Source organism: Oryctolagus cuniculus, chromosome 16, assembly GCF_964237555.1.
Source record: "Oryctolagus cuniculus chromosome 16, mOryCun1.1, whole genome shotgun sequence".
In the NCBI taxonomy this organism is placed as follows: Eukaryota; Metazoa; Chordata; class Mammalia; order Lagomorpha; family Leporidae; genus Oryctolagus; species Oryctolagus cuniculus.
In genome coordinates this window covers 1,162,258-1,234,346 of record NC_091447.1, presented here as the reverse complement: position 1 = coordinate 1,234,346, position 72,089 = coordinate 1,162,258, and positions in this window count along the sequence as shown.

Below are 72,089 nucleotides of genomic sequence, written 5' to 3'. Positions count from 1 at the left end.
TAGAAAACTCGAATGTGTGGTGGATTTGACTCCAGGTGGAACCAATTAGCGTTTGGCAGCTAAAAACAAAAACTTACATGCTAAAATGCATTCAAAACCGTAAAGTCCATAGAGAATGTCCAGAAAACACAAACACAGAGGTTGTAGCAAGATCTGGGATTGAGATAGCCACAACACACCAGATAGTTTTGTGTACATCCAGGAGTATCTGGACAAATTGTTGTAGTTTTGAAGTGAAATTTAACCAAAAAATCTCCTTGAAAGTGGTTTTGGAGAAAAGCACAATCTTCCTGTTTGGCAAATGCATCCAATGTCATGTTTACAGAGAGAAATATCATGTTTTCTCAGGTTTCTGGAGCTTTCTTCCTAGAAAACTCGAATGAGTGGAGGATTTGACTCCAGGTGGAACCAATTAGCGTTTGGCAGCTAAAAACAAAAACTTACATGCTAAAATGAATTCAAAACTGTAAAGTCCATAGATAATGTCCAGAAAACACAAACACACACAGAGGCTGTAGCAAGATCTGGGATTGAGATAGCCACAACACACCAGATAGTTTTGTTTATATCCAGGAGCATCTGGACAAATCGTTGTGGATTTTGGGTGAAATTTAACCAAAAATCATCGTGAAAGTGGTTTTGGAGAAAAGCACAATCTTCCTGTTCAGCAAATTCATCCAATGTCATGTTTCCAGAAAGAAATATCATGTTTTCTCAGGTTTCTGAAGCTTTCTTCCTAGAAAACGCGAATGTGTGGAGGATTTGACTGCAGGTGGAACCAATTAGCGTTTGGCAGCTAAAAACAAAAACTTACATGCCAAAATGCATTCAAAACTGTAAAGTCCATAGAGCATGTAAAGAAAACACAAACACACACAGAGGCTGTAGCAAGATCTGGGATTGAGATAGCCACAACACACCAGATAGTTTTGTTTTCATCCAGGAGTATCTGGACAAATTGTTGTGAATTTTGGGTGAAATTTATCCAAAAATCACCGTGAAAGTGGTTTTGGAGAAAAGCACAATCTTCCTGTTTGGCAAATGCATCCAATGTCATGTTTTCAAATACAAATATCATATTTTCTCATATTTCTGGAGCTTTCTTCCTAGAAAACTCGAATGTGTGGTGGATTTGACTCCAGGTGGAACCAATTAGCGTTTGGAAGCTAAAAACAAAACCTTACATGCTAAAATGCATTCAAAACCGTACAGTCCATAGAGAATGTCCAGAAAACACAAACACACACAGAGGCTGCAGCAAGATCTGGGATTGGGATAGCCACAACACAACAGATAGTTTTGCTTACATCCAGGAGTATCTGGACAAATTGTTGTGGATTTTGGGTGAAATTTATCCAAAAATCACCGTGAAAGTGGTTTTGGAGAAAAGCACAATCTTCCTGTTCGGCAAATGCATCCAATGTCATGTTTACAGAAAGAAATATCATGTTTTCTCAGGTTTCTGGAGCTTTCTTCCTAGAAAACTCGAATGTGTGGAGGATTTGACTCCAGGTGGAACCAATTAGCGTTTCGCAGCAGAAAACAAAAAGGGTCCTGCTAAAATGCATTCAAAACCGTAAAGTCCATAGAGAATGTCCAGAAAACACAAACACACACAGAGGCTGTAGCAAGATCTGGGATTGAGATAGCCACAACACACCAGATAGTTTTGTTTTCATCCAGCAGTACCTGGAAATTGTTGTGGATTTCGGGTGAAATTTAACAAAAATCACCGTGAAAGTGGTTTTGGAGAAAAGCACAATCTTCCTGTTCGGCAAATGCATCCAATGTCATGTTTGCAGAAAGAAATATCATGTTTTCTCAGGTTTCTGAAGCTTTCTTCTAGAAAACTCGAATGTGTGGAGGAATTGACTCCAGCTGGAACCAATTAGCGTTTGGCAGCTAAAAACAAAAACTACATGCTAAAATGCATTCAGAACCGTAAAGTCCATAGAGAATGTCCAGAAAACACAAACACACACAGAGGCTGTAGCAAGATCTGGGATTGAGATAGCCACAACACACCAGATAGTTTTGTTTACATCCAGGAATATCTGGACAAATTGTTGTGGATTTCGGGTGAAATTTAACCAAAAAATAACTTTGAAAGTGGTTTTGGAGAAAAGCACAAACTTCCTGTTCGGCAAATGCATCCAATGTCATGTTTACAGAAAGAAATATCATGTTTTCTCAGGTTTCTGAAGCTTTCTTCCTAGAAAACTCGAATGTGTGGAGGATTTGACTCCAGGTGGAACCAATTAGCGTTTGGCAGCTAAAAACAAAAACTTACATGCTAAAATGCATTCAAAACCGTAAAGGCCATAGAGAATGTCCAGAAAACACAAACACAGAGGCTGTAGCAAGATCTGGGATTGAGATAGCCACAACACACCAGATAGTTTTGTGTACATCCAGGAGTATCTGGACAAATTGTTGTAGTTTTGAAGTGAAATTTAACCAAAAAATCACCTTGAAAGTGGTTTTGGAGAAAAGCACAATCTTCCTGTTTGGCAAATGCATCCAATGTCATGTTTACAGAAAGAAATATCATGTTTTCTCAGGTTTCTGGAGCTTTCTTCCTAGAAAACTCGAATGAGTGGAGGATTTGACTCCAGGTGGAACCAATTAGCGTTTGGCAGCTAAAAACAAAAACTTACATGCTAAAATGAATTCAAAACTGTAAAGTCCATAGATAATGTCCAGAAAACACAAACACACACAGAGGCTGTAGCAAGATCTGGGATTGAGATAGCCACAACACACCAGATAGTTTTGTTTATATCCAGGAGCATCTGGACAAATCGTTGTGGATTTTGGGTGAAATTTAACCAAAAATCATCGTGAAAGTGGTTTTGGAGAAAAGCACAATCTTCCTGTTCAGCAAATTCATCCAATGTCATGTTTCCAGAAAGAAATATCATGTTTTCTCAGGTTTCTGAAGCTTTCTTCTAGAAAACTCGAATGTGTGGAGGATTTGACTGCAGGTGGAACCAATTAGCGTTTGGCAGCTAAAAACAAAAACTTACATGCCAAAATGCATTCAAAACTGTAAAGTCCATAGAGCATGTAAAGAAAACACAAACACACACAGAGGCTGTAGCAAGATCTGGCATTGAGATAGCCACAACACACCAGATAGTTTTGTTTTCATCCAGGAGTATCTGGACAAATTGTTGTGGATTTTGGGTGAAATTTAACCAAAAATCACCGTGAAAGTGGTTTTGGAGAAAAGCACAATCTTCCTGTTTGGCAAATGCATCCAATGTCATGTTTTCAAATACAAATATCATATTTTCTCAGGTTTCTGGAGCTTTATTCCTAGAAAACGCGAATGTGTGGTGGATTTGACTCCAGGTGGAACCAATTAGCGTTTGGAAGCTAAAAACAAAACCTTACATGCTAAAATGCATTCAAAACCGTACAGTCCATAGAGAATGTCCAGAAAACACAAACACACACAGAGGCTGCAGCAAGATCTGGGATTGGGATAGCCACAACACAACAGATAGTTTTGCTTACATCCAGGAGTATCTGGACAAATTGTTGTGGATTTTGGGTGAAATTTATCCAAAAATCACCGTGAAAGTGGTTTTGGAGAAAAGCACAATCTTCCTGTTTGGCAAATGCATCCAATGTCATGTTTACAGAAAGAAATATCATGTTTTCTCAGGTTTCTGGAGCTTTCTTCCTAGAAAACTCGAATGTGTGGAGGATTTGACTCCAGGTGGAACCAATTAGCGTTTCGCAGCAGAAAACAAAAAGGGTCCTGCTAAAATGCACTCAAAACCGTAAAGTCCATAGAGAATGTCCAGAAAACACAAACACACACAGAGGCTGTAGCAAGATCTGGGATTGAGATAGCCACAACACACCAGATAGTTTTGTTTTCATCCAGCAGTACCTGGAAATTGTTGTGGATTTCGGGTGAAATTTAACAAAAATCACCGTGAAAGTGGTTTTGGAGAAAAGCACAATCTTCCTGTTCGGCAAATGCATCCAATGTCATGTTTGCAGAAAGAAATATCATGTTTTCTCAGGTTTCTGAAGCTTTCTTCTAGAAAACTCGAATGTGTGGAGGAATTGACTCCAGCTGGAACCAATTAGCGTTTGGCAGCTAAAAACAAAAACTTACATGCTAAAATGCATTCAGAACCGTAAAGTCCATAGAGAATGTCCAGAAAACACAAACACACACAGAGGCTGTAGCAAGATCTGGGATTGAGATAGCCACAACACACCAGATAGTTTTGTTTACATCCAGGAATATCTGGACAAATTGTTGTGGATTTCGGGTGAAATTTAACCAAAAAATAACTTTGAAAGTGGTTTTGGAGAAAAGCACAAACTTCCTGTTAGGCAAATGCATCCAATGTCATGTTTACAGAAAGAAATATCATGTTTTCTCAGGTTTCTGAAGCTTTCTTCCTAGAAAACTCGAATGTGTGGAGGATTTGACTCCAGGTGGAACCAATTAGCGTTTGGCAGCTAAAAACAAAAACTTACATGCTAAAATGCATTCAAAACCGTAAAGTCCATAGAGAATGTCCAGAAAACACAAACACAGAGGCTGTAGCAAGATCTGGGATTGAGATAGCCACAACACACCAGATAGTTTTGTGTACATCCAGGAGAATCTGGACAAATTGTTGTAGTTTTGAAGTGAAATTTAACCAAAAAATCACCTTGAAAGTGGTTTTGGAGAAAAGCACAATCTTCCTGTTTGGCAAATGCATCCAATGTCATGTTTACAGAAAGAAATATCATGTTTTCTCAGGTTTCTGGAGCTTTCTTCCTAGAAAACTCGAATGAGTGGAGGATTTGACTCCAGGTGGAACCAATTAGCGTTTGGCAGCTAAAAACAAAAACTTACATGCTAAAATGAATTGAAAACTGTAAAGTCCATAGATAATGTCCAGAAAACACAAACACACACAGAGGCTGTAGCAAGATCTGGGATTGAGATAGCCACAACACACCAGATAGTTTTGTTTATATCCAGGAGCATCTGGACAAATCGTTGTGGATTTTGGGTGAAATTTAACCAAAAATCATCGTGAAAGTGGTTTTGGAGAAAAGCACAATCTTCCTGTTCAGCAAATTCATCCAATGTCATGTTTCCAGAAAGAAATATCATGTTTTCTCAGGTTTCTGAAGCTTTCTTCTAGAAAACTCGAATGTGTGGAGGATTTGACTGCAGGTGGAACCAATTAGCGTTTGGCAGCTAAAAACAAAAACTTACATGCCAAAATGCATTCAAAACTGTAAAGTCCATAGAGCATGTAAAGAAAACACAAACACACACAGAGGCTGTAGCAAGATCTGGGATTGAGATAGCCACAACACACCAGATAGTTTTGTTTTCATCCAGGAGTATCTGGACAAATTGTTGTGGATTTTGGGTGAAATTTAACCAAAAATCACCGTGAAAGTGGTTTTGGAGAAAAGCACAATCTTCCTGTTTGGCAAATGCATCCAATGTCATGTTTTCAAATACAAATATCATATTTTCTCATGTTTCTGGAGCTTTCTTCCTAGAAAACTCGAATGTGTGGTGGATTTGACTCCAGGTGGAACCAATTAGCGTTTGGAAGCTAAAAACAAAACCTTACATGCTAAAATGCATTCAAAACCGTACAGTCCATAGAGAATGTCCAGAAAACACAAACACACACAGAGGCTGCAGCAAGATCTGGGATTGGGATAGCCACAACACAACAGATAGTTTTGCTTACATCCAGGAGTATCTGGACAAATTGTTGTGTATTTTGGGTGAAATTTATCCAAAAATCACCGTGAAAGTGGTTTTGGAGAAAAGCACAATCTTCCTGTTAGGCAAATGCATCCAATGTCATGTTTACAGAAAGAAATATCATGTTTTCTCAGGTTTCTGGAGCTTTCTTCCTAGAAAACTCGAATGTGTGGAGGATTTGACTCCAGGTGGAACCAATTAGCGTTTGGCAGCTAAAAACAAAAACTTACATGCCAAAATGCATTCAAAACTGTAAAGTCCATAGAGCATGTAAAGAAAACACAAACACACACAGAGGCTGTAGCAAGATCTGGGATTGAGATAGCCACAACACACCAGATAGTTTTGTTTTCATCCAGGAGTATCTGGACAAATTGTTGTGAATTTTGGGTGAAATTTAACCAAAAATCACCGTGAAAGTGGTTTTGGAGAAAAGCACAATCTTCCTGTTCGGCAAATGCATCCAATGTCATGTTTTCAAATACAAATATCATATTTTCTCATGTTTCTGGAGCTTTCTTCCTAGAAAACTCGAATGTGTGGTGGATTTGACTCCAGGTGGAACCAATTAGCGTTTGGAAGCTAAAAACAAAACCTGACATGCTAAAATGCATTCAAAACCGTACAGTCCATAGAGAATGTCCAGAAAACACAAACACACACAGAGGCTGTTGCAAGATCTGGGATTGAGATAGCCACAACACACCAGATAGTTTTGTTTTCATCCAGCAGTACCTGGAAATTGTTGTGGATTTCGGGTGAAATTTAACAAAAATCACCGTGAAAGTGGTTTTGGAGAAAAGCACAATCTTCCTGTTTGGCAAATGCATCCAATGTCATGTTTGCAGAAAGAAATATCATGTTTTCTCAGGTTTCTGGAGCTTTCTTCCTAGAAAACTCGAATGTGTGGAGGATTTGACTCCAGGTGGAACCAATTAGCGTTTGCCAGCAGAAAACAAAAAGGGTCCTGCTAAAATGCATTCAAAACCGTAAAGTCCATAGAGAATGTCCAGAAAACACAAACACAGAGGCTGTAGCAAGATCTGGGATTGAGATAGCCACAACACACCAGATAGTTTTGTGTACATCCAGGAGTATCTGGACAAATTGTTGTAGTTTTGAAGTGAAATTTAACCAAAAAATCACCTTGAAAGTGGTTTTGGAGAAAAGCACAATCTTCCTGTTTGGCAAATGCATCCAATGTCATGTTTACAGAAAGAAATATCATGTTTTCTCAGGTTTCTGGAGCTTTCTTCCTAGAAAACTCGAATGAGTGGAGGATTTGACTCCAGGTGGAACCAATTAGCGTTTGGCAGCTAAAAACAAAAACTTACATGCTAAAATGAATTGAAAACTGTAAAGTCCATAGATAATGTCCAGAAAACACAAACACACACAGAGGCTGTAGCAAGATCTGGGATTGAGATAGCCACAACACACCAGATAGTTTTGTTTATATCCAGGAGCATCTGGACAAATCGTTGTGGATTTTGGGTGAAATTTAACCAAAAATCATCGTGAAAGTGGTTTTGGAGAAAAGCACAATCTTCCTGTTCAGCAAATTCATCCAATGTCATGTTTCCAGAAAGAAATATCATGTTTTCTCAGGTTTCTGAAGCTTTCTTCTAGAAAACTCGAATGTGTGGAGGATTTGACTGCAGGTGGAACCAATTAGCGTTTGGCAGCTAAAAACAAAAACTTACATGCCAAAATGCATTCAAAACTGTAAAGTCCATAGAGCATGTAAAGAAAACACAAACACACACAGAGGCTGTAGCAAGATCTGGGATTGAGATAGCCACAACACACCAGATAGTTTTGTTTTCATCCAGGAGTATCTGGACAAATTGTTGTGGATTTTGGGTGAAATTTAACCAAAAATCACCGTGAAAGTGGTTTTGGAGAAAAGCACAATCTTCCTGTTTGGCAAATGCATCCAATGTCATGTTTTCAAATACAAATATCATATTTTCTCATGTTTCTGGAGCTTTCTTCCTAGAAAACTCGAATGTGTGGTGGATTTGACTCCAGGTGGAACCAATTAGCGTTTGGAAGCTAAAAACAAAACCTTACATGCTAAAATGCATTCAAAACCGTACAGTCCATAGAGAATGTCCAGAAAACACAAACACACACAGAGGCTGCAGCAAGATCTGGGATTGGGATAGCCACAACACAACAGATAGTTTTGCTTACATCCAGGAGTATCTGGACAAATTGTTGTGTATTTTGGGTGAAATTTAACAAAAATCACCGTGAAAGTGGTTTTGGAGAAAAGCACAATCTTCCTGTTCGGCAAATGCATCCAATGTCATGTTTGCAGAAAGAAATATCATGTTTTCTCAGGTTTCTGGAGCTTTCTTCCTAGAAAACTCGAATGTGTGGAGGATTTGACTCCAGGTGGAACCAATTAGCGTTTGGCAGCTAAAAACAAAAACTTACATGCCAAAATGCATTCAAAACTGTAAAGTCCATAGAGCATGTAAAGAAAACACAAACACACACAGAGGCTGTAGCAAGATCTGGGATTGAGATAGCCACAACACACCAGATAGTTTTGTTTTCATCCAGGAGTATCTGGACAAATTGTTGTGAATTTTGGGTGAAATTTAACCAAAAATCACCGTGAAAGTGGTTTTGGAGAAAAGCACAATCTTCCTGTTCGGCAAATGCATCCAATGTCATGTTTTCAAATACAAATATCATATTTTCTCATGTTTCTGGAGCTTTCTTCCTAGAAAACTCGAATGTGTGGTGGATTTGACTCCAGGTGGAACCAATTAGCGTTTGGAAGCTAAAAACAAAACCTGACATGCTAAAATGCATTCAAAACCGTACAGTCCATAGAGAATGTCCAGAAAACACAAACACACACAGAGGCTGTTGCAAGATCTGGGATTGAGATAGCCACAACACACCAGATAGTTTTGTTTTCATCCAGCAGTACCTGGAAATTGTTGTGGATTTCGGGTGAAATTTAACAAAAATCACCGTGAAAGTGGTTTTGGAGAAAAGCACAATCTTCCTGTTTGGCAAATGCATCCAATGTCATGTTTGCAGAAAGAAATATCATGTTTTCTCAGGTTTCTGGAGCTTTCTTCCTAGAAAACTCGAATGTGTGGAGGATTTGACTCCAGGTGGAACCAATTAGCGTTTGCCAGCAGAAAACAAAAAGGGTCCTGCTAAAATGCATTCAAAACCGTAAAGTCCATAGAGAATGTCCAGAAAACACAAACACACACAGAGGCTGTAGCAAGATCTGGGATTGAGATAGCCACAACACACCAGATAGTTTTGTTTATATCCAGGAGCATCTGGACAAATCGTTGTGGATTTTGGGTGAAATTTAACCAAAAATCATCGTGAAAGTGGTTTTGGAGAAAAGCACAATCTTCCTGTTCAGCAAATTCATCCAATGTCATGTTTCCAGAAAGAAATATCATGTTTTCTCAGGTTTCTGAAGCTTTCTTCTAGAAAACTCGAATGTGTGGAGGATTTGACTGCAGGTGGAACCAATTAGCGTTTGGCAGCTAAAAACAAAAACTTACATGCCAAAATGCATTCAAAACTGTAAAGTCCATAGAGCATGTAAAGAAAACACAAACACACACAGAGGCTGTAGCAAGATCTGGGATTGAGATAGCCACAACACACCAGATAGTTTTGTTTTCATCCAGGAGTATCTGGACAAATTGTTGTGGATTTTGGGTGAAATTTAACCAAAAATCACCGTGAAAGTGGTTTTGGAGAAAAGCACAATCTTCCTGTTTGGCAAATGCATCCAATGTCATGTTTTCAAATACAAATATCATATTTTCTCATGTTTCTGGAGCTTTCTTCCTAGAAAACTCGAATGTGTGGTGGATTTGACTCCAGGTGGAACCAATTAGCGTTTGGAAGCTAAAAACAAAACCTTACATGCTAAAATGCATTCAAAACCGTACAGTCCATAGAGAATGTCCAGAAAACACAAACACACACAGAGGCTGCAGCAAGATCTGGGATTGGGATAGCCACAACACACCAGATAGTTTTGTTTTCATCCAGCAGTACCTGGAAATTGTTGTGGATTTCGGGTGAAATTTAACAAAAATCACCGTGAAAGTGGTTTTGGAGAAAAGCACAATCTTCCTGTTCGGCAAATGCATCCAATGTCATGTTTGCAGAAAGAAATATCATGTTTTCTCAGGTTTCTGAAGCTTTCTTCTAGAAAACTCGAATGTGTGGAGGAATTGACTCCAGCTGGAACCAATTAGCGTTTGGCAGCTAAAAACAAAAACTTACATGCTAAAATGCATTCAGAACCGTAAAGTCCATAGAGAATGTCCAGAAAACACAAACACACACAGAGGCTGTAGCAAGATCTGGGATTGAGATAGCCACAACACACCAGATAGTTTTGTTTACATCCAGGAATATCTGGACAAATTGTTGTGGATTTCGGGTGAAATTTAACCAAAAAATAACTTTGAAAGTGGTTTTGGAGAAAAGCACAAACTTCCTGTTAGGCAAATGCATCCAATGTCATGTTTACAGAAAGAAATATCATGTTTTCTCAGGTTTCTGGAGCTTTCTTCCTAGAAAACTCGAATGAGTGGAGGATTTGACTCCAGGTGGAACCAATTAGCGTTTGGCAGCTAAAAACAAAAACTTACATGCTAAAATGAATTGAAAACTGTAAAGTCCATAGATAATGTCCAGAAAACACAAACACACACAGAGGCTGTAGCAAGATCTGGGATTGAGATAGCCACAACACACCAGATAGTTTTGTTTATATCCAGGAGCATCTGGACAAATCGTTGTGGATTTTGGGTGAAATTTAACCAAAAATCATCGTGAAAGTGGTTTTGGAGAAAAGCACAATCTTCCTGTTCAGCAAATTCATCCAATGTCATGTTTCCAGAAAGAAATATCATGTTTTCTCAGGTTTCTGAAGCTTTCTTCTAGAAAACTCGAATGTGTGGAGGATTTGACTGCAGGTGGAACCAATTAGCGTTTGGCAGCTAAAAACAAAAACTTACATGCCAAAATGCATTCAAAACTGTAAAGTCCATAGAGCATGTAAAGAAAACACAAACACACACAGAGGCTGTAGCAAGATCTGGGATTGAGATAGCCACAACACACCAGATAGTTTTGTTTTCATCCAGGAGTATCTGGACAAATTGTTGTGGATTTTGGGTGAAATTTAACCAAAAATCACCGTGAAAGTGGTTTTGGAGAAAAGCACAATCTTCCTGTTTGGCAAATGCATCCAATGTCATGTTTTCAAATACAAATATCATATTTTCTCATGTTTCTGGAGCTTTCTTCCTAGAAAACTCGAATGTGTGGTGGATTTGACTCCAGGTGGAACCAATTAGCGTTTGGAAGCTAAAAACAAAACCTTACATGCTAAAATGCATTCAAAACCGTACAGTCCATAGAGAATGTCCAGAAAACACAAACACACACAGAGGCTGCAGCAAGATCTGGGATTGGGATAGCCACAACACAACAGATAGTTTTGCTTACATCCAGGAGTATCTGGACAAATTGTTGTGTATTTTGGGTGAAATTTATCCAAAAATCACCGTGAAAGTGGTTTTGGAGAAAAGCACAATCTTCCTGTTCGGCAAATGCATCCAATGTCATGTTTACAGAAAGAAATATCATGTTTTCTCAGGTTTCTGGAGCTTTCTTCCTAGAAAACTCGAATGTGTGGAGGATTTGACTCCAGGTGGAACCAATTAGCGTTTGGCAGCTAAAAACAAAAACTTACATGCCAAAATGCATTCAAAACTGTAAAGTCCATAGAGCATGTAAAGAAAACACAAACACACACAGAGGCTGTAGCAAGATCTGGGATTGAGATAGCCACAACACACCAGATAGTTTTGTTTTCATCCAGGAGTATCTGGACAAATTGTTGTGAATTTTGGGTGAAATTTAACCAAAAATCACCGTGAAAGTGGTTTTGGAGAAAAGCACAATCTTCCTGTTCGGCAAATGCATCCAATGTCATGTTTTCAAATACAAATATCATATTTTCTCATGTTTCTGGAGCTTTCTTCCTAGAAAACTCGAATGTGTGGTGGATTTGACTCCAGGTGGAACCAATTAGCGTTTGGAAGCTAAAAACAAAACCTGACATGCTAAAATGCATTCAAAACCGTACAGTCCATAGAGAATGTCCAGAAAACACAAACACACACAGAGGCTGTTGCAAGATCTGGGATTGAGATAGCCACAACACACCAGATAGTTTTGTTTTCATCCAGCAGTACCTGGAAATTGTTGTGGATTTCGGGTGAAATTTAACAAAAATCACCGTGAAAGTGGTTTTGGAGAAAAGCACAATCTTCCTGTTTGGCAAATGCATCCAATGTCATGTTTGCAGAAAGAAATATCATGTTTTCTCAGGTTTCTGGAGCTTTCTTCCTAGAAAACTCGAATGTGTGGAGGATTTGACTCCAGGTGGAACCAATTAGCGTTTGCCAGCAGAAAACAAAAAGGGTCCTGCTAAAATGCATTCAAAACCGTAAAGTCCATAGAGAATGTCCAGAAAACACAAACACACACAGAGGCTGTAGCAAGATCTGGGATTGAGATAGCCACAACACACCAGATAGTTTTGTTTATATCCAGGAGCATCTGGACAAATCGTTGTGGATTTTGGGTGAAATTTAACCAAAAATCATCGTGAAAGTGGTTTTGGAGAAAAGCACAATCTTCCTGTTCAGCAAATTCATCCAATGTCATGTTTCCAGAAAGAAATATCATGTTTTCTCAGGTTTCTGAAGCTTTCTTCTAGAAAACTCGAATGTGTGGAGGATTTGACTGCAGGTGGAACCAATTAGCGTTTGGCAGCTAAAAACAAAAACTTACATGCCAAAATGCATTCAAAACTGTAAAGTCCATAGAGCATGTAAAGAAAACACAAACACACACAGAGGCTGTAGCAAGATCTGGGATTGAGATAGCCACAACACACCAGATAGTTTTGTTTTCATCCAGCAGTACCTGGAAATTGTTGTGGATTTCGGGTGAAATTTAACAAAAATCACCGTGAAAGTGGTTTTGGAGAAAAGCACAATCTTCCTGTTCGGCAAATGCATCCAATGTCATGTTTGCAGAAAGAAATATCATGTTTTCTCAGGTTTCTGAAGCTTTCTTCTAGAAAACTCGAATGTGTGGAGGAATTGACTCCAGCTGGAACCAATTAGCGTTTGGCAGCTAAAAACAAAAACTTACATGCTAAAATGCATTCAGAACCGTAAAGTCCATAGAGACTGTCCAGAAAACACAAACACACACAGAGGCTGTAGCAAGATCTGGGATTGAGATAGCCACAACACACCAGATAGTTTTGTTTACATCCAGGAATATCCGGACAAATTGTTGTGGATTTCGGGTGAAATTTAACCAAAAAATAACTTTGAAAGTGGTTTTGGAGAAAAGCACAATCTTCCTGTTCAGCAAATGCATCCAATGTCATGTTTACAGAAAGAAATATCATGTTTTCTCAGGTTTCTGGAGCTTTCTTCCTAGAAAACTCGAATGAGTGGAGGATTTGACTCCAGGTGGAACCAATTAGCGTTTGGCAGCTAAAAACAAAAACTTACATGCTAAAATGAATTCAAAACTGTAAAGTCCATAGATAATGTCCAGAAAACACAAACACACACAGAGGCTGTAGCAAGATCTGGGATTGAGATAGCCACAACACACCAGATAGTTTTGTTTTCATCCAGGAGTATCTGGACAAATTGTTGTGGATTTTGGGTGAAATTTAACCAAAAATCACCGTGAAAGTGGTTTTGGAGAAAAGCACAATCTTCCTGTTTGGCAAATGCATCCAATGTCATGTTTTCAAATACAAATATCATATTTTCTCATGTTTCTGGAGCTTTCTTCCTAGAAAACTCGAATGTGTGGTGGATTTGACTCCAGGTGGAACCAATTAGCGTTTGGAAGCTAAAAACAAAACCTTACATGCTAAAATGCATTCAAAACCGTACAGTCCATAGAGAATGTCCAGAAAACACAAACACACACAGAGGCTGCAGCAAGATCTGGGATTGGGATAGCCACAACACAACAGATAGTTTTGCTTACATCCAGGAGTATCTGGACAAATTGTTGTGTATTTTGGGTGAAATTTATCCAAAAATCACCGTGAAAGTGGTTTTGGAGAAAAGCACAATCTTCCTGTTCGGCAAATGCATCCAATGTCATGTTTACAGAAAGAAATATCATGTTTTCTCAGGTTTCTGGAGCTTTCTTCCTAGAAAACTCGAATGTGTGGAGGATTTGACTCCAGGTGGAACCAATTAGCGTTTGGCAGCTAAAAACAAAAACTTACATGCCAAAATGCATTCAAAACTGTAAAGTCCATAGAGCATGTAAAGAAAACACAAACACACACAGAGGCTGTAGCAAGATCTGGGATTGAGATAGCCACAACACACCAGATAGTTTTGTTTTCATCCAGGAGTATCTGGACAAATTGTTGTGAATTTTGGGTGAAATTTAACCAAAAATCACCGTGAAAGTGGTTTTGGAGAAAAGCACAATCTTCCTGTTCGGCAAATGCATCCAATGTCATGTTTTCAAATACAAATATCATATTTTCTCATGTTTCTGGAGCTTTCTTCCTAGAAAACTCGAATGTGTGGTGGATTTGACTCCAGGTGGAACCAATTAGCGTTTGGAAGCTAAAAACAAAACCTGACATGCTAAAATGCATTCAAAACCGTACAGTCCATAGAGAATGTCCAGAAAACACAAACACACACAGAGGCTGTTGCAAGATCTGGGATTGAGATAGCCACAACACACCAGATAGTTTTGTTTTCATCCAGCAGTACCTGGAAATTGTTGTGGATTTCGGGTGAAATTTAACAAAAATCACCGTGAAAGTGGTTTTGGAGAAAAGCACAATCTTCCTGTTTGGCAAATGCATCCAATGTCATGTTTGCAGAAAGAAATATCATGTTTTCTCAGGTTTCTGGAGCTTTCTTCCTAGAAAACTCGAATGTGTGGAGGATTTGACTCCAGGTGGAACCAATTAGCGTTTGCCTGCAGAAAACAAAAAGGGTCCTGCTAAAATGCATTCAAAACCGTAAAGTCCATAGAGAATGTCCAGAAAACACAAACACACACAGAGGCTGTAGCAAGATCTGGGATTGAGATAGCCACAACACACCAGATAGTTTTGTTTATATCCAGGAGCATCTGGACAAATCGTTGTGGATTTTGGGTGAAATTTAACCAAAAATCATCGTGAAAGTGGTTTTGGAGAAAAGCACAATCTTCCTGTTCAGCAAATTCATCCAATGTCATGTTTCCAGAAAGAAATATCATGTTTTCTCAGGTTTCTGAAGCTTTCTTCTAGAAAACTCGAATGTGTGGAGGATTTGACTGCAGGTGGAACCAATTAGCGTTTGGCAGCTAAAAACAAAAACTTACATGCCAAAATGCATTCAAAACTGTAAAGTCCATAGAGCATGTAAAGAAAACACAAACACACACAGAGGCTGTAGCAAGATCTGGGATTGAGATAGCCACAACACACCAGATAGTTTTGTTTTCATCCAGGAGTATCTGGACAAATTGTTGTGGATTTTGGGTGAAATTTAACCAAAAATCACCGTGAAAGTGGTTTTGGAGAAAAGCACAATCTTCCTGTTTGGCAAATGCATCCAATGTCATGTTTTCAAATACAAATATCATATTTTCTCAGGTTTCTGGAGCTTTATTCCTAGAAAACTCGAATGTGTGGTGGATTTGACTCCAGGTGGAACCAATTAGCGTTTGGAAGCTAAAAACAAAACCTTACATGCTAAAATGCATTCAAAACCGTACAGTCCATAGAGAATGTCCAGAAGACACAAACACACACAGAGGCTGCAGCAAGATCTGGGATTGGGATAGCCACAACACAACAGATAGTTTTGCTTACATCCAGGAGTATCTGGACAAATTGTTGTGGATTTTGGGTGAAATTTATCCAAAAATCACCGTGAAAGTGGTTTTGGAGAAAAGCACAATCTTCCTGTTCGGCAAATGCATCCAATGTCATGTTTACAGAAAGAAATATCATGTTTTCTCAGGTTTCTGGAGCTTTCTTCCTAGAAAACTCGAATGTGTGGAGGATTTGACTCCAGGTGGAACCAATTAGCGTTTGGCAGCTAAAAACAAAAACTTACATGCCAAAATGCATTCAAAACTGTAAAGTCCATAGAGCATGTAAAGAAAACACAAACACACACAGAGGCTGTAGCAAGATCTGGGATTGAGATAGCCACAACACACCAGATAGTTTTGTTTTCATCCAGGAGTATCTGGACAAATTGTTGTGGATTTTGGGTGAAATTTAACCAAAAATCACCGTGAAAGTGGTTTTGGAGAAAAGCACAATCTTCCTGTTTGGCAAATGCATCCAATGTCATGTTTTCAAATACAAATATCATATTTTCTCAGGTTTCTGGAGCTTTATTCCTAGAAAACTCGAATGTGTGGTGGATTTGACTCCAGGTGGAACCAATTAGCGTTTGGAAGCTAAAAACAAAACCTTACATGCTAAAATGCATTCAAAACCGTACAGTCCATAGAGAATGTCCAGAAAACACAAACACACACAGAGGCTGCAGCAAGATCTGGGATTGGGATAGCCACAACACAACAGATAGTTTTGCTTACATCCAGGAGTATCTGGACAAATTGTTGTGGATTTTGGGTGAAATTTATCCAAAAATCACCGTGAAAGTGGTTTTGGAGAAAAGCACAATCTTCCTGTTCGGCAAATGCATCCAATGTCATGTTTACAGAAAGAAATATCATGTTTTCTCAGGTTTCTGGAGCTTTCTTCCTAGAAAACTCGAATGTGTGGAGGATTTGACTCCAGGTGGAACCAATTAGCGTTTGGCAGCTAAAAACAAAAACTTACATGCCAAAATGCATTCAAAACTGTAAAGTCCATAGAGCATGTAAAGAAAACAAAAACACACACAGAGGCTGTAGCAAGATCTGGGATTGAGATAGCCACAACACACCAGATAGTTTTGTTTTCATCCAGGAGTATCTGGACAAATTGTTGTGAATTTTGGGTGAAATTTAACCAAAAATCACCGTGAAAGTGGTTTTGGAGAAAAGCACAATCTTCCTGTTCGGCAAATGCATCCAATGTCATGTTTTCAAATACAAATATCATATTTTCTCATGTTTCTGGAGCTTTATTCCTAGAAAACTCGAATGTGTGGTGGATTTGACTCCAGGTGGAACCAATTAGCGTTTGGAAGCTAAAAACAAAACCTGACATGCTAAAATGCATTCAAAACCGTACAGTCCATAGAGAATGTCCAGAAAACACAAACACACACAGAGGCTGTAGCAAGATCTGGGATTGAGATAGCCACAACACACCAGATAGTTTTGTTTTCATCCAGCAGTACCTGGAAATTGTTGTGGATTTTGGGTGAAATTTAACAAAAATCACCGTGAAAGTGGTTTTGGAGAAAAGCACAATCTTCCTGTTCGGCAAATGCATCCAATGTCATGTTTGCAGAAAGAAATATCATGTTTTCTCAGGTTTCTGAAGCTTTCTTCTAGAAAACTCGAATGTGTGGAGGATTTGACTCCAGCTGGAACCAATTAGCGTTTGGCAGCTAAAAACAAAAACTTACATGCTAAAATGCATTCAGAACCGTAAAGTCCATAGAGACTGTCCAGAAAACACAAACACACACAGAGGCTGTAGCAAGATCTGGGATTGAGATAGCCACAACACACCAGATAGTTTTGTTTACATCCAGGAATATCTGGACAAATTGTTGTGGATTTCGGGTGAAATTTAACCAAAAAATAACTTTGAAAGTGGTTTGGAGAAAAGCACAATCTTCCTGTTCGGCAAATGCATCCAATGTCATGTTTACAGAAAGAAATATCATGTTTTCTCAGGTTTCTGAAGCTTTCTTCCTAGAAAACTCGAATGTGTGGAGGATTTGACTCCAGGTGGAACCAATTAGCGTTTGGCAGCTAAAAACAAAAACTTACATGCTAAAATGCATTCAAAACCGTAAAGTCCATAGAGAATGTCCAGAAAACACAAACACAGAGGCTGTAGCAAGATCTGGGATTGAGATAGCCACAGCACACCAGATAGTTTTGTGTACATCCAGGAGTATCTGGACAAATTGTTGTAGTTTTGAAGTGAAATTTAACCAAAAAATCACCTTGAAAGTGGTTTTGGAGAAAAGCACAATCTTCCTGTTTGGCAAATGCATCCAATGTCATGTTTACAGAAAGAAATATCATGTTTTCTCAGGTTTCTGGAGCTTTCTTCCTAGAAAACTCGAATGAGTGGAGGATTTGACTCCAGGTGGAACCAATTAGCGTTTGGCAGCTAAAAACAAAAACTTACATGCTAAAATGAATTGAAAACTGTAAAGTCCATAGATAATGTCCAGAAAACACAAACACACACAGAGGCTGTAGCAAGATCTGGGATTGAGATAGCCACAACACACCAGATAGTTTTGTTTATATCCAGGAGCATCTGGACAAATCGTTGTGGATTTTGGGTGAAATTTAACCAAAAATCATCGTGAAAGTGGTTTTGGAGAAAAGCACAATCTTCCTGTTCAGCAAATTCATCCAATGTCATGTTTCCAGAAAGAAATATCATGTTTTCTCAGGTTTCTGAAGCTTTCTTCTAGAAAACTCGAATGTGTGGAGGATTTGACTGCAGGTGGAACCAATTAGCGTTTGGCAGCTAAAAACAAAAACTTACATGCCAAAATGCATTCAAAACTGTAAAGTCCATAGAGCATGTAAAGAAAACACAAACACACACAGAGGCTGTAGCAAGATCTGGGATTGAGATAGCCACAACACACCAGATAGTTTTGTTTTCATCCAGGAGTATCTGGACAAATTGTTGTGGATTTTGGGTGAAATTTAACCAAAAATCACCGTGAAAGTGGTTTTGGAGAAAAGCACAATCTTCCTGTTTGGCAAATGCATCCAATGTCATGTTTTCAAATACAAATATCATATTTTCTCAGGTTTCTGGAGCTTTATTCCTAGAAAACTCGAATGTGTGGTGGATTTGACTCCAGGTGGAACCAATTAGCGTTTGGAAGCTAAAAACAAAACCTTACATGCTAAAATGCATTCAAAACCGTACAGTCCATAGAGAATGTCCAGAAAACACAAACACACACAGAGGCTGCAGCAAGATCTGGGATTGGGATAGCCACAACACAACAGATAGTTTTGCTTACATCCAGGAGTATCTGGACAAATTGTTGTGGATTTTGGGTGAAATTTATCCAAAAATCACCGTGAAAGTGGTTTTGGAGAAAAGCACAATCTTCCTGTTTGGCAATTGCATCCAATGTCATGTTTACAGAAAGAAATATCATGTTTTCTCAGGTTTCTGGAGCTTTCTTCCTAGAAAACTCGAATGTGTGGAGGATTTGACTCCAGGTGGAACCAATTAGCGTTTGGCTGCTAAAAACAAAAACTTACAGGCCAAAATGCATTCAAAACTGTAAAGTCCATAGAGCATGTAAAGAAAACACAAACACACACAGAGGCTGTTGCAAGATCTGGGATTGAGATAGCCACAACACACCAGATAGTTTTGTTTTCATCCAGGAGTATCTGGACAAATTGTTGTGAATTTTGGGTGAAATTTAACCAAAAAAAACCGTGAAAGTGGTTTTGGAGAAAAGCACAATCTTCCTGTTCGGCAAATGCATCCAATGTCATGTTTTCAAATACAAATATCATATTTTCTCATGTTTCTGGAGCTTTCTTCCTAGAAAACTCGAATGTGTGGTGGATTTGACTCCAGGTGGAACCAATTAGCGTTTGGAAGCTAAAAACAAAACCTGACATGCTAAAATGCATTCAAAACCGTACAGTCCATAGAGAATGTCCAGAAAACACAAACACACACAGAGGCTGCAGCAAGATCTGGGATTGGGATAGCCACAACACACCAGATAGTTTTGTTTTCATCCAGCAGTACCTGGAAATTGTTGTGGATTTCTGGTGAAATTTAACAAAAATCACCGTGAAAGTGGTTTTGGAGAAAAGCACAATCTTCCTGTTCGGCAAATGCATCCAATGTCATGTTTGCAGAAAGAAATATCATGTTTTCTCAGGTTTCTGAAGCTTTCTTCTAGAAAACTCGAATGTGTGGAGGAATTGACTCCAGCTGGAACCAATTAGCGTTTGGCAGCTAAAAACAAAAACTTACATGCTAAAATGCATTGAGAACCGTAAAGTCCATAGAGACTGTCCAGAAAACACACACACACACAGAGGCTGTAGCAAGATCTGGGATTGAGATAGCCACAACACACCAGATAGTTTTGTTTACATCCAGGAATATCTGGACAAATTGTTGTGGATTTCGGGTGAAATTTAACCAAAAAATAACTTTGAAAGTGGTTTTGGAGAAAAGCACAAACTTCCTGTTCGGCAAATGCATCCAATGTCATGTTTACAGAAAGAAATATCATGTTTTCTCAGGTTTCTGAAGCTTTCTTCCTAGAAAACCCTAATGTGTGGAGGATTTGACTCCAGATGGAACCAATTAGCGTTTGGCAGCTAAAAACAAAAACTTACATGCTAAAATGCATTCAAAACCTTAAACTCCATAGAGAATGTCCAGAAAACACAAACACACACAGAGGCTGTAGCAAGATCTGGGATTGAGATAGCCACAACACACCAGATAGTTTTGTTTTCATCCAGGAGTATCTGGAAATTGTTGTGGATTTCGTGTGAAATTTAACAAAAATCACCTTGAAAGTGGTTTTGGAGAAAAGCACAATCTTCCTGTTCGGCAAATGCATCCAATGTCATGTTTACAGAAAGAAATATCATGTTTTCTCAGGTTTCTGAAGCTTTCTTCCTAGAAAACTCGAATGTGTGGAGGATTTGACTCCAGGTGGAACCAATTAGCGTTTGGCAGCAGAAAACAAAAAGGGTCCTGCTAAAATGCATTCAAAACCTTAAAGTCCATAGAGAATGTCCAGAAAACACAAACACACAGAGGCTTTAGCAAGATCTGGGATTGAGATAGCCACAACACACCAGATAGTTTTGTTTTCATCCAGGAGTATCTGGAAAAATTGTTGTAGTTTTGAAGTGAAATTTAACCAAAAAATCACCTTGAAAGTGGTTTTGGAGAAAAGCACCATCTTCCTGTGCGGCAAATGCATCCAATGTCATGTTTACAGAAAGAAATATCATGTTTTCTCAGGTTTCTGAAGCTTTCTTCTAGAAAACTCGAATGTGTGGAGGATTTGACTCCAGGTGGAACCAATTAGAGTTTGGCAGATAAAAGCAAAAACTTACACGCTAAAATGCATTCAAAACCTTAAAGTCCATAGAGAATGTCCAGAAAACACAAACACAGAGGCTGTAGCAAGATCTGGGATTGAGATAGCCACAACACACCAGAGAGTTTTGTTTTCATCCAGGAGTATCTGGACAAATTGTTGTGGATTTTTGGTGAAATTTAATCAAAAAATCTCTTTGAAAGTGGTTTTGGAGAAAAGCACAATCTTCCTTTCGGCAAATGCATCCAATGTCATGTTTACAAATACAAATATCATGTTTTCTCAGGTTTCTGAAGCTTTCTTCCTAGAAAACCCGAATGTGTGGAGGATTTGACTCCAGGTGGAAGCAATTAGCGTTTGGCAGCAGAAAACAAAAACTTACATGCTAAAATGCATTCAAAACTGTAAAGTCCCCAGAGAATGTCCAGAAAACACAAACACACACAGAGGCTGTAGCAAGATCTGGGATTGAGATAGCCACAACACACCAGATAGTTTTGTTTTCATCCAGGAGTATCTGGACAAATTGTTGTGGATTTCGGGTGAAATTTAGCAAAAATCACCGTGAAAGTGGTTTTGGAGAAAAGCACAATCTTCTTGTGCGACAAATGCATCCAATGTCATGTTTACAGAAAGAAATATCATGTTTTCTCAGGTTTCTGAAACTTTCATCCTAGAAAACTCGAATGTGTGGCGGATTTGACTCCAGGTGGAACCAATTAGCGTTTGGCAGCTAAAAACAAAAAGGGTCCTGCTAAAATGCATTCAAAACCGTAAAGTCCATAGAGAATTTCCAGTAAACACAAACACACACAGAGGCTGTAGCAAGATCTGGGATTGAGATAGCCACAACACACCAGATAGTTTTGTTTTCATCCAGGAGTATCTGGACAAATTGTTATAGCTTTGAAGTGAAATTTAACAAAAAAATCACCGTGAAAGTTGTTTTGGAGAAAAGCACAATCTTCCTTTTCGGCAAATGCATCCAATCTCATGTTTACAGAAAGAAATATCATGTTTTCTCAGGTTTCTGAAGCTTTCTTCCTAGAAAACTCGAATGTGTGGAGGATTTGACTCCAGGTGGAACCAATTAGCGTTTGCCAGCAGAAAACAAAAAGGGTCCTGCTAAAATGCATTCAAAACCTTAAAGTCCATAGAGAATGTCCAGAAAACACAAACACACACAGAGGCTGTAGCAATATCTGGGATTGAGATAGCCACAACACACCAGATAGTTTTGTTTTCATCCAGGAGTATCTGGAAAAATTGTTGCAGTTTTGAACTGAAATTTAACCAAAAAATCACCTTGAAAGTGGTTTTGGGGAAAAGCATAATCTTCCTGTTCGGCAAATGCATCCAATGTCATGTTTACAGAAAGAAATATCATATTTTCTCAGGTTTCTGAAGCTTTCTTCCTAGAAAACCCGAATGTGTGGAGGATTTGACTGCAGATGAAAGCAATTAGCGTTTGGCAGCTAAAAAAAAAAACTTACATGCTAAAATGCATTCAAAACTGTAAAGTCCACAGAGAATATCCAGAAAACACAAACACACACAGAGGCTGTAGCAAGATCTGGGATTGAGATAGCCACAACACACCAGATAGTTTTGTTTTCATCCAGGAGTATCTGGACAAATTGTTGTGGATTTCGGGTGAAATTTAGCAAAAATCACCGTGAAAGTGGTTTTGGAGAAAAGCACAATCTTCTTGTACGACAAATGCATCCAATGTCATGTTTACAGAAAGAAATATCATGTTTTCTCAGGTTTCTGAAACTTTCATCCTAGAAAACTCGAATGTGTGGCGGATTTGACTCCAGGTGGAACCAATTAGCGTTTGGCAGCTAAAAACAAAAAGGGTCCTGCTAAAATGCATTCAAAACCGTAAAGTCCATAGAGAATGTCCAGTAAACACAAACACACACAGAGGCTGTAGCAAGATCTGGGATTGAGATAGCCACAACACACCAGATAGTTTTGTTTTCATCCAGGAGTATCTGGACAAATTGTTGTAGTTTTGAAGTAAAATATAACAAAAAAATCACCGTGAAAGTGGTTTTGGAGAAAAGCACAATCTTCCTGTTCAGCAATGCATCCAATGTCATGTTTACAGAAAGAAATATCATGTTTTCTCAGGTTTCTGAAGCTTTCTTCCTAGAAAACTCGAATGTGTGGAGGATTTGACTCCAGGTGGAACCAATTAGCGTTTGGCAGCAGAAAACAAAAAGGGTCCTGCTAAAATGCATTCAAAACCTTAAAGTCCATAGAGAATGTCCAGAAAACACAAACACACAGAGGCTTTAGCAAGATCTGGGATTGAGTTAGCCACAAAACACCAGATAGTTTTGTTTTCATCCAGGAGTATCTGGAAAAATTGTTGTAGGTTTGAAGTGAAATTTAACCAAAAAATCACCTTGAAAGTGGTTTTGGAGAAAAGCACCATCTTCCTGTGCGGCAAATGCATCCAATGTCATGTTTACAGAAAGAAATATCATGTTTTCTCAGGTTTCTGAAGCTTTCTTCTAGAAAACTCGAATGTGTGGAGGATTTGACTCCAGGTGGAACCAATTAGCGTTTGGCAGATAAAAGCAAAAACTTACACGCTAAAATGCATTCAAAACCTTAAAGTCCATAGAGAATGTCCAGAAAACACAAACACAGAGGCTGTAGCAAGATCTGGGATTGAGATAGCCACAACACACCAGAGAGTTTTGTTTTCATCCAGGAGTATCTGGACAAATTGTTGTGGATTTTTGGTGAAATTTAATCAAAAAATCTCTTTGAAAGTGGTTTTGGAGAAAAGCACAATCTTCCTTTCGGCAAATGCATCCAATGTCATGTTTACAAATACAAATATCATGTTTTCTCAGGTTTCTGAAGCTTTCTTCCTAGAAAACCCGAAGGTGTGGAGGATTTGACTCCAGGTGGAAGCAATTAGCGTTTGGCAGCAGAAAACAAAAACTTACATGCTAAAATGCATTCAAAACTGTAAAGTCCCCAGAGAATGTCCAGAAAACACAAACACACACAGAGGCTGTAGCAAGATCTGGGATTGAGATAGCCACAACACACCAGATAGTTTTGTTTTCATCCAGGAGTATCTGGACAAATTGTTGTGGATTTCGGGTGAAATTTAGCAAAAATCACCGTGAAAGTGGTTTTGGAGAAAAGCACAATCTTCTTGTGCGACAAATGCATCCAATGTCATGTTTACAGAAAGAAATATCATGTTTTCTCAGGTTTCTGAAACTTTCATCCTAGAAAACTCGAATGTGTGGCGGATTTGACTCCAGGTGGAACCAATTAGCGTTTGGCAGCTAAAAACAAAAAGGGTCCTGCTAAAATGCATTCAAAACCGTAAAGTCCATAGAGAATGTCCAGTAAACACAAACACACACAGAGGCTGTAGCAAGATCTGGGATTGAGATAACCACAACACACCAGATAGTTTTGTTTTCATCCAGGAGTATCTGGACAAATTGTTATAGCTTTGAAGTGAAATTTAACAAAAAAATCACCGTGAAAGTTGTTTTGGAGAAAAGCACAATCTTCCTGTTCGGCAAATGCATCCAATGTCATGTTTACAGAAAGAAATATCATGTTTTTTCAGGTTTCTGAAGCTTTCTTCCTAGAAAACTCGAATGTGTGGAGGATTTGACTCCAGGTGGAACCAATTAGCGTTTGCCAGCAGAAAACAAAAAGGGTCCTGCTAAAATGCATTCAAAACCTTAAAGTCCATAGAGAATGTCCAGAAAACACAAACACACACAGAGGCTGTAGCAATATCTGGGATTGAGATAGCCACAACACACCAGATAGTTTTGTTTTCATCCAGGAGTATCTGGAAAAATTGTTGCAGTTTTGAACTGAAATTTAACCAAAAAATCACCTTGAAAGTGGTTTTGGGGAAAAGCATAATCTTCCTGTTCAGCAAATGCATCCAATGTCATGTTTACAGAAAGAAATATCATATTTTCTCAGGTTTCTGAAGCTTTCTTCCTAGAAAACCCGAATGTGTGGAGGATTTGACTGCAGATGAAAGCAATTAGCGTTTGGCAGCTAAAAAAAAAAACTTACATGCTAAAATGCATTCAAAACTGTAAAGTCCACAGAGAATATCCAGAAAACACAAACACACACAGAGGCTGTAGCAAGATCTGGGATTGAGATAGCCACAACACACCAGATAGTTTTGTTTTCATCCAGGAGTATCTGGACAAATTGTTGTGGATTTCGGGTGAAATTTAGCAAAAATCACCGTGAAAGTGGTTTTGGAGAAAAGCACAATCTTCTTGTACGACAAATGCATCCAATGTCATGTTTACAGAAAGAAATATCATGTTTTCTCAGGTTTCTGAAACTTTCATCCTAGAAAACTCGAATGTGTGGCGGATTTGACTCCAGGTGGAACCAATTAGCGTTTGGCAGCTAAAAACAAAAAGGGTCCTGCTAAAATGCATTCAAAACCGTAAAGTCCATAGAGAATGTCCAGTAAACACAAACACACACAGAGGCTGTAGCAAGATCTGGGATTGAGATAGCCACAACACACCAGATAGTTTTGTTTTCATCCAGGAGTATCTGGACAAATTGTTGTAGTTTTGAAGTAAAATATAACAAAAAAATCACCGTGAAAGTGGTTTTGGAGAAAAGCACAATCTTCCTGTTCAGCAATGCATCCAATGTCATGTTTACAGAAAGAAATATCATGTTTTCTCAGGTTTCTGAAGCTTTCTTCCTAGAAAACTCGAATGTGTGGAGGATTTGACTCCAGGTGGAACCAATTAGCGTTTGGCAGCAGAAAACAAAAAGGGTCCTGCTAAAATGCATTCAAAACCTTAAAGTCCATAGAGAATGTCCAGAAAACACAAACACACAGAGGCTTTAGCAAGATCTGGGATTGAGTTAGCCACAAAACACCAGATAGTTTTGTTTTCATCCAGGAGTATCTGGAAAAATTGTTGTAGGTTTGAAGTGAAATTTAACCAAAAAATCACCTTGAAAGTGGTTTTGGAGAAAAGCACCATCTTCCTGTGCGGCAAATGCATCCAATGTCATGTTTACAGAAAGAAATATCATGTTTTCTCAGGTTTCTGAAGCTTTCTTCTAGAAAACTCGAATGTGTGGAGGATTTGACTCCAGGTGGAACCAATTAGCGTTTGGCAGATAAAAGCAAAAACTTACACGCTAAAATGCATTCAAAACCTTAAAGTCCATAGAGAATGTCCAGAAAACACAAACACAGAGGCTGTAGCAAGATCTGGGATTGAGATAGCCACAACACACCAGAGAGTTTTGTTTTCATCCAGGAGTATCTGGACAAATTGTTGTGGATTTTTGGTGAAATTTAATCAAAAAATCTCTTTGAAAGTGGTTTTGGAGAAAAGCACAATCTTCCTTTCGGCAAATGCATCCAATGTCATGTTTACAAATACAAATATCATGTTTTCTCAGGTTTCTGAAGCTTTCTTCCTAGAAAACCCGAAGGTGTGGAGGATTTGACTCCAGGTGGAAGCAATTAGCGTTTGGCAGCAGAAAACAAAAAGGGTCCTGCTAAAATGCATTCAAAACTGTAAAGTCCCCAGAGAATGTCCAGAAAACACAAACACACACAGAGGCTGTAGCAAGATCTGGGATTGAGATAGCCACAACACACCAGATAGTTTTGTTTTCATCCAGGAGTATCTGGACAAATTGTTGTGGATTTCGGGTGAAATTTAGCAAAAATCACCGTGAAAGTGGTTTTGGAGAAAAGCACAATCTTCTTGTGCGACAAATGCATCCAATGTCATGTTTACAGAAAGAAATATCATGTTTTCTCAGGTTTCTGAAACTTTCATCCTAGAAAACTCGAATGTGTGGCGGATTTGACTCCAGGTGGAACCAATTAGCGTTTGGCAGCTAAAAACAAAAAGGGTCCTGCTAAAATGCATTCAAAACCGTAAAGTCCATAGAGAATGTCCAGTAAACACAAACACACACAGAGGCTGTAGCAAGATCTGGGATTGAGATAACCACAACACACCAGATAGTTTTGTTTTCATCCAGGAGTATCTGGACAAATTGTTATAGCTTTGAAGTGAAATTTAACAAAAAAATCACCGTGAAAGTTGTTTTGGAGAAAAGCACAATCTTCCTGTTCGGCAAATGCATCCAATGTCATGTTTACAGAAAGAAATATCATGTTTTTTCAGGTTTCTGAAGCTTTCTTCCTAGAAAACTCGAATGTGTGGAGGATTTGACTCCAGGTGGAACCAATTAGCGTTTGCCAGCAGAAAACAAAAAGGGTCCTGCTAAAATGCATTCAAAACCTTAAAGTCCATAGAGAATGTCCAGAAAACACAAACACACACAGAGGCTGTAGCAATATCTGGGATTGAGATAGCCACAACACACCAGATAGTTTTGTTTTCATCCAGGAGTATCTGGAAAAATTGTTGCAGTTTTGAACTGAAATTTAACCAAAAAATCACCTTGAAAGTGGTTTTGGGGAAAAGCATAATCTTCCTGTTCGGCAAATGCATCCAATGTCATGTTTACAGAAAGAAATATCATATTTTCTCAGGTTTCTGAAGCTTTCTTCCTAGAAAACCCGAATGTGTGGAGGATTTGACTGCAGATGAAAGCAATTAGCGTTTGGCAGCTAAAAAAAAAAACTTACATGCTAAAATGCATTCAAAACTGTAAAGTCCACAGAGAATATCCAGAAAACACAAACACACACAGAGGCTGTAGCAAGATCTGGGATTGAGATAGCCACAACACACCAGATAGTTTTGTTTTCATCCAGGAGTATCTGGACAAATCGTTGTGGATTTCGGTTAAAATTTAGCAAAAATCACCGTGAAAGTGGTTTTGGAGAAAAGCACAATCTTCTTGTGCGGCAAATGCATCCAATGTCATGTTTACAGAAAGAAATATCATGTTTTCTCAGGTTTCTGAAGCTTTCTTCCTAGAAAACTCGAATGTGTGGAGGATTTGACTCCAGGTGGAACCAATTAGCGTTTGGCTGCTAAAAACAAAAAGGGTCCTGCTAAAATGCATTCAAAACCGTAAAGTCCATAGAGAATGTCCAGTAAACACAAACACACACAGAGGCTGTAGCAAGATCTGGGATTGAGATAGCCACAACACACCAGATAGTTTGGTTTTCATCCAGGAGTATCTGGACAAATTGTTGTAGTTTTGAAGTGAAATTTCACAAAAAAATCACCGTGAAAGTGGTTTTGGAGAAAAGCACAATCTTCCTGTTCGGCAAATGCATCCAATGTTATGTTTACAGAAAGAAATATCATGTTTTCTCAGGTTTCTGAAGCTTTCTTCCTAGAAAACTCGAATGTGTGGAGGATTTGACTCCAGGTGGAACCAATTAGCGTTTGCCAGCAGAAAACAAAAAGGGTCCTGCTCAAATGCATTCAAAACCTTAAAGTCCATAGAGAATGTCCAGAAGACACAAACACACACAGAGGCTATAGCAATATCTGGGATTGAGATAGCCACAACACACCAGATACTTTTGTTTTCATCCAGGAGTATCTGGAAAAGTTGTTGCAGTTTTGAAGTGAAATTTAACCAAAAAATCACCTTGAAAGTGGTTTTGGGGAAAAGCATAATCTTCCTGTTCGGCAAATGCATCCAATGTCATGTTTCCAGAAAGAAATATCATGTTTCCTCAGGTTTCTGAAGCTTTATTCCTAGAAAACCCGAATGTGTGGAGGATTTGACTCCAGATGAAAGCAATTAGCGTTTGGCAGCTAAAAACAAAAACTTACATGCTAAAATGCATTCAAAACTGTAAAGTCCACAGAGAATGTCCAGAAAACACAAACACACACAGAGGCTGTAGCAAGATCTGGGATTGAGATAGCCACAACACACCAGATAGTTTTGTTTTCATCCAGGAGTATCTGGACAAATCGTTGTGGATTTCGGTTAAAATTTAGCAAAAATCACCGTGAAAGTGGTTTTGGAGAAAAGCACAATCTTCTTGTGCGGCAAATGCATCCAATGTCATGTTTACAGAAAGAAATATCATGTTTTCTCAGGTTTCTGAAGCTTTCTTCCTAGAAAACTCGAATGTGTGGCGGATTTGACTCCAGGTGGAACCAATTAGCGTTTGCCAGCAGAAAACAAAAAGGGTCCTGCTAAAATGCATTCAAAACCTTAAAGTCCATAGAGAATGTCCAGAAAACACAAACACACACAGAGGCTGTAGCAATATCTGGGATTGAGATAGCCACAACACACCAGATAGTTTTGTTTTCATCCAGGAGTATCTGGAAAAATTGTTGCAGTTTTGAAGTGAAATTTAACCAAAAAATCACCTTGAAAGTGGTTTTGGGGAAAAGCATAATCTTCCTGTTCGGCAAATTCATCCAATGTCATGTTTACAGAAAGAAATGTCATATTTTCTCAGGTTTCTGAAGCTTTCTTCCTAGAAAACCCGAATGTGTGGAGGATTTGACTGCAGATGAAAGCAATTAGCGTTTGGCAGCTAAAAAAAAAACTTACATGCTAAAATGCATTCAAAACTGTAAAGTCCACAGAGAATATCCAGAAAACACAAACACACACAGAGGCTGTAGCAAGATCTGGGATTGAGATAGCCACAACACACCAGATAGTTTGGTTTTCATCCAGGAGTATCTGGACAAATTGTTGTAGTTTTGAAGTGAAATTTAACCAAAAAATCACCGTGAAAGTGGTTTTGGAGAAAAGCACAATCTTCCTGTTCGGCAAATGCATCCAATGTCATGTTTACAGAAAGAAATATCATGTTTTCTCAGGTTTCTGAAACTTTCTTCCTATAAAACTCGAATGTGTGGCGGATTTGACTCCAGGTGAAACCAATTAGCGTTTGGCAGCTAAAAACAAAAAGGGTCCTGCTAAAATGCATTCAAAACCTTAAAGTCCATAGAGAATGTCCAGTAAACACAAACACACACAGAGGCTGTAGCAAGATCTGGGATTGAGATAGCCACAACACACCAGATAGTTTTGTTTTCATCCAGGAGTATCTGGAAATTGTTCTAGATTTCGTGTGAAATTTAACAAAAATCACCGTGAAAGTGGTTTTGGAGAAAAGCACAATCTTCCTGTTCGGCAAATGCATCCAATGTCATGTTTCCAGAAAGAAATATCATGTTTTCTCAGGTTTCTGAAGCTTTCTTCCTAGAAAACTCGAATGTGTGGAGGATTTCACTCCAGGTGGAACCAATTAGCGTTTGGCAGCACAAAACAAAAAGGGTCTTGCTAAAATGCATTCAAAACCGCAAAGTCCACAGAGAATGTCCAGAAAACACAAACAAACACAGAGGCTGTAGCAAGATCTGGGATTGAGATAGCTAAAAATCACCAGATAGTTTTGTTTTCATCCAGGAGTATCTGGAAAATTGTTGTAGTTTTGCAGTGAAATTTAACCAAAAAATCACCGTGAAAGTGGTTTTGGAGAAAAGCACAATCTTCCTGTTCGGCAAATGCATCCAATGTCATGTTTCCAGAAAGAAATATCATGTTTTCTCAGGTTTCTGAAGCTTTCTTCCTGGAAAACTCGAATGAGTGCAGGATTTGACTCCAGGTGGAACCAATTAGCATTTGGCAGCTAAAAACAAAAAGGGTCCTGCTAAAATGCATTCAAAACTGTAAAGTCCATAGAGAATATCCAGAAAACACAAACACACACAGAGGCTGTAGCAAGATCTGGGATTGAGATAGCCACAACACACCAGATACTTTTGTTTTCATCCAGGAGTATCTGGAAAAGTTGTTGTAGTTTTGAAGTGAAATTTAACCAAAAATCACCCTGAAAGTGGTTTTGGGGAAAAGCATAATCTTCCTGTTCGGCAAATGCATCCAATGTCATGTTTCCAGAAAGAAATATCATGTTTTCTCAGGTTTCTGAAACTTTATTCCTAGAAAACCCGAATGTGTGGAGGATTTGACTCCAGATGAAAGCAATTAGCGTTTGGCAGCTAAAAACAAAAACTTACATGCTAAAATGCATTCAAAACTGTAAAGTCCACAGAGAATGTCCAGAAAACACAAACACACACAGAGGCTGTAGCAAGATCTGGGATTGAGATAGCCACAACACACCAGATAGTTTTGTTTTCATCCAGGAGTATCTGGACAAATCGTTGTGGATTTCGGTTAAAATTTAGCAAAAATCACCGTGAAAGTGGTTTTGGAGAAAAGCACAATCTTCCTGTTTGGCAAATGCATCCAATGTCATGTTTACAGAAAGAAATATCATGTTTTCTCAGGTTTCTGAAGCTTTCTTCCTAGAAAACTCGAATGTGTGGCGGATTTGACTCCAGGTGGAACCAATTAGCGTTTGGCAGCTAAAAACAAAAAGGGTCCTGCTAAAATGCATTCAAAACCGTAAAGTCCATAGAGAATGTCCAGTAAACACAAACACACACAGAGGCTGTAGCAAGATCTGGGATTGAGATAGCCACAACACACCAGATAGTTTGGTTTTCATCCAGGAGTATCTGGACAAATTGTTGTAGTTTTGAAGTGAAATTTAACCAAAAAATCACCGTGAAAGTGGTTTTGGAGAAAAGCACAATCTTCCTGTTCGGCAAATGCATCCAATGTCATGTTTACAGAAAGAAATATCATGTTTTCTCAGGTTTCTGAAGCTTTCTTCCTATAAAACTCGAATGTGTGGCGGATTTGACTCCAGGTGAAACCAATTAGCGTTTGGCAGCTAAAAACAAAAAGGGTCCTGCTAAAATGCATTCAAAACCTTAAAGTCCATAGAGAATGTCCAGTAAACACAAACACACACAGAGGCTGTAGCAAGATCTGGGATTGAGATAGCCACAACACACCAGATAGTTTTGTTTTCATCCAGGAGTATCTGGAAATTGTTCTGGATTTCGTGTGAAATTTAACAAAAATCACCGTGAAAGTGGTTTTGGAGAAAAGCACAATCTTCCTGTTCGGCAAATGCATCCAATGTCATGTTTCCAGAAAGAAATATCATGTTTTCTCAGGTTTCTGAAGCTTTCTTCCTAGAAAACTCGAATGTGTGGAGGATTTGACTCCAGGTGGAACCAATTAGCGTTTGGCAGCACAAAACAAAAAGGGTCCTGCTAAAATGCATTCAAAACCTTAAAGTCCATAGAGAATGTCCAGAAAACACAAACACACACAGAGGCTGTAGCAAGATCTGTGATTGAGATAGCCACAACACACCAGATAGTTTGGTTTTCATCCAGGAGTATCTGGACAAATTGTTGTGGATTTCGGGTGAAATTTAGCAAAAATCACCGTGAAAGTGGTTTTGGAGAAAAGCACAATCATCCTGTTTGGCAAATGCATCCAATGTCATGTTTCCAGAAAGAAATATCATGTTTTCTAAGGTTTCTGGAGCTTTCTTCCTAGAAAACTCGAATGTGTGGAGTATTTGACTCCAGGTGGAACCCATTAGCGTTTGGAACCTAAAAACAAAAAGGGTCTTGCTAAAATGCATTCAAAACCGCAAAGTCCACAGAGAATGTCCAGAAAACACAAACAAACACAGAGGCTGTAGCAAGATCTGGGATTGAGATAGCTAAAAATCACCAGATAGTTTTGTTTTCATCCAGGAGTATCTGGAAAATTGTTGTAGTTTTGCAGTGAAATTTAACCAAAAAATCACCGTGAAAGTGGTTTTGGAGAAAAGCACAATCTTCCTGTTCGGCAAATGCATCCAATGTCATGTTTCCAGAAAGAAATATCATGTTTTCTCAGGTTTCTGAAGCTTTCTTCCTAGAAAACTCGAATGAGTGCAGGATTTTACTCCAGGTGGAACCAATTAGCGTTTGGCAGCTAAAAACAAAAACTTACATGCTAAAATGCATTCAAAACTGTAAAGTCCACAGAGAATGTCCAGAAAACACAAACACACACAGAGGCTGTAGCAAGATCTGGGATTGAGATAGCCACAACACACCAGAAAGTTTTGTTGTCATCCAGGAGTATCTGGACAAATTGTTGTAGTTTTGAAGTGAAATTAGACCAAAAATCACCCTGAAAGTGGTTTTGGAGAAAAGCACAATCTTCCTGTTCGGCAAATGCATCCAATGTCATGTTTCCAGAAAGAAATATCATGTTTTCTCAGGTTTCTGAAGCTTTCTTCATAGAAAACTCGAATGTGTGGAGGATTTGACTCCAGGTGGAACCAATTAGCGTTTGGCAGCTAAAACCAAAACCTTCCATGCTAAAATGCATTCAAAACCATAAAGTCCATAGAGAATGTCCAGAAAACACAAACAAACACAGAGACTGTAGCAAGATCTGGGATTGAGGTAGCCACAACACACCAGATAGTTTTGCTTTCATCCAGGAGTATCTGGACAAATTGTTGTGGATTTCGGGTGAAATTTAACCAAAAATCACCGTGAAAGTGGATTTGGAGAAAAGCACAATCTTCCTGTTCGGCAAATGCATCCAATGTCATGTTTTCAAATACAAATATCATGTTTTCTCAGGTTTCTGAAGCTTTCTTCCTAGAAAACTCGAATGTGTTGTGGATTTGACTCCAGGTGGAACCAATTAGCGTTTGGCAGCTAAAAAGAAAAACTTACATGCTAAAATGCATTCAAAACTGTAAATTCCCTAGAAAATTCCAGAAAACACAAACAAACACAGAGGCTGTAGCAAGATCTGGGATTGAGATAGCTAAAAATCAACAGATATCTTTGTTTTCATCCAGGAGTATCTGGAAAATTGTTTTAGTTGAAGTGAAATTTAACAAAAAAAAAACACCGTGAAAGTGGTTTTAGAGAAAAGCACAATCTTCCTGTTTGGCAAATGCATCCAATGTCATGTTTACAGAAAGAAATATCATGTTTCCTCAGGTTTCTGAAGCTTTCTTCCTAGAAAACTCGAATGAGTGCAGGATTTGACTCCAGGTGGAACCAATTAGCGTTTGCAAGCAGAAAACAAAAAGGGTCCTGCTAAAATGCATTCAAAACCATGAAGTCCATAGAGAATGTCCAGAAAACACAAACAAACACAGAAACTGTAGCAAGATCTGGGATTGAGATAGCCACAACACACCAGAAAGTTTTGTTGTCATCCAGGAGTATCTGGACAAATTGTTGTAGTTTTGAAGTGAAATTTAACCAAAAATCACCCTGAAAGTGGTTTTGGGGAAAAGCATAATCTTCCTGTTCGGCAAATGCATCCAATGTCATGTTTACAGAAAGAAATATCATGTTTCCTCAGGTTTCTGAAGCTTTATTCCTAGAAAACCCGAATGTGTGGAGGATTTGACTCCAGATGAAAGCAATTAGCGTTTGGCAGCTAAAAACAAAAACTTACATGCTAAAATGCATTCAAAACTGTAAAGTCCACAGAGAATGTCCAGAAAACACAAACACACACAGAGGCTGTAGCAAGATCTGGGATTGAGATAGCCACAACACACCAGATAGTTTTGTTTTCATCCAGGAGTATCTGGACAAATCGTTGTGGATTTCGGTTAAAATTTAGCAAAAATCACCGTGAAAGTGGTTTTGGAGAAAAGCACAATCTTCTTGTGCGGCAAATGCATCCAATGTCATGTTTACAGAAAGAAATATCATGTTTTCTCAGGTTTCTGAAGCTTTCTTCCTAGAAAACTCGAATGTGTGGCGGATTTGACTCCAGGTGGAACCAATTAGCGTTTGGCAGCTAAAAACAAAAAGGGTCCTGCTAAAATGCATTCAAAACCGTAAAGTCCATAGAGAATGTCCAGTAAACACAAACACACACAGAGGCTGTAGCAAGATCTGGGATTGAGATAGCCACAACACACCAGATAGTTTGGTTTTCATCCAGGAGTATCTGGACAAATTGTTGTAGTTTTGAAGTGAAATTTAACCAAAAAATCACCGTGAAAGTGGTTTTGGAGAAAAGCACAATCTTCCTGTTCGGCAAATGCATCCAATGTCATGTTTACAGAAAGAACTATCATGTTTTCCCAGGTTTCTGTATCTTTCTTCCTGGAAAACTCGAATGTGTGGAGGATTTGACTCCAGGTGGAACCAATTAGCGTTTGGCAGCTAAAAACAAAAAGGGTCCTGCTAAAATGCATTCAAAACCGTAAAGTCCATAGAGAATGTCCAGTAAACACAAACACACACAGAGGCTGTAGCAAGATCTGGGATTGAGATAGCCACAACACACCAGATAGTTTGGTTTTCATCCAGGAGTATCTGGACAAATTGTTCTGGATTTCGTGTGAAATTTAACAAAAATCACCGTGAAAGTGGTTTTGGAGAAAAGCACAATCTTCCTGTTCGGCAAATGCATCCAATGTCATGTTTACAGAAAGAAATATCATGTTTTCTCAGGTTTCTGAAGCTTTCTTCCTAGAAAACTCGAATGTGTGGAGGATTTGACTCCAGGTGGAACCAATTAGCGTTTGGCAGCTAAAAACAAAAACTTACATGCTAAAATGCATTCAAAACTGTAAATTCCCTAGAAAATTCCAGAAAACACAAACAAACACAGAGGCTGTAGCAAGATCTGGGATTGAGATAGCTAAAAATCACCAGATATCTTTGTTTTCATCCAGGAGTATCTGGAAAATTGTTGTAGTTTGAAGTGAAATTTAACAAAAAAAAAAACACCGTGAAAGTCGTTTTAGAGAAAAGCACAATCTTCCTGTTTGGCAAATGCATCCAATGTCATGTTTACAGAAAGAAATATCATGTTTTCTCAGGTTTCTGAAGCTTTCTTCCTAGAAAACTCGAATGAGTGCAGAATTTGACTCCAGGTGGAACCAATTAGCGTTTGCAAGCAGAAAACAAAAAGGGTCCTGCTAAAATGCATTGAAAACCATGAAGTCCATAGAGAATGTCCAGAAAACACAAACAAACACAGAAGCTGTAGCAAGATCTGGGATTGAGATAGCCACAACCCACCAGATAGTTTTGTTTTCATCCAGGAGTATCTGGACAAATTGCTGTGGATTTCGGGTGAATTTCATCCAAAAATCACCGTGAAAGTGGATTTGGAGAAAAGCACAATCTTCCTGTTCAGCAAATGCATCCAATGTCATGTTTACAGAAAGAAATATCATTCAAAACCGTAAAGTCCATAGAGAATGTCCAGTAAACACAAACACACACAGAGGCTGTAGCAAGATCTGGGATTGAGATAGCCACAACACACCAGATAGTTTTGTTTTCATCCAGGAGTATCTGGAAAATTGTTGTAGTTTGAAGTGAAATTTAACAAAAAAAAACACCGTGAAATGGTTTTAGAGAAAAGCACAATCTTCCTGTTCAGCAATGCATCCAATGTCATGTTTACAGAAAGAAATATCATGTTTTCTCAGGTTTCTGAAGCTTTCTTCCTATAAAACTCGAATGTGTGGATGTTTTGACTCCAGGTGGAACCAATTAGCGTTTGGCAGCTAAAAACAAAAAGGGTCCTGCTAAAATGCATTCAAAACCGTAAAGTCCATAGAGAATGTCCAGTAAACACAAACACACACAGAGGCTGTAGCAAGATCTGGGATTGAGATAGCCACAACACACCAGATAGTTTTGTTTTCATCCAGGAGTATCTGGACAAATTGTTGCAGTTTTGAAGTGAAATTTAACCAAAAAATCACCGTGAAAGTGGTTTTGGAGAAAAGCACAATCTTCCTGTTCGGCAAATGCATCCAATCTCATGTTTCCAGAAAGAAATATCATGTTTTCTCAGGTTTCTGAAGCTTTCTTCCTAGAAAACTCGAATGTGTGGAGGATTTGACTCCAGGTGGAACCAATTAGCGTTTGCCAGCTGAAAACAAAAAGGGTCCTGCTAAAATGCATTCAAAACCTTAAAGTCCATAGAGAATGTCCAGAAGACACAAACACACACAGAGGCTGTAGCAATATCTGGGATTGAGATAGCCACAACACACCAGATAGTTTTGTTGTCATCCAGGAGTATCTGGACAAATTGTTGTGGATTTTGTGTGAAATTTAACCAAAAATCACCGTGAAAGTGAATTTGGAGAAAAGCACAATCTTCCTGTTCGGCAAATGCATCCAATGTCATGTTTTCAAATACAAATATCATGTTTTCTCAGGTTTCTGAAGCTTTCTTCCTAGAAAACTCGAATGTGTGGCGGATTTGACTCCAGGTGGAACCAATTAGCGTTTGGCAGCTAAAAACAAAAAGGGTCCTGCTAAAATGCATTCAAAACCGTAAAGTCCATAGAGAATGTCCAGTAAACACAAACACACACAGAGGCTGTAGCAAGATCTGGGATTGAGATAGCCACAACACACCAGATAGTTTGGTTTTCATCCAGGAGTATCTGGAAAATTGCTATAGTTTTGAGGTGAAATTTAACCAAAAAACAGCGTGAAAGTGGTTTTGGAGAAAAGCACAATCTTCCTGTTTGGCAAATGCATCCAATGTCATGTTTACAGAAAGAAATATCATGTTTTCTCAGGTTTCTGAAACTTTCATCCTAGAAAACTCAAATGTGTGGCGGATTTGACTCCAGGTGGAACCAATTAGCGTTTGGCAGCTAAAAACAAAAAGGGTCCTGCTAAAATGCATTCAAAACCGTAAAGTCCATAGAGAATGTCCAGAAAACACAAACACACACAGAGGCTGTAGTAAGATCTGGGATTGAGATAGCCACAACACACCAGATAGTTTTGTTTTCATCCAGGAGTATCTGGAAATTGTTGTGGATTTCGTGTGAAATTTAACAAAAATCACCGTGAAAGTGGTTTTGGAGAAAAGCACAATCTTCGTGTTCGGCAAATGCATCCAATGTCATGTTTACAGAAAGAAATATCATGTTTTCTCACGTTTCTGAAGCTTTCTTCCTAGAAAACTCGAATGTGTGGAGGATTTCACTCCAGGTGGAACCAATTAGCGTTTGGCAGCACAAAACAAAAAGGGTCCTGCTAAAATGCATTCAAAACCTTAAAGTCCATAGAGAATGTCCAGAAAACACAAACACACACAGAGGCTTTAGCAATATCTGGGATTGAGATAGCCACAACACACCAGATAGTTTTGTTTTCATCCAGGAGTATCTGGAAAAATTGTTGCAGTTTTGAAGTGAAATTTAACCAAAAAATCACCGTGAAAGTGGTTTTGGAGAAAAGCACAATCTTCCTGTTCCGCAAATGCATCCAATGTCATGTTTACAGAAAGAAATATCATATTTTCTCAGGTTTCTGCAGCTTTCTTCCTAGGAAACCCGAATGTGTGGAGGATTTGACTCCAGGTGGAAGCAATTAGCGTTTGGCAGCTAAAAACAAAAACTTACATGCTAAAATGCATTCAAAACCGTAAAGTCCATAGAGAATGTCCAGAAAACACAAACACACACAGAGGCTGTAGCAAGATCTGGGATTGAGATAGCCACAACACACCAGATAGTTTTGTTTTCATCCAGGAGTATCTGGACAAATTGTTGTGGATTTCGGGTGAAATTTAGCAAAAATCACCGTGAAAGTGGTTTTGGAGAAAAGCACAATCTTCTTGTGCGGCAAATGCATCCAATGTCATGTTTACAGAAAGAAATATCATGTTTTCTCAGGTTTCTGAAACTTTCATCCTAGAAAACTCGAATGTGTGGAGGATTTGAATCCAGGTGGAACCAATTATTGTTTGGCAGCTAAAAACAAAAAGGGTCCTGCTAAAATGCATTCAAAACCGTAAAGTCCATAGAGAATGTCCAGAAAACACACACAGAGGCTGTAGCAAGATCTGGGATTGAGGTAGCCACAACACACCAGATAGTTTTGTTTTCATCCAGGAGTATCTCGACAAATTGTTGTGGCTTTCGGGTGAAATTTAACCAAAAATCACCGTGAAAGTGGATTTGGAGAAAAGCACAATCTTCCTGTTCGGCAAATGCATCCAATGTCATGTTTTCAAATACAAATATCATGTTTTCTCAGGTTTCTGAAGCTTTCTTTCTTGAAAACTCGAATGTGTGGAGGATTTGACTCCAGGTGGAACCAATTAGCGTTTGGCAGCTAAAAACAAAAACTTACATGCTAAAATGCATTCAAAACTGTAAATTCCATAGAAAATTCCAGAAAACACAAACAAACACAGAGGCTGTAGCAAGATCTGGGATTGAGATAGCTAAAAATCACCAGATATCTTTGTTTTCAACCAGGAGTATCTGGAAAATTGTTGTAGTTTGAAGTGAAATTTAACAAAAAAAAAACACCGTGAAAGTGGTTTAAGAGAAAAGCACAATCTTCCTGTTTGGCAAATGCATCCAATGTCATGTTTACAGAAAGAAATATCATGTTTTCTCAGGTTTCTGAAGCTTTCTTCCTAGAAAACTCGAATGAGTGCAGGATTTGACTCCAGGTGGAACCAATTAGGGTTTGTAAGCAGAAAACAAAAAGGGTCCTGCTAAAATGCATTGAAAACCATGAAGTCCATAGAGAATGTCCAGAAAACACAAACAAACACAGAAGCTGTAGCAAGATCTGGGATTGAGATAGCCACAACCCACCAGATAGTTTTGTTTTCATCCAGGAGTATCTGGACAAATTGCTGTGGATTTCGGGTGAATTTCATCCAAAAATCACCGTGAAAGTGGATTTGGAGAAAAGCACAATCTTCCTGTTCAGCAAATGCATCCAATGTCATGTTTACAGAAAGAAATATCATGTTTCCTCAGGTTTCTGAATCTTTCTTTCTAGAAAACTCGAATGTGTGGGGGATTTGACTCCAGGTGGAACCAATTAGCGTTTGGCAGCTAAAAACAAAAACTTACATGCTAAAATGCATTCAAAACTGTAAATTCCATAGAAAATTCCAGAAAACACAAACAAACACAGAGGCTGTAGCAAGATCTGGGATTGAGATAGCTAAAAATCACCAGATATCTTTGTTTTCATCCAGGAGTATCTGGAAAATTGTTGTGGTTTTGAAGGAAATTTAACCAAAAAAACACCGTGAAAGTGGTTTTGGAGAAAAGCACAATCTTCCTGTTCGGCAAATGCATCCAATGTCATGTTTACAGAAAGAAATATCATGTTTTCTCAGGTTTCTGAAGCTTTCTTCCTAGAAAACTCGAATGAGTGCAGGATTTGAATCCAGGTGGAACCAATTATCGTTTGGCAGCAGAAAACAAAAAGGGTCCTGCTAAAATGCATTCAAAACCATGAAGTCCATAGAGAATGTCCAGAAAACACAAACAAACACAGAGGCTGTAGCAAGATCTGGGATTGAGATAGCCACAACACACCAGATAGTTTTGTTTTCATCCAGAAGTATCTGGACAAATTGTTGTAGTTTTGAAGTGAAATTTAAACAAAAATCACCGTGAAAGTGGTTTTGGAAAAAAGCACAATCTTCCTATTCGGCAAATGCATCCAATGTCATGTTTACAGAAAGAAATATCATGTTTTCTCAGGTTTCTGAAGCTTTCTTCCTAGAAAACTCGAATGTGTGGAGGATTTGACTCCAGGTGGAACCAATTAGCGTTTGGCAGCTAAAAACAAAAACTTACATGCTAAAATGCATTCAAAACCGTAAAGTCCACGGAGAATGTCCAGAAAACACAAACACACACAGAGGCTGTGGCAAGATCTGGGATTGAGATAGCCACAACACACCAGATAGTTTTGTTTACATCCAGGAGTATCTGGAAATTGTTGTGGATTTCGTGTGAAATTTAACAAAAATCACCGTGAAAGTGGTTTTGGAGAAAAGCACAATCTTCTTGTTCGGCAAATGCATCCAATGTCATGTTTACAGAAAGAAATATCATGTTTTCTCAGGTTTCTGAAGCTTTCTTTCTTGAAAACTCGAATGTGTGGAGGATTTGACTCCAGGTGGAACCAATTAGCGTTTGCCAGCAGAAAACAAAAACTTACATGCTAAAATGCATTCAAACTTTCAAGTCCATAGAGAATGTGCAGTCAACACAAACACACACAGAGGCTGTAGCAAGATCTGGGATTGAGATAGCCACAACACACCAGATAGTTTTGTTTTCATTCAGGAGTATCTGGACAAATTGTTGTAGTTTTGAAGTGAAATTTAACCAAAAAATCACCGTGAAAGTGGTTTTGGGGAAAAGCACAATCTTCCTGTTCGGCAGATGCATCCAATGTCATGTTTACAGAAAGAAATATCATGTTTTATCAGGTTTCAGAAGCTTTCTTCCTAGAAAATTCGAATGTGTGGAGGATTTGAATCCAGGTGCAATCCAATTAGCGTTTGGCAGCAGAAAACAAAAAGGGGCCTGCTAAAATGCATTCAAAACCATGAAGTCCATAGAGAATGTCCAGAAAACACAAACACACACAGAGGCTGTAGCAAGTTCTGGGATTGGATACCTACAACACACCAGAAAGTTTTGTTGTCATCTAGGAGTATCTGGACAAATTGTTGTGGATTTCGGGTGAAATTAGACCAAAAATCACCTTGAAAGTGGTTTTGGAGAAAAGCACAATCTTCCTGTTCGGCAAATGCATCCAATGTCATGTTTACAGAAAGAAATATCATGTTTCCTCAGGTTTCTGAAGCTTTCTTCCTAGAAAACTCGAATGTGTGGAGGATTTGACTCCAGGTGGAACCAATTAGCGTTTGGAAGCTAAAAACAAAAACTTACATGCTAAAATGCATTCAAAACTGTAAATTCCATAGAAAATTCCAGAAAACACAAACAAACACAGAGGCTGTAGCAAGATCTGGGATTGAGATAGCTAAAAATCACCAGATATCTTTGTTTTCATCCAGGAGTATCTGGAAAATTGTTGTGGTTTTGAAGGAAATTTAACCAAAAAAACACCGTGAAAGTGGTTTTGGAGAAAAGCACAATCTTCCTGTTCGGCAAATGCATCCAATGTCATGTTTACAGAAAGAAATATCATGTTTTCTCAGGTTTCTGAAGCTTTCTTCCTAGAAAACTCGAATGAGTGCAGGATTTGAATCCAGGTGGAACCAATTATCGTTTGGCAGCAGAAAACAAAAAGGGTCCTGCTAAAATGCATTCAAAACCATGAAGTCCATAGAGAATGTCCAGAAAACACAAACAAACACAGAGGCTGTAGCAAGATCTGGGATTGAGATAGCCACAACACACCAGATAGTTTTGTTTTCATCCAGAAGTATCTGGACAAATTGTTGTAGTTTTGAAGTGAAATTTAAACAAAAATCACCGTGAAAGTGGTTTTGGAGAAAAGCACAATCTTCCTATTCGGCAAATGCATCCAATGTCATGTTTACAGAAAGAAATATCATGTTTTCTCAGGTTTCTGAAGCTTTCTTCCTAGAAAACTCGAATGTGTGGAGGATTTGACTCCAGGTGGAACCAATTAGCGTTTGGCAGCTAAAAACAAAAACTTACATGCTAAAATGCATTCAAAACCGTAAAGTCCACGGAGAATGTCCAGAAAACACAAACACACACAGAGGCTGTGGCAAGATCTGGGATTGAGATAGCCACAACACACCAGATAGTTTTGTTTACATCCAGGAGTATCTGGAAATTGTTGTGGATTTCGTGTGAAATTTAACAAAAATCACCGTGAAAGTGGTTTTGGAGAAAAGCACAATCTTCGTGTTCGGCAAATGCATCCAATGTCATGTTTACAGAAAGAAATATCATGTTTTCTCAGGTTTCTGAAGCTTTCTTTCTTGAAAACTCGAATGTGTGGAGGATTTGACTCCAGGTGGAACCAATTAGCGTTTGCCAGCAGAAAACAAAAACTTACATGCTAAAATGCATTCAAACTTTCAAGTCCATAGAGAATGTGCAGTCAACACAAACACACACAGAGGCTGTAGCAAGATCTGGGATTGAGATAGCCACAACACACCAGATAGTTTTGTTTTCATTCAGGAGTATCTGGACAAATTGTTGTAGTTTTGAAGTGAAATTTAACCAAAAAATCACCGTGAAAGTGGTTTTGGGGAAAAGCACAATCTTCCTGTTCGGCAGATGCATCCAATGTCATGTTTACAGAAAGAAATATCAGGTTTTATCAGGTTTCAGAAGCTTTCTTCCTAGAAAATTCGAATGTGTGGAGGATTTGAATCCAGGTGCAATCCAATTAGCGTTTGGCAGCAGAAAACAAAAAGGGGCCTGCTAAAATGCATTCAAAACCATGAAGTCCATAGAGAATGTCCAGAAAACACAAACACACACAGAGGCTGTAGCAAGTTCTGGGATTGGATACCTACAACACACCAGAAAGTTTTGTTGTCATCTAGGAGTATCTGGACAAATTGTTGTGGATTTCGGGTGAAATTAGACCAAAAATCACCTTGAAAGTGGTTTTGGAGAAAAGCACAATCTTCCTGTTCGGCAAATGCATCCAATGTCATGTTTACAGAAAGAAATATCATGTTTCCTCAGGTTTCTGAAGCTTTCTTCCTAGAAAACTCGAATGTGTGGAGGATTTGACTCCAGGTGGAACCAATTAGCGTTTGGAAGCTAAAAACAAAAACTTACATGCTAAAATGCATTCAAAACTGTAAATTCCATAGAAAATTCCAGAAAACACAAACAAACACAGAGGCTGTAGCAAGATCTGGGATTGAGATAGCTAAAAATCACCAGATATCTTTGTTTTCATCCAGGAGTATCTGGAAAATTGTTGTGGTTTTGAAGGAAATTTAACCAAAAAAACACCGTGAAAGTGGTTTTGGAGAAAAGCACAATCTTCCTGTTCGGCAAATGCATCCAATGTCATGTTTACAGAAAGAAATATCATGTTTTCTCAGGTTTCTGAAGCTTTCTTCCTAGAAAACTCGAATGAGTGCAGGATTTGAATCCAGGTGGAACCAATTATCGTTTGGAAGCTAAAAACAAAACCTGACATGCTAAAATGCATTCAAAACCATGAAGTCCATAGAGAATGTCCAGAAAACACAAACAAACACAGAGGCTGTAGCAAGATCTGGGATTGAGATAGCCACAACACACCAGATAGTTTTGTTTTCATCCAGAAGTATCTGGACAAATTGTTGTAGTTTTGAAGTGAAATTTAAACAAAAATCACCGTGAAAGTGGTTTTGGAGAAAAGCACAATCTTCCTATTCGGCAAATGCATCCAATGTCATGTTTACAGAAAGAAATATCATGTTTTCTCAGGTTTCTGAAGCTTTCTTCCTAGAAAACTCGAATGTGTGGAGGATTTGACTCCAGGTGGAACCAATTAGCGTTTGGCAGCTAAAAACAAAAACTTACATGCTAAAATGCATTCAAAACCGTAAAGTCCACGGAGAATGTCCAGAAAACACAAACACACACAGAGGCTGTGGCAAGATCTGGGATTGAGATAGCCACAACACACCAGATAGTTTTGTTTACATCCAGGAGTATCTGGAAATTGTTGTGGATTTCGTGTGAAATTTAACAAAAATCACCGTGAAAGTGGTTTTGGAGAAAAGCACAATCTTCCTGTTCGGCAAATGCATCCAATGTCATGTTTACAGAAAGAAATATCATGTTTTCTCAGGTTTCTGAAGCTTTCTTTCTTGAAAACTCGAATGTGTGGAGGATTTGACTCCAGGTGGAACCAATTAGCGTTTGCCAGCAGAAAACAAAAACTTACATGCTAAAATGCATTCAAACTTTCAAGTCCATAGAGAATGTGCAGTCAACACAAACACACACAGAGGCTGTAGCAAGATCTGGGATTGAGATAGCCACAACACACCAGATAGTTTTGTTTTCATTCAGGAGTATCTGGACAAATTGTTGTAGTTTTGAAGTGAAATTTAACCAAAAAATCACCGTGAAAGTGGTTTTGGGGAAAAGCACAATCTTCCTGTTCGGCAGATGCATCCAATGTCATGTTTACAGAAAGAAATATCAGGTTTTATCAGGTTTCAGAAGCTTTCTTCCTAGAAAATTCGAATGTGTGGAGGATTTGAATCCAGGTGCAATCCAATTAGCGTTTGGCAGCAGAAAACAAAAAGGGGCCTGCTAAAATGCATTCAAAACCATGAAGTCCATAGAGAATGTCCAGAAAACACAAACACACACAGAGGCTGTAGCAAGTTCTGGGATTGGATACCTACAACACACCAGAAAGTTTTGTTGTCATCTAGGAGTATCTGGACAAATTGTTGTGGATTTCGGGTGAAATTAGACCAAAAATCACCTTGAAAGTGGTTTTGGAGAAAAGCACAATCTTCCTGTTCGGCAAATGCATCCAATGTCATGTTTACAGAAAGAAATATCATGTTTCCTCAGGTTTCTGAAGCTTTCTTCCTAGAAAACTCGAATGTGTGGAGGATTTGACTCCAGGTGGAACCAATTAGCGTTTGGAAGCTAAAAACAAAAACTTACATGCTAAAATGCATTCAAAACTGTAAATTCCATAGAAAATTCCAGAAAACACAAACAAACACAGAGGCTGTAGCAAGATCTGGGATTGAGATAGCTAAAAATCACCAGATATCTTTGTTTTCATCCAGGAGTATCTGGAAAATTGTTGTGGTTTTGAAGGAAATTTAACCAAAAAAACACCGTGAAAGTGGTTTTGGAGAAAAGCACAATCTTCCTGTTCGGCAAATGCATCCAATGTCATGTTTACAGAAAGAAATATCATGTTTTCTCAGGTTTCTGAAGCTTTCTTCCTAGAAAACTCGAATGAGTGCAGGATTTGAATCCAGGTGGAACCAATTATCGTTTGGCAGCAGAAAACAAAAAGGGTCCTGCTAAAATGCATTCAAAACCATGAAGTCCATAGAGAATGTCCAGAAAACACAAACAAACACAGAGGCTGTAGCAAGATCTGGGATTGAGATAGCCACAACACACCAGATAGTTTTGTTTTCATCCAGAAGTATCTGGACAAATTGTTGTAGTTTTGAAGTGAAATTTAAACAAAAATCACCGTGAAAGTGGTTTTGGAGAAAAGCACAATCTTCCTATTCGGCAAATGCATCCAATGTCATGTTTACAGAAAGAAATATCATGTTTTCTCAGGTTTCTGAAGCTTTCTTCCTAGAAAACTCGAATGTGTGGAGGATTTGACTCCAGGTGGAACCAATTAGCGTTTGGCAGCTAAAAACAAAAACTTACATGCTAAAATGCATTCAAAACCGTAAAGTCCACGGAGAATGTCCAGAAAACACAAACACACACAGAGGCTGTGGCAAGATCTGGGATTGAGATAGCCACAACACACCAGATAGTTTTGTTTACATCCAGGAGTATCTGGAAATTGTTGTGGATTTCGTGTGAAATTTAACAAAAATCACCGTGAAAGTGGTTTTGGAGAAAAGCACAATCTTCCTGTTCGGCAAATGCATCCAATGTCATGTTTACAGAAAGAAATATCATGTTTTCTCAGGTTTCTGAAGCTTTCTTTCTTGAAAACTCGAATGTGTGGAGGATTTGACTCCAGGTGGAACCAATTAGCGTTTGCCAGCAGAAAACAAAAACTTACATGCTAAAATGCATTCAAACTTTCAAGTCCATAGAGAATGTGCAGTCAACACAAACACACACAGAGGCTGTAGCAAGATCTGGGATTGAGATAGCCACAACACACCAGATAGTTTTGTTTTCATTCAGGAGTATCTGGACAAATTGTTGTAGTTTTGAAGTGAAATTTAACCAAAAAATCACCGTGAAAGTGGTTTTGGGGAAAAGCACAATCTTCCTGTTCGGCAGATGCATCCAATGTCATGTTTACAGAAAGAAATATCAGGTTTTATCAGGTTTCAGAAGCTTTCTTCCTAGAAAATTCGAATGTGTGGAGGATTTGAATCCAGGTGCAATCCAATTAGCGTTTGGCAGCAGAAAACAAAAAGGGGCCTGCTAAAATGCATTCAAAACCATGAAGTCCATAGAGAATGTCCAGAAAACACAAACACACACAGAGGCTGTAGCAAGATCTGGGATTGGATACCTACAACACACCAGAAAGTTTTGTTGTCATCCAGGAGTATCTGGACAAATTGTTGTGGATTTCGGGTGAAATTAGACCAAAAATCACCTTGAAAGTGGTTTTGGAGAAAAGCACAATCTTCCTGTTCGGCAAATGCATCCAATGTCATGTTTACAGAAAGAAATATCATGTTTCCTCAGGTTTCTGAAGCTTTCTTCCTAGAAAACTCGAATGTGTGGAGGATTTGACTCCAGGTGGAACCAATTAGCGTTTGGAAGCTAAAAACAAAAACTTACATGCTAAAATGCATTCAAAACTGTAAATTCCATAGAAAATTCCAGAAAACACAAACAAACACAGAGGCTGTAGCAAGATCTGGGATTGAGATAGCTAAAAATCACCAGATATCTTTGTTTTCATCCAGGAGTATCTGGAAAATTGTTGTGGTTTTGAAGGAAATTTAACCAAAAAAACACCGTGAAAGTGGTTTTGGAGAAAAGCACAATCTTCCTGTTTGGCAAATGCATCCAATGTCATGTTTACAGAAAGAAATATCATGTTTTCTCAGGTTTCTGAAGCTTTCTTCCTAGAAAACTCGAATGAGTGCAGGATTTGAATCCAGGTGGAACCAATTATCGTTTGGCAGCAGAAAACAAAAAGGGTCCTGCTAAAATGCATTCAAAACCATGAAGTCCATAGAGAATGTCCAGAAAACACAAACAAACACAGAGGCTGTAGCAAGATCTGGGATTGAGATAGCCACAACACACCAGATAGTTTTGTTTTCATCCAGAAGTATCTGGACAAATTGTTGTAGTTTTGAAGTGAAATTTAAACAAAAATCACCGTGAAAGTGGTTTTGGAGAAAAGCACAATCTTCCTATTCGGCAAATGCATCCAATGTCATGTTTACAGAAAGAAATATCATGTTTTCTCAGGTTTCTGAAGCTTTCTTCCTAGAAAACTCGAATGTGTGGAGGATTTGACTCCAGGTGGAACCAATTAGCGTTTGGCAGCTAAAAACAAAAACTTACATGCTAAAATGCATTCAAAACCGTAAAGTCCACGGAGAATGTCCAGAAAACACAAACACACACAGAGGCTGTGGCAAGATCTGGGATTGAGATAGCCACAACACACCAGATAGTTTTGTTTACATCCAGGAGTATCTGGAAATTGTTGTGGATTTCGTGTGAAATTTAACAAAAATCACCGTGAAAGTGGTTTTGGAGAAAAGCACAATCTTCCTGTTCGGCAAATGCATCCAATGTCATGTTTACAGAAAGAAATATCATGTTTTCTCAGGTTTCTGAAGCTTTCTTTCTTGAAAACTCGAATGTGTGGAGGATTTGACTCCAGGTGGAACCAATTAGCGTTTGCCAGCAGAAAACAAAAACTTACATGCTAAAATGCATTCAAACTTTCAAGTCCATAGAGAATGTGCAGTCAACACAAACACACACAGAGGCTGTAGCAAGATCTGGGATTGAGATAGCCACAACACACCAGATAGTTTTGTTTTCATTCAGGAGTATCTGGACCAATTGTTGTAGTTTTGAAGTGAAATTTAACCAAAAAATCACCGTGAAAGTGGTTTTGGGGAAAAGCACAATCTTCCTGTTCGGCAGATGCATCCAATGTCATGTTTACAGAAAGAAATATCAGGTTTTATCAGGTTTCAGAAGCTTTCTTCCTAGAAAATTCGAATGTGTGGAGGATTTGAATCCAGGTGCAATCCAATTAGCGTTTGGCAGCAGAAAACAAAAAGGGGCCTGCTAAAATGCATTCAAAACCATGAAGTCCATAGAGAATGTCCAGAAAACACAAACACACACAGAGGCTGTAGCAAGATCTGGGATTGGATACCTACAACACACCAGAAAGTTTTGTTGTCATCCAGGAGTATCTGGACAAATTGTTGTGGATTTCGGGTGAAATTAGACCAAAAATCACCTTGAAAGTGGTTTTGGAGAAAAGCACAATCTTCCTGTTCGGCAAATGCATCCAATGTCATGTTTACAGAAAGAAATATCATGTTTCCTCAGGTTTCTGAAGCTTTCTTCCTAGAAAACTCGAATGTGTGGAGGATTTGACTCCAGGTGGAACCAATTAGCGTTTGGAAGCTAAAAACAAAAACTTACATGCTAAAATGCATTCAAAACTGTAAATTCCATAGAAAATTCCAGAAAACACAAACAAACACAGAGGCTGTAGCAAGATCTGGGATTGAGATAGCTAAAAATCACCAGATATCTTTGTTTTCATCCAGGAGTATCTGGAAAATTGTTGTGGTTTTGAAGGAAATTTAACCAAAAAAACACCGTGAAAGTGGTTTTGGAGAAAAGCACAATCTTCCTGTTCGGCAAATGCATCCAATGTCATGTTTACAGAAAGAAATATCATGTTTTCTCAGGTTTCTGAAGCTTTCTTCCTAGAAAACTCGAATGAGTGCAGGATTTGAATCCAGGTGGAACCAATTATCGTTTGGCAGCAGAAAACAAAAAGGGTCCTGCTAAAATGCATTCAAAACCATGAAGTCCATAGAGAATGTCCAGAAAACACAAACAAACACAGAGGCTGTAGCAAGATCTGGGATTGAGATAGCCACAACACACCAGATAGTTTTGTTTTCATCCAGAAGTATCTGGACAAATTGTTGTAGTTTTGAAGTGAAATTTAAACAAAAATCACCGTGAAAGTGGTTTTGGAGAAAAGCACAATCTTCCTGATGGGCAAATGCATCCAATGTCATGTTTACAGAAAGAAATATCATGTTTACTCAGGTTTCTGAATCTTTCTTCCTAGAAAACTCGAATGTGTGGGGGATTTGACTCCAGGTGGAACCAATTAGCGTTTGGCAGCTAAAAACAAAAACGGTCCTGCTAAAATGCATTCAAAACCGCAAAGTCCACAGAGAATGTCCAGAAAACACAAACAAACACAGAGGCTGTAGCAAGATCTGGGATTGAGATAGCCACAACACACCAGATAGTTTTGTTTACATCCAGGAGTATCTGGAAAGTGTTGTGGATTTCGTGTGAAATTTAACAAAAATCACCATGAAAGTGGTTTTGGAGAAAAGCACAATCTTCCTGTTCGGCAAATGCATCCAATCTCATGTTTCAGAAAGAAATATCATGTTTTCTCAGGTTTCTGAAGCTTTCTTCCTAGAAAACTCGAATGTGTGGAGGATTTGACTCCCGGTGGAACCAATTAGCGTTTGGCAGCTAAAAACAAAAGCTTTCATGCTAAAATGCATTCAAAACCGTAAAGTCCATAGGGAATGTCCAGAAAACACAAACACACACAGAGGCTGTAGCAAGATCTGGGATTGAGATAGCCACAACACACCAGATAGTTTTGTTGTCATCCAGGAGTATCTGGACAAATTGTTGTAGATTTGAAGTGAAATTTAACCAAAAAATCACCATGAAAGCGGTTTTGGAGAAAAGCACAATCTTCCTGTTCGGAAAATGCATCCAATCTCATGTTTACAGAAAGAAATAGCATGTTTTCTCAGGTTTCTGAAGCTTTCTTAATAGAAAACTCGAATGTGTGGAGGATTTGACTCCAGGTGGAACCAATTAGCGTTTGCCAACAGAAAACAAAAAGGTTCCTGATAAAATGCATTCAAAACCGTAAAGTCCATAGAGAATGTCCAGAAAACACAAACACACACAGAGGCTGTAGCAAGATCTGGGATTGAGATAGCCACAACACACCAGATAGTTTTGTTGTCACCCAGGAGTATCTGGACAAATTGTTGTAGTTTTGAAGTGAAATTTAACCAAAAATCACCGTGAAAGTGGTTTTGGAGAAAAGCACAATGTTCCTGTTCGGCAAATGCCTCCAATGTCATGTTTACAGAAAGAAATATCATGTTTTCTCAGGTCTCGGAAGCTTTCTTCCTAGAAAACTCGAATGTGTGGAGGATTTGACTCCAGGTGGAACCAATTAGTGATTGGCAGCTAAAAACAAAAGCTTACATGCTAAAATGCATTCAAAACCGTAAAGTCCATAGAGAATGTCCAGAAAACACAAACAAACACGAGGCTGTAGCAAGATCTGGGATTGAGATAGCCACAACACAAGAGATATTTTTTTTACATCCAGGAGTATCTGGACAAATTGTTGTAGATTTGAAGGAAAACTTAACCAAAAAATCACCATGAAAGTGGTTTTGGAGAAAAGCACAATCTTCCTGTTCGGAAAATGCATCCAATGTCATGTTTACAAATACAAATATCATGTTTTCTCAGGTTTCTGAAGCTTTCTTCCTAGAAAACTCGAATGTGTGGAGGATTTGACTCCAGGTGGAACCAATTAGCGTTTGGCAGCTAAAAACAAAACCTTACATGCTAAAATGCATTCAAAACCGTAAAGTCCATAGAGAATGTCCAGAAAACACAAACAAACACGAGGCTGTAGCAAGATATGGGATTCAGATAGCCACAACACAAGAGATATTTTTTTTACAACCAGGAGTATCTGGACAAATTGTTGTAGATTTGAAGGAAAATTTAACCCAAAAATCACCATGAAAGTGGTTTTGGAGAAAAACACAATCTTCCTGTTCGGAAAATCCATCCAATGTCATGTTTACAAATACAAATGTCAAGTTTTCTCAGGTTTCTGAAGCTTTCTTCCTAGAAAACTCGAATGTGTGGAGGATTTGACTCCAGGTGGAACCAATTAGCGTTTGGCTGCTAAAAACAAAAACTTACATGCAAAAATGCATTCAAAACCGTAAAGTCCATAGAGAATGTCCAGAAAACACAAACACACACAGAGGCTGTAGCAAGATCTGGGATTGAGATAGCCACAACACACCAGATAGTTTTGTTTTCATCCAGGAGTATCTGGACCAATTGTTGTAGTTTTGAAGTGAAATTTAACCAAAAAATCACCGTGAAAGTGGTTTTGGAGAAAAGCTCAATCTTCCTGTTCGGCAAATGCATCCAATGTCATGTTTACAGAAAGAAATATCATGTTTTCTCAGGTTTCTGAAGCTTTCTTCCTGGAAAACTCGAATGTGTGGAGGATTTGACTCCAGGTGGAACCAATTAGCGTTTGACAGCTAAAAACAAAAGCTTACATGCTAAAATGCATTCAAAACCGTAAAGTCCATAGAGAATGTCCAGAAAACACAAAAACACACAGAGGCTGTAGCAAGATCTGGGATTGAGATAGCCACAACACACCAGATAGTTTTGTTTTCATCCAGGAATATCTGGACAAATTGTTGTGGATTTTGGGTGAAATTTAACCAAAAATCACCGTGAAAGTGGTTTTGGAGAAAAGCACAATCTTCGTGTTCGGCAAATGCATCCAATGTCATGTTTACAGAAAGAAATATCATGTTTTCTCAGGTTTCTGAAGCTTTCTTCCTGGAAAACTCGAATGTGTGGAGGATTTGACTCCAGGTGGAACCAATTAGCGTTTGGCAGCTAAAAACAAAACCTTACATGCTAAAATGCATTCAAAACCGTAAAGTCCATAGAGAATGTCCAGAAAACACAAACACACACAGAGGCTGTAGCAAGATCTGGGATTGAGATAGCCACAACACACCAGATAGTTTTGTTTACATCCAGGAGTATCTGGACATATTGCTGTGGATTTCGGTAGAAATTTAACCAAAAATCACCGTGAAAGTGGTTTTGGAGAAAAGCACAATCTTCCTGTTCGGCAAATGCATCCAATGTCATGTTTACAGAAAGAAATATCAAGTTTTCTCAGGTTTCTGAAGCTTTCTTCCTAGAAAACTCGAATGTGTGGAGGATTTGACTCCAGGTGGAACCAATTAGCGTTTGGCAGCTAAAAACAAAAACTGACATGTTAAATGCATTCAAAACCGTAAAGTCCATAGAGAATGTCCAGAAAACACAAACACACACAGAGGCTGTAGCAAGATCTGGGATTGAGATAGCCACAACACACCAGATAGTTTTCTTTTCTTCCAGGAGTATCTGGACAAATTGTTGTAATTTTGAAGTGAATTTTAACCAAAAAATCACCGTGAAATTGGTTTTGGAGAAAAGCACAATCTTCCTGTTCGGCAAATGCATCCAATGTCATGTTAACAGAAAGAACTATCATGTTTTCCCAGGTTTCTGTATCTTTCTTCCTGGAAAACTCGAATGCGTGGAGGATTTGACTCCAGGTGGAACCAATTAGCGTTTGGCAGCTAAAAACAAAACCTTACATGTTAAATGCATTCGAAACCGTAAAGTCCATAGAGAATGTCCAGAAAACACAAACACACACAGAGGCTGTAGCAAGATCTGGGATTGAGATAGCCACAACACACCAGATAGATTTCTTTTCTTCCAGGAGTATCTGGACAAATTGTTGTTCATTTTGGGTGAAATTTAACCAAAAATCACCGTGAAAGTGGTTTTGGAGAAAAGCACAATCTTCGTGTTCGGCAAATGCATCCAATGTCATGTTTACAGAAAGAAATATCATGTTTTCTCAGGTTTCTGAAGCTTTCTTCCTAGAAAACTCGAATGTGTGGAGGATTTGACTCCAGGTGGAACCAATTAGCGTTTGGCAGCTAAAAACAAAACCTTACATGCTAAAATGCATTCAAAACCGTAAAGTCCATAGAGAATGTCCAGAAAACACAAACACACACAGAGGCTGTAGCAAGATCTGGGATTGAGATAGCCACAACACACCAGATAGTTTTGTTTACATCCAGGAATATCTGGACAAATTGCTGTGGATTTCGGTAGAAATTTAACCAAAAATCACCGTGAAAGTGGTTTTGGAGAAAAGCACAATCTTCCTGTTCGGCAAATGCATCCAATGTCATGTTTACAGAAAGAAATATCATGTTTTCTCAGGTTTCTGAAGCTTTCTTCCTAGAAAACTCGAATGTGTGGAGGATTTGACTCCAGGTGGAACCAATTAGCGTTTGGCAGCTAAAAACAAAAGCTTACATGCTAAAATGCATTCAAAACCGTAAAGTCCATAGAGAATGTCCAGAAAACACAAACACACACAGAGGCTGTAGCAAGATCTGGGATTGAGATAGCCACAACACACCAGATAGTTTTGTTTTCATCCAGGAGTATCTGGACAAATTGTTGTGGATTTCGGGTGAAATTTAACCAAAAATCACCGTGAAAGTGGTTTTGGAGAAAAGCACAATCTTCGTGTTCGGCAAATGCATCCAATGTCATGTTTACAGAAAGAAATATCAAGTTTTCTCAGGTTTCTGAAGCTATCTTCCTAGAAAACTCGAATGTGTGGAGGATTTGACTCCAGGTGGAACCAATTAGCGTTTGGCATCTAAAAACAAAAACTTACATGTTAAATGCATTCAAAACCGTAAAGTCCATAGAGAATGTCCAGAAAACACAAACACACACAGAGGCTGTAGCAAGATCTGGGATTGAGATAGCCACAACACACCAGATAGTTTTCTTTTCTTCCAGGAGTATCTGGACAAATTGTTGTAGTTTTGAAGTGAATTTTAACCAAAAAATCACCGTGAAAGTGGTTTTGGAGAAAAGCACAATCTTCCTGTTCGGCAAATGCATCCAATGTCATGTTTACAGAAAGAACTATCATGTTTTCCCAGGTTTCTGTATCTTTCTTCCTGGAAAACTCGAATGTGTGGAGGATTTGACTCCAGGTGGAACCAATTAGCGTTTGGCAGCTAAAAACAAAACCTTACATGCTAAAATGCATTCAAAACCGTAAAGTCCATAGAGAATGTCCAAAAAACACAAACACACACAGAGGCTGTAGCAAGATCTGGGATTGAGATAGCCACAACACACCAGATAGTTTTCTTTTCTTCCAGGAGTATCTGGACAAATTGTTGTAGTTTTGAAGTGAATTTTAACCAAAAAATCACCGTGAAAGTGGTTTTGGAGAAAAGCACAATCTTCCTGTTCGGCAAATGCATCCAATGTTATGTTTACAGAAAGAACTATCATGTTTTCCCAGGTTTCTGTATCTTTCTTCCTGGAAAACTCGAATGTGTGGAGGATTTGACTCCAGGTGGAACCAATTAGCGTTTGGCAGCTAAAAACAAAACCTTACATGCTAAAATGCATTCAAAACCGTAAAGTCCATAGAGAATGTCCAGAAAACACAAACACACACAGAGGCTGTAGCAAGATCTGGGATTGAGATAGCCACAACACACCAGATAGTTTTGCTTACATCCAGGAGTATCTAGACAAATTGTTGTGGATTTCGGGTGAAATTTAACCAAAAATCACCGTGAAAGTGGTTTTGGAGAAAAGCACAATCTTCCTGTTCGGCAAATGCATCCAATGTCATGTTTACAGAAAGAAATATCAAGTTTTCTCAGGTTTCTGAAGCTATCTTCCTAGAAAACTCGAATGTGTGGAGGATTTGACTCCAGGTGGAACCAATTAGCGTTTGGCATCTAAAAACAAAAACTTACATGTTAAATGCATTCAAAACCGTAAAGTCCATAGAGAATGTCCAGAAAACACAAACACACACAGAGGCTGTAGCAAGATCTGGGATTGAGATAGCCACAACACACCAGATAGTTTTCTTTTCTTCCAGGAGTATCTGGACAAATTGTTGTAGTTTTGAAGTGAATTTTAACCAAAAAATCACCGTGAAAGTGGTTGTGGAGAAAAGCACAATCTTCCTGTTCGGCAAATGCATCCAATGTCATGTTTACAGAAAGAACTATCATGTTTTCCCAGGTTTCTGTATCTTTCTTCCTAGAAAACTCGAATGTGTGGAGGATTTGACTCCAGGTGGAACCAATTAGCGTTTGGCAGCTAAAAACAAAACCTTACATGCTAAAATGCATTCAAAACCGTAAAGTCCATAGAGAATGTCCAGAAAACACAAACACACACAGAGGCTGTAGCAAGATCTGGGATTGAGATAGCCACAACACACCAGATAGTTTTGTTTACATCCAGGAGTATCTGGACAAATTGCTGTGGATTTCGGTAGAAATTTAACCAAAAATCACCGTGAAAGTGGTTTTGGAGAAAAGCACAATCTTCCTGTTTGGAAAATGCATCCAATGTCATGTTTACAGAAAGAAATATCATGTTTTCTCAGGTTTCTGAAGCTATCTTCCTAGAAAACTCGAATGTGTGGAGGATTTGACTCCAGGTGGAACCAATTAGCGTTTGGCATCTAAAAACAAAAACTTACATGTTAAATGCATTCAAAACCGTAAAGTCCATAGAGAATGTCCAGAAAACACAAACACACACAGAGGCTGTAGCAAGATCTGGGATTGAGATAGCCACAACACACCAGATAGTTTTCTTTTCTTCCAGGAGTATCTGGACAAATTGTTGTAGTTTTGAAGTGAATTTTAACCAAAAAATCACCGTGAAAGTGGTTTTGGAGAAAAGCACAATCTTCCTGTTCGGCAAATGCATCCAATGTCATGTTTACAGAAAGAACTATCATGTTTTCCCAGGTTTCTGTATCTTTCTTCCTGGAAAACTCGAATGTGTGGAGGATTTGACTCCAGGTGGAACCAATTAGCGTTTGGCAGCTAAAAACAAAACTTTACATGCTAAAATGCATTCAAAACCGTAAAGTCCATAGAGAATGTCCAGAAAACACAAACACACACAGAGGCTGTAGCAAGATCTGGGATTGAGATAGCCACAACACACCAGATAGTTTTGTTTACATCCAGGAGTATCTGGACAAATTGCTGTGGATTTCGGTAGAAATTTAACAAAAATCACCGTGAAAGTGGTTTTGGAGAAAAGCACAATCTTCCTGTTCGGCAAATGCATCCAATGTCATGTTTACAGAAAGAAATATCATGTTTTCTCAGGTTTCTGAAGCTTTCTTCCTAGAAAACTCGAATGTGTGGAGGATTTGAGTCCAGGTGGAACCAATTAGCGTTTGGAAGCCTAAAACAAAACCTTACATGCTAAAATGCATTCAAAACCGTAAAGTCCATAGAGAATGTCCAGAAAACACAAACACACACAGAGGCTGTAGCAAGATCTGGGATTGAGATAGCCACAACACACCAGATAGTTTTGTTGTCATCCAGGAGTATCTGGACAAATTGTTTGGATTTCGGGTGAAATTTAACCAAAAATCACCGTGAAAGTGGTTTTGGAGAAAAGCACAATCTTCCTGTTCGGCAAATGCATCCAATGTCATGTTTACAGAAAGAAATATCATGTTTTCTCAGGTTTCTGAAGCTTTCTTCCTGGAAAACTCGAATGTGTGGAGGATTTGACTCCAGGTGGAACCAATTAGCGTTTGGCAGCTAAAAACAAAACCTTACATGCTAAAATGCATTCAAAACCGTAAAGTCCATAGAGAATGTCCAGAAAACACAAACACACACAGAGGCTGTAGCAAGATCTGGGATTGAGATAGCCACAACACACCAGATAGTTTTGTTTACATCCAGGAGTATCTGGACAAATTGCTGTGGATTTCGGTAGAAATTTAACAAAAATCACCGTGAAAGTGGTTTTGGAGAAAAGCACAATCTTCCTGTTCGGCAAATGCATCCAATGTCATGTTTACAGAAAGAAATATCATGTTTTCTCAGGTTTCTGAAGCTTTCTTCCTAGAAAACTCGAATGTGTGGAGGATTTGAGTCCAGGTGGAACCAATTAGCGTTTGGAAGCCTAAAACAAAACCTTACATGCTAAAATGCATTCAAAACCGTAAAGTCCATAGAGAATGTCCAGAAAACACAAACACACACAGAGGCTGTAGCAAGATCTGGGATTGAGATAGCCACAACACACCAGATAGTTTTGTTGTCATCCAGGAGTATCTGGACAAATTGTTTGGATTTCGGGTGAAATTTAACCAAAAATCACCGTGAAAGTGGTTTTGGAGAAAAGCACAATCTTCCTGTTCGGCAAATGCATCCAATGTCATGTTTACAGAAAGAAATATCATGTTTTCTCAGGTTTCTGAAGCTTTCTTCCTGGAAAACTCGAATGTGTGGAGGATTTGACTCCAGGTGGAACCAATTAGCGTTTGGCAGCTAAAAACAAAACCTTACATGCTAAAATGCATTCAAAACCGTAAAGTCCATAGAGAATGTCCAGAAAACACAAACACACACAGAGGCTGTAGCAAGATCTGGGATTGAGATAGCCACAACACACCAGATAGTTTTCTTTTCTTCCAGGAGTATCTGGACAAATTGTTGTAGTTTTGAAGTGAATTTTAACCAAAAAATCACCTTGAAAGTGGTTTTGGAGAAAAGCACAATCTTCCTGTTCGGCAAATGCATCCAATGTCATGTTTACAGAAAGAACTATCATGTTTTCCCAGGTTTCTGTATCTTTCTTCCTGGAAAACTTGAATGTGTGGAGGATTTGACTCCAGGTGGAACCAATTAGCGTTTGGCAGCTAAAAACAAAACCTTACATGCTAAAATGCATTCAAAACCGTAAAGTCCATAGAGAATGTCCAGAAAACACAAACACACACAGAGGCTGTAGCAAGATCTGGGATTGAGATAGCCACAACACACCAGATAGTTTTGCTTACATCCAGGAGTATCTAGACAAATTGTTGTGGATTTTGGGTGAAATTTAACCAAAAATCACCGTGAAAGTGGTTTTGGAGAAAAGCACAATCTTCCTGTTCGGCAAATGCATCCAATGTCATGTTTACAGAAAGAAATATCAAGTTTTCTCAGGTTTCTGAAGCTATCTTCCTAGAAAACTCGAATGTGTGGAGGATTTGACTCCAGCTGGAACCAATTAGCGTTTGGCAGCTAAAAACAAAAACTTACATGTTAAATGCATTCAAAACCGTAAAGTCCATAGAGAATGTCCAGAAAACACAAACACACACAGAGGCTGTAGCAAGATCTGGGATTGAGATAGCCACAACACACCAGATAGTTTTCTTTTCTTCCAGGAGTATCTGGACAAATTGTTGTAGTTTTGAAGTGAATTTTAACCAAAAAATCACCGTGAAAGTGGTTTTGGAGAAAAGCACAATCTTCCTGTTCGGCAAATGCATCCAATGTCATGTTTACAGAAAGAACTATCATGTTTTCCCAGGTTTCTGTATCTTTCTTCCTGGAAAACTCGAATGTGTGGAGGATTTGACTCCAGGTGGAACCAATTAGCGTTTGGCAGCTAAAAACAAAACCTTACATGCTAAAATGCATTCAAAACCGTAAAGTCCATAGAGAATGTCCAGAAAACACAAACACACACAGAGGCTGTAGCAAGATCTGGGATTGAGATAGCCACAACACACCAGATAGTTTTGCTTACATCCAGGAGTATCTAGACAAATTGTTGTGGATTTTGGGTGAAATTTAACCAAAAATCACCGTGAAAGTGGTTTTGGAGAAAAGCACAATCTTCCTGTTCGGCAAATGCATCCAATGTCATGTTTACAGAAAGAAATATCATGTTTTCTCAGGTTTCTGAAGCTTTCTTCCTGGAAAACTCGAATGTGTGGAGGATTTGACTCCAGGTGGAACCAATTAGCGTTTGGCAGCTAAAAACAAAAACTTACATGTTAAATGCATTTAAAACCGTAAAGTCCATAGAGAATGTCCAGAAAACACAAACACACACAGGGGCTGTAGCAAGATCTGGGATTGAGATAGCCACAACACACCAGATAGTTTTGTTGTCATCCAGGAGTATCTGTCAAAATTGTTGTGGATTTTGGGTGAAATTTAACCAAAAATCACCTTGAAAGTGGTTTTGGAGAAAAGCACAATATTCCTGTTCGGCAAATGCATCCAATGTCATGTTTACAGAAAGAAATATCATGTTTTCTCAGGTTTCTGAAGCTTTCTTCCTAGAAAACTCGAATGTGTGGAGGATTTGACTCCAGGTGGAACCAATTAGCGTTTGGCAGCTAAAAACAAAAGCTTACATGCTAAAATGCATTCAAAACCGTAAAGTCCATAGAGAATGTCCAGAAAACACAAACACACACAGAGGCTGTAGCAAGATCTGGGATTGAGATAGCCACAACACACCAGATAGTTTTGTTTTCATCCAGGAGTATCTGGACAAATTGTTGTGGATTTCGGGTGAAATTTAACCAAAAATCACCGTGAAAGTGGTTTTGGAGAAAAGCACAATCTTCGTGTTCGGCAAATGCATCCAATGTCATGTTTACAGAAAGAAATATCATGTTTTCTCAGGTTTCTGAAGCTTTCTTCCTGGAAAACTCGAATGTGTGGAGGATTTGACTCCAGGTGGAACCAATTAGCGTTTGGCAGCTAAAAACAAAACCTTACATGCTAAAATGCATTCAAAACCGTAAAGTCCATAGAGAATGTCCAGAAAACACAAACACACACAGAGGCTGTAGCAAGATCTGGGATTGAGATAGCCACAACACACCAGATAGTTTTCTTTTCTTCCAGGAGTATCTGGACAAATTGTTGTAGTTTTGAAGTGAATTTTAACCAAAAAATCACCGTGAAAGTGGTTTTGGAGAAAAGCACAATCTTCCTGTTCGGCAAATGCATCCAATGTCATGTTTACAGAAAGAACTATCATGTTTTCCCAGGTTTCTGTATCTTTCTTCCTGGAAAACTCGAATGTGTGGAGGATTTGACTCCAGGTGGAACCAATTAGCGTTTGGCAGCTAAAAACAAAACCTTACATGCTAAAATGCATTCAAAACCGTAAAGTCCATAGAGAATGTCCAGAAAACACAAACACACACAGAAGCTGTAGCAAGATCTGGGATTGAGATAGCCACAACACACCAGATAGTTTTGCTTACATCCAGGAGTATCTAGACAAATTGTTGTGGATTTTGGGTGAAATTTAACCAAAAATCACCGTGAAAGTGGTTTTGGAGAAAAGCACAATCTTCCTGTTCGGCAAATGCATCCAATGTCATGTTTACAGAAAGAAATATCATGTTTTCTCAGGTTTCTGAAGCTTTCTTCCTGGAAAACTCGAATGTGTGGAGGATTTGACTCCAGGTGGAACCAATTAGCGTTTGGCAGCTAAAAACAAAAACTTACATGTTAAATGCATTTAAAACCGTAAAGTCCATAGAGAATGTCCAGAAAACACAAACAAACACAGGGGCTGTAGCAAGATCTGGGATTGAGATAGCCACAACACACCAGATAGTTTTGTTGTCATCCAGGAGTATCTGTCAAAATTGTTGTGGATTTTGGGTGAAATTTAACCAAAAATCACCTTGAAAGTGGTTTTGGAGAAAAGCACAATCTTCCTGTTCGGCAAATGCATCCAATGTCATGTTTACAGAAAGAAATATCATGTTTTCTCAGGTTTCTGAAGCTTTCTTCCTAGAAAACTCGAATGTGTGGAGGATTTGACTCCAGGTGGAACCAATTAGCGTTTGGCAGCTAAAAACAAAAGCTTACATGCTAAAATGCATTCAAAACCGTAAAGTCCATAGAGAATGTCCAGAAAACACAAACACACACAGAGGCTGTAGCAAGATCTGGGATTGAGATAGCCACAACACACCAGATAGTTTTGTTTTCATCCAGGAGTATCTGGACAAATTGTTGTGGATTTCGGGTGAAATTTAACCAAAAATCACCGTGAAAGTGGTTTTGGAGAAAAGCACAATCTTCGTGTTCGGCAAATGCATCCAATGTCATGTTTACAGAAAGAAATATCATGTTTTCTCAGGTTTCTGAAGCTTTCTTCCTGGAAAACTCGAATGTGTGGAGGATTTGACTCCAGGTGGAACCAATTAGCGTTTGGCAGCTAAAAACAAAACCTTACATGCTAAAATGCATTCAAAACCGTAAAGTCCATAGAGAATGTCCAAAAAACACAAACACACACAGAGGCTGTAGCAAGATCTGGGATTGAGATAGCCACAACACACCAGATAGTTTTCTTTTCTTCCAGGAGTATCTGGACAAATTGTTGTAGTTTTGAAGTGAATTTTAACCAAAAAATCACCGTGAAAGTGGTTTTGGAGAAAAGCACAATCTTCCTGTTCGGCAAATGCATCCAATGTCATGTTTCCAGAAAGAACTATCATGTTTTCCCAGGTTTCTGTATCTTTCTTCCTGGAAAACTCGAATGTGTGGAGGATTTGACTCCAGGTGGAACCAATTAGCGTTTGGCAGCTAAAAACAAAACCTTACATGCTAAAATGCATTCAAAACCGTAAAGTCCATAGAGAATGTCCAGAAAACACAAACACACACAGAGGCTGTAGCAAGATCTGGGATTGAGATAGCCACAACACACCAGATAGTTTTGCTTACATCCAGGAGTATCTAGACAAATTGTTGTGGATTTTGGGTGAAATTTAACCAAAAATCACCGTGAAAGTGGTTTTGGAGAAAAGCACAATCTTCCTGTTCGGCAAATGCATCCAATGTCATGTTTACAGAAAGAAATATCATGTTTTCTCAGGTTTCTGAAGCTTTCTTCCTGGAAAACTCGAATGTGTGGAGGATTTGACTCCAGCTGGAACCAATTAGCGTTTGGCAGCTAAAAACAAAAACTTACATGTTAAATGCATTCAAAACCGTAAAGTCCATAGAGAATGTCCAGAAAACACAAACACACACAGAGGCTGTAGCAAGATCTGGGATTGAGATAGCCACAACACACCAGATAGTTTTCTTTTCTTCCAGGAGTATCTGGACAAATTGTTGTAGTTTTGAAGTGAATTTTAACCAAAAAATCACCGTGAAAGTGGTTTTGGAGAAAAGCACAATCTTCCTGTTCGGCAAATGCATCCAATGTCATGTTTACAGAAAGAACTATCATGTTTTCCCAGGTTTCTGTATCTTTCTTCCTGGAAAACTCGAATGTGTGGAGGATTTGACTCCAGGTGGAACCAATTAGCGTTTGGCAGCTAAAAACAAAACCTTACATGCTAAAATGCATTCAAAACCGTAAAGTCCATAGAGAATGTCCAGAAAACACAAACACACACAGAGGCTGTAGCAAGATCTGGGATTGAGATAGCCACAACACACCAGATAGTTTTGCTTACATCCAGGAGTATCTAGACAAATTGTTGTGGATTTTGGGTGAAATTTAACCAAAAATCACCGTGAAAGTGGTTTTGGAGAAAAGCACAATCTTCCTGTTCGGCAAATGCATCCAATGTCATGTTTACAGAAAGAAATATCATGTTTTCTCAGGTTTCTGAAGCTTTCTTCCTGGAAAACTCGAATGTGTGGAGGATTTGACTCCAGGTGGAACCAATTAGCGTTTGGCAGCTAAAAACAAAAACTTACATGTTAAATGCATTTGAAACCGTAAAGTCCATAGAGAATGTCCAGAAAACACAAACAAACACAGGGGCTGTAGCAAGATCTGGGATTGAGATAGCCACAACACACCAGATAGTTTTGTTGTCATCCAGGAGTATCTGTCAAAATTGTTGTGGATTTTGGGTGAAATTTAACCAAAAATCACCGTGAAAGTGGTTTTGGAGAAAAGCACAATCTTCCTGTTCGGCAAATGCATCCAATGTCATGTTTACAGAAAGAAATATCATGTTTTCTCAGGTTTCTGAAGCTTTCTTCCTAGAAAACTTGAATGTGTGGAGGATTTGACTCCAGGTGGAACCAATTAGCGTTTGGCAGCTAAAAACAAAACCTTACATGCTAAAATGCATTCAAAACCGTAAAGTCCATAGAGAATGTCCAGAAAACACAAACACACACAGAGGCTGTAGCAAGATCTGGGATTGAGATAGCCACAACACATCAGATAGTTTTGTTTACATCCAGGAGTATCTGGACAAATTGCTGTGGATTTCGGTAGAAATTTAAGCAAAAATCACCGTGAAAGTGGTTTTGGAGAAAAGCACAATCTTCCTGTTCGGCAAATGCATCCAATGTCATGTTTACAGAAAGAAATATCAAGTTTTCTCAGGTTTCTGAAGCTTTCTTCCTAGAAAACTCGAATGTGTGGAGGATTTGACTCCAGGTGGAACCAATTAGCGTTTGGCATCTAAAAACAAAACTTACATGTTAAATGCATTCAAAACCGTAAAGTCCATAGAGAATGTCCAGAAAACACAAACACACACAGAGGCTGTAGCAAGATCTGGGATTGAGATAGCCACAACACACCAGATAGTTTTCTTTTCTTCCAGGAGTATCTGGACAAATTGTTGTGGATTTTGGGTGAAATTTAACCAAAAATCACCGTGAAAGTGGTTTTGGAGAAAAGCACAATCTTTGTGTTCGGCAAATGCATCCAATGTCATGTTTACAGAAAGAAATATCATGTTTTCTCAGGTTTCTGAAGCTTTCTTCCTAGAAAACTCGAATGTGTGGAGGATTTGACTCCAGGTGGAACCAATTAGCGTTTGGCAGCTAAAAACAAAACCTTACATGCTAAAATGCATTCAAAACCGTAAAGTCCATAGAGAATGTCCAGAAAACACAAACACACACAGAGGCTGTAGCAAGATCTGGGAATGAGATAGCCACAACACACCAGATAGTTTTGTTTACATCCAGGTGTATCTGGACAAATTGCTGTGGATTTCGGTAGAAATTTAAGCAAAAATCACCGTGAAAGTGGTTTTGGAGAAAAGCACAATCTTCGTGTTCGGCAAATGCATCCAATGTCATGTTTACAGAAAGAAATATCATGTTTTCTCAGGTTTCTGAAGCTTTCTTCCTAGAAAACTCGAATGTGTGGAGGATTTGACTCCAGGTGGAACCAATTAGCGTTTGGCAGCTAAAAACAAAAGCTTACATGCTAAAATGCATTCAAAACCGTAAAGTCCATAGAGAATGTCCAGAAAACACAAACACACACAGAGGCTGTAGCAAGATCTGGGATTGAGATAGCCACAACACACCAGATAGTTTTGTTTTCATCCAGGAGTATCTGGACAAATTGTTGTGGATTTTGGGTGAAATTTAACCAAAAATCACCGTGAAAGTGGTTTTGGAGAAAAGCACAATCTTCGTGTTCGGTAAATGCATCCAATGTCATGTTTACAGAAAGAAATATCATGTTTTCTCAGGTTTCTGTAGCTTTCTTCCTGGAAAACTCGAATGTGTGGAGGATTTGACTCCAGGTGGAACCAATTAGCGTTTGCCAACAGAAAACAAAAAGGGTCCTGATAAAATGCATTCAAAACCGTAAAGTCCATAGAGAATGTCCAGAAAACACAAACACACACAGAGGCTGTAGCAAGATCTGGGATTGAGATAGCCACAACACACCAGATAGTTTTGTTTTCATCCAGGAGTATCTGGACAAATTGTTGTGGATTTTGGGTGAAATTTAACCAAAAATCACCGTGAAAGAGGTTTTGGAGAAAAGCACAATCTTCCTGTTCAGCAAATGCATCCAATGTCATGTTTACAGAAAGAAATATCATGTTTTCTCAGGTTTCTGTAGCTTTCTTCCTGGAAAACTCGAATGTGTGGAGGATTTGACTCCAGGTGGAACCAATTAGCGTTTGGCATCTAAAAACAAAAACTTACATGCTAAAATGCATTCAAAACCGTAACGTCCATAGAGAAATTCCAGAAAACACAAACACACACAGAAGCTGTAGCAAGATCTGGGATTGAGATAGCCACAACACACCAGATAGTTTTGTTGTCATCCAGGAGTATCTGTCAAAATTGTTGTGGATTTTGGGTGAAATTTAACCAAAAATCACCTTGAAAGTGGTTTTGGAGAAAAGCACAATATTCCTGTTCGGCAAATGCATCCAATGTCATGTTTACAGAAAGAAATATCATGTTTTCTCAGGTTTCTGAAGCTTTCTTCCTAGAAAACTCGAATGTGTGGAGGATTTGACTCCAGGTGGAACCAATTAGCGTTTGGCAGCTAAAAACAAAAGCTTACATGCTAAAATGCATTCAAAACCGTAAAGTCCATAGAGAATGTCCAGAAAACACAAACACACACAGAGGCTGTAGCAAGATCTGGGATTGAGATAGCCACAACACACCAGATAGTTTTGTTTTCATCCAGGAGTATCTGGACAAATTGTTGTGGATTTCGGGTGAAATTTAACCAAAAATCACCGTGAAAGTGGTTTTGGAGAAAAGCACAATCTTCGTGTTCGGCAAATGCATCCAATGTCATGTTTACAGAAAGAAATATCATGTTTTCTCAGGTTTCTGAAGCTTTCTTCCTGGAAAACTCGAATGTGTGGAGGATTTGACTCCAGGTGGAACCAATTAGCGTTTGGCAGCTAAAAACAAAACCTTACATGCTAAAATGCATTCAAAACCGTAAAGTCCATAGAGAATGTCCAGAAAACACAAACACACACAGAGGCTGTAGCAAGATCTGGGATTGAGATAGCCACAACACACCAGATAGTTTTCTTTTCTTCCAGGAGTATCTGGACAAATTGTTGTAGTTTTGAAGTGAATTTTAACCAAAAAATCACCGTGAAAGTGGTTTTGGAGAAAAGCACAATCTTCCTGTTCGGCAAATGCATCCAATGTCATGTTTACAGAAAGAACTATCATGTTTTCCCAGGTTTCTGTATCTTTCTTCCTGGAAAACTCGAATGTGTGGAGGATTTGACTCCAGGTGGAACCAATTAGCGTTTGGCAGCTAAAAACAAAACCTTACATGCTAAAATGCATTCAAAACCGTAAAGTCCATAGAGAATGTCCAGAAAACACAAACACACACAGAAGCTGTAGCAAGATCTGGGATTGAGATAGCCACAACACACCAGATAGTTTTGCTTACATCCAGGAGTATCTAGACAAATTGTTGTGGATTTTGGGTGAAATTTAACCAAAAATCACCGTGAAAGTGGTTTTGGAGAAAAGCACAATCTTCCTGTTCGGCAAATGCATCCAATGTCATGTTTACAGAAAGAAATATCATGTTTTCTCAGGTTTCTGAAGCTTTCTTCCTGGAAAACTCGAATGTGTGGAGGATTTGACTCCAGGTGGAACCAATTAGCGTTTGGCAGCTAAAAACAAAAACTTACATGTTAAATGCATTTAAAACCGTAAAGTCCATAGAGAATGTCCAGAAAACACAAACAAACACAGGGGCTGTAGCAAGATCTGGGATTGAGATAGCCACAACACACCAGATAGTTTTGTTGTCATCCAGGAGTATCTGTCAAAATTGTTGTGGATTTTGGGTGAAATTTAACCAAAAATCACCTTGAAAGTGGTTTTGGAGAAAAGCACAATCTTCCTGTTCGGCAAATGCATCCAATGTCATGTTTACAGAAAGAAATATCATGTTTTCTCAGGTTTCTGAAGCTTTCTTCCTAGAAAACTCGAATGTGTGGAGGATTTGACTCCAGGTGGAACCAATTAGCGTTTGGCAGCTAAAAACAAAAGCTTACATGCTAAAATGCATTCAAAACCGTAAAGTCCATAGAGAATGTCCAGAAAACACAAACACACACAGAGGCTGTAGCAAGATCTGGGATTGAGATAGCCACAACACACCAGATAGTTTTGTTTTCATCCAGGAGTATCTGGACAAATTGTTGTGGATTTCGGGTGAAATTTAACCAAAAATCACCGTGAAAGTGGTTTTGGAGAAAAGCACAATCTTCGTGTTCGGCAAATGCATCCAATGTCATGTTTACAGAAAGAAATATCATGTTTTCTCAGGTTTCTGAAGCTTTCTTCCTGGAAAACTCGAATGTGTGGAGGATTTGACTCCAGGTGGAACCAATTAGCGTTTGGCAGCTAAAAACAAAACCTTACATGCTAAAATGCATTCAAAACCGTAAAGTCCATAGAGAATGTCCAAAAAACACAAACACACACAGAGGCTGTAGCAAGATCTGGGATTGAGATAGCCACAACACACCAGATAGTTTTCTTTTCTTCCAGGAGTATCTGGACAAATTGTTGTAGTTTTGAAGTGAATTTTAACCAAAAAATCACCGTGAAAGTGGTTTTGGAGAAAAGCACAATCTTCCTGTTCGGCAAATGCATCCAATGTCATGTTTCCAGAAAGAACTATCATGTTTTCCCAGGTTTCTGTATCTTTCTTCCTGGAAAACTCGAATGTGTGGAGGATTTGACTCCAGGTGGAACCAATTAGCGTTTGGCAGCTAAAAACAAAACCTTACATGCTAAAATGCATTCAAAACCGTAAAGTCCATAGAGAATGTCCAGAAAACACAAACACACACAGAGGCTGTAGCAAGATCTGGGATTGAGATAGCCACAACACACCAGATAGTTTTGCTTACATCCAGGAGTATCTAGACAAATTGTTGTGGATTTTGGGTGAAATTTAACCAAAAATCACCGTGAAAGTGGTTTTGGAGAAAAGCACAATCTTCCTGTTCGGCAAATGCATCCAATGTCATGTTTACAGAAAGAAATATCATGTTTTCTCAGGTTTCTGAAGCTTTCTTCCTGGAAAACTCGAATGTGTGGAGGATTTGACTCCAGCTGGAACCAATTAGCGTTTGGCAGCTAAAAACAAAAACTTACATGTTAAATGCATTCAAAACCGTAAAGTCCATAGAGAATGTCCAGAAAACACAAACACACACAGAGGCTGTAGCAAGATCTGGGATTGAGATAGCCACAACACACCAGATAGTTTTCTTTTCTTCCAGGAGTATCTGGACAAATTGTTGTAGTTTTGAAGTGAATTTTAACCAAAAAATCACCGTGAAAGTGGTTTTGGAGAAAAGCACAATCTTCCTGTTCGGCAAATGCATCCAATGTCATGTTTACAGAAAGAACTATCATGTTTTCCCAGGTTTCTGTATCTTTCTTCCTGGAAAACTCGAATGTGTGGAGGATTTGACTCCAGGTGGAACCAATTAGCGTTTGGCAGCTAAAAACAAAACCTTACATGCTAAAATGCATTCAAAACCGTAAAGTCCATAGAGAATGTCCAGAAAACACAAACACACACAGAGGCTGTAGCAAGATCTGGGATTGAGATAGCCACAACACACCAGATAGTTTTGCTTACATCCAGGAGTATCTAGACAAATTGTTGTGGATTTTGGGTGAAATTTAACCAAAAATCACCGTGAAAGTGGTTTTGGAGAAAAGCACAATCTTCCTGTTCGGCAAATGCATCCAATGTCATGTTTACAGAAAGAAATATCATGTTTTCTCAGGTTTCTGAAGCTTTCTTCCTGGAAAACTCGAATGTGTGGAGGATTTGACTCCAGGTGGAACCAATTAGCGTTTGGCAGCTAAAAACAAAAACTTACATGTTAAATGCATTTGAAACCGTAAAGTCCATAGAGAATGTCCAGAAAACACAAACAAACACAGGGGCTGTAGCAAGATCTGGGATTGAGATAGCCACAACACACCAGATAGTTTTGTTGTCATCCAGGAGTATCTGTCAAAATTGTTGTGGATTTTGGGTGAAATTTAACCAAAAATCACCGTGAAAGTGGTTTTGGAGAAAAGCACAATCTTCCTGTTCGGCAAATGCATCCAATGTCATGTTTACAGAAAGAAATATCATGTTTTCTCAGGTTTCTGAAGCTTTCTTCCTAGAAAACTTGAATGTGTGGAGGATTTGACTCCAGGTGGAACCAATTAGCGTTTGGCAGCTAAAAACAAAACCTTACATGCTAAAATGCATTCAAAACCGTAAAGTCCATAGAGAATGTCCAGAAAACACAAACACACACAGAGGCTGTAGCAAGATCTGGGATTGAGATAGCCACAACACATCAGATAGTTTTGTTTACATCCAGGAGTATCTGGACAAATTGCTGTGGATTTCGGTAGAAATTTAAGCAAAAATCACCGTGAAAGTGGTTTTGGAGAAAAGCACAATCTTCCTGTTCGGCAAATGCATCCAATGTCATGTTTACAGAAAGAAATATCAAGTTTTCTCAGGTTTCTGAAGCTTTCTTCCTAGAAAACTCGAATGTGTGGAGGATTTGACTCCAGGTGGAACCAATTAGCGTTTGGCATCTAAAAACAAAACTTACATGTTAAATGCATTCAAAACCGTAAAGTCCATAGAGAATGTCCAGAAAACACAAACACACACAGAGGCTGTAGCAAGATCTGGGATTGAGATAGCCACAACACACCAGATAGTTTTCTTTTCTTCCAGGAGTATCTGGACAAATTGTTGTGGATTTTGGGTGAAATTTAACCAAAAATCACCGTGAAAGTGGTTTTGGAGAAAAGCACAATCTTTGTGTTCGGCAAATGCATCCAATGTCATGTTTACAGAAAGAAATATCATGTTTTCTCAGGTTTCTGAAGCTTTCTTCCTAGAAAACTCGAATGTGTGGAGGATTTGACTCCAGGTGGAACCAATTAGCGTTTGGCAGCTAAAAACAAAACCTTACATGCTAAAATGCATTCAAAACCGTAAAGTCCATAGAGAATGTCCAGAAAACACAAACACACACAGAGGCTGTAGCAAGATCTGGGAATGAGATAGCCACAACACACCAGATAGTTTTGTTTACATCCAGGTGTATCTGGACAAATTGCTGTGGATTTCGGTAGAAATTTAAGCAAAAATCACCGTGAAAGTGGTTTTGGAGAAAAGCACAATCTTCGTGTTCGGCAAATGCATCCAATGTCATGTTTACAGAAAGAAATATCATGTTTTCTCAGGTTTCTGAAGCTTTCTTCCTAGAAAACTCGAATGTGTGGAGGATTTGACTCCAGGTGGAACCAATTAGCGTTTGGCAGCTAAAAACAAAAGCTTACATGCTAAAATGCATTCAAAACCGTAAAGTCCATAGAGAATGTCCAGAAAACACAAACACACACAGAGGCTGTAGCAAGATCTGGGATTGAGATAGCCACAACACACCAGATAGTTTTGTTTTCATCCAGGAGTATCTGGACAAATTGTTGTGGATTTTGGGTGAAATTTAACCAAAAATCACCGTGAAAGTGGTTTTGGAGAAAAGCACAATCTTCGTGTTCGGTAAATGCATCCAATGTCATGTTTACAGAAAGAAATATCATGTTTTCTCAGGTTTCTGTAGCTTTCTTCCTGGAAAACTCGAATGTGTGGAGGATTTGACTCCAGGTGGAACCAATTAGCGTTTGCCAACAGAAAACAAAAAGGGTCCTGATAAAATGCATTCAAAACCGTAAAGTCCATAGAGAATGTCCAGAAAACACAAACACACACAGAGGCTGTAGCAAGATCTGGGATTGAGATAGCCACAACACACCAGATAGTTTTGTTTTCATCCAGGAGTATCTGGACAAATTGTTGTGGATTTTGGGTGAAATTTAACCAAAAATCACCGTGAAAGAGGTTTTGGAGAAAAGCACAATCTTCCTGTTCAGCAAATGCATCCAATGTCATGTTTACAGAAAGAAATATCATGTTTTCTCAGGTTTCTGTAGCTTTCTTCCTGGAAAACTCGAATGTGTGGAGGATTTGACTCCAGGTGGAACCAATTAGCGTTTGGCATCTAAAAACAAAAACTTACATGCTAAAATGCATTCAAAACCGTAACGTCCATAGAGAAATTCCAGAAAACACAAACACACACAGAAGCTGTAGCAAGATCTGGGATTGAGATAGCCACAACACACCAGATAGTTTTGTTTTCATCCAGGAGTGTCTGGACAAATTGTTGTGGATTTTGGGTGAAATTTAACCAAAAATCACCGTGAAAGTGGTTTTGGAGAAAAGCACAATCTTCCTGTTCGGCAAATGCATCCAATGTCATGTTTACAGAAAGAAATATCATGTTTTCTCAGGTTTCTGAAGCTTTCTTCCTAGAAAACTCGAATGTGTGGAGGATTTGACTCCAGGTGGAACCAATTAGCGTTTGGCATCTAAAAACAAAAACTTACATGTTAAATGCATTCAAAACCGTAAAGTCCATAGAGAATGTCCAGAAAACACAAACACACACAGAGGCTGTAGCAAGATCTGGGATTGAGATAGCCACAACACACCAGATAGTTTTGTTTTCATCCAGGAGTATCTGGACAATTTGTTGCAGTTTTGAAGTGAATTTTAACCAAAAAATCACCGTGAAAGTGGTTTTGGAGAAAAGCACAATCTTCCTGTTCGGCAAATGCATCCAATGTCATGTATACAGAAAGAACTATCATGTTTTCCCAGGTTTCTGTATCTTTCTTCCTGGAAAACTCGAATGTGTGGAGGATTTGACTCCAGGTGGAACCAATTAGCGTTTGGTAGCTAAAAACAAAACCTTACATGCTAAAATGCTTTCAAAACCGTAAAGTCCATAGAGAATGTCCAGAAAACACAAACACACACAGAGGCTGTAGCAAGATCTGGGATTGAGATAGCCACAACACACCAGTTAGTT